This window comes from Marmota flaviventris, chromosome X (assembly GCF_047511675.1).
Source record: "Marmota flaviventris isolate mMarFla1 chromosome X, mMarFla1.hap1, whole genome shotgun sequence".
NCBI classification, from domain to species: domain Eukaryota; kingdom Metazoa; phylum Chordata; class Mammalia; order Rodentia; family Sciuridae; genus Marmota; species Marmota flaviventris.
In genome coordinates this window covers 19,424,481-19,496,569 of record NC_092518.1, presented here as the reverse complement: position 1 = coordinate 19,496,569, position 72,089 = coordinate 19,424,481, and positions in this window count along the sequence as shown.

Below are 72,089 nucleotides of genomic sequence, written 5' to 3'. Positions count from 1 at the left end.
CATCCTCACTCAAAAAAAATGAGAAATAGGTGAGATTATTCATATATTATATAGTTTAAATTAGACATTTCACAATGTATACATATTCAAAACATATTGTTGTAGGTGATAAATACAAACTTTTTGCCAACTAAAATAATTAACAATAAATGTTATTGACTAAACAACCGTTTCAGACATCCAGCAAAATTGTCTCCCAATTCTGGGCTCCTATAACAGTTCTAGCACAGAGTTATTATGTGCTATATAATGATGGTTTGCATGCTAGGATCTTTTACTACATAATGAATTTCTCAAGATTAGGAACTTTATTCACTTCTATATTCTCATCAAAAGGTATCCAGCACTCATTAAATAAATTTTTGCTGAATTTAATTAAATATCAGGAAAATATTCTTTATATTGATAATATTAGGATAAATTCTTCTAAAATGATCACATACCCTTAAAAAGCAATTTTAAATGCATAACATTATGTAATCTTGAGTTTTCAAGAGTTGACTAAGAATGAACCACAAAATAAAAGTCTTAAGGAAAAAACACTCAGATTTGACTATCTAAAAATGTACCATGTTTTATGAAAATATTAATACATCATTAAACATAAATGCAATGATAATCTAGAAAAATGTTTTCAATATATATGAGATTCCAAGGGGAAAACATTCTTATATAAATAATTCCTATAAGTTAATTTTTAAAATAAAAATCTCAATATAAGAATGGACAAATAAAATAGCAATTCATTAAAGAAAATAAATAATCATAAAATATACAAAAAAGAGTTCAAACAAACTTTCAAGCAAATAGGGAAATGTTTATGTCCTACCTGATTAGCAAAGATAAAACAGAATGATAAATTTCAACGGACATCTGGAAACATAGCAGATGTGAAAAAATGACAAGGAGAACTGAGAAAACTTAAAAAGAAAGTCTAAACCAGAAAAATATAACTTTGCCTTACTACTTATCTAAGGTGGTTAAATACATTTCCCAGAAATTCCTTCCATTAGGGAGGTTATATTTGGAAAAGACGATGTTTGTAAGGTGGCCATGAGACTGCAAGACAGTACTTTGAGAAGATTAGAGTAGATCTACTGCATAACAGATGAACAGGACTTCCAGCTCACATTTCCCAGCTTCTGACCCAAGTGATCAACAATGGCTCCAATTCAACCACACAGTGGTATCAGGATCCATATACCTCTCCAGTAGCCTCCTAATTGTGTTATCACTTCAGCAGTCAAACATTGGATTTAACCACAAATTTCAATCTTTCCACAATTGCCTAATTTTGAAAATCCTCCAATTTCTCTTTTTCAGAGCTTTACTTTGCCCAGCTCCTTCCACTTTCATGTAAATTATATTTTTTTTTATAAAACCTTCCATCTCAAACACAAACACACACACACACACACACACACACACACACACACACAGAGAGAGAGAGAGAGAGAGAGAGAGAGAACTCAATACTCAATGGATCATATGTTTAACTGCACAATAAGGTAGAATTCATGAACTGTAAGAGGTCAGAAAAGGGCTATTCATTCTTACATATGAACATATAAAATAGCACAACCACTTTCGAAAACTATTTGGCAGTTCCTTGTAAACTTACCTTATGACTCTACAATTACATACCTATGTATTCACCTAAAAAAATGAACATGAACATATATGTCCACAAAAAGATGTGTACAGACATGCTAATAAAGCCTTACTTGTTATCTCAAGCCAGAAACAATGCATATGTCATCAAAATGTGAAATGATAAACACATACTCATAAAATGTAATCTTAAATAGAAATAAAAAAGAGTAAAGCATGGATACAGGCAATGACATATATCTCTAAAACATGTTTTGAGAAAAAGAAGCCAGAAACCAAAGTTCATGTTATATAATTACATTTAGAGGAGGTCTAAAAACAGGAAAAACTAGCCCAAGAGGGTATTAGAATAATGGTTACTTTAGGGGAGAAGGGGACAAGAATACATACTGGAGTAATAGAAACGTGCTTTATCTTGATTGGGTGGTGGCTGCATAGATGTAACACTTATCAAAGTTTATTAAATTATGCACTTAAAATCTTTGCATTCTATTGTATATAAATTATACTTTAATAAAAAGAATAAAAATATAAGATTTGTTTGTCAGAAAAGCCAAGATGAGAACAGAAATCTAAGAAATATTTGGAGAGATAAAGACTGCTAATTCTCTAAAACAGAAAGATGATGTGCTGAGTTCACCTGGCAGAAATATTAACTAATATTTCCTCAAGAAAATACAGTTCTGACTTTCACATGAAGTGTTTTATTTTTCATGAAAAACATTCAACAGGCACATAAACTAGTAGTTTCATTTCTTAATGAGAAACCATTCAAATTATTTTACATGTTTGTCTCCTAAATCCCTACAGATTATGAACTATATTTTTATCTCCTTTGTAAATGAATTGTTTTGCTATAATATACACAGGAACTGTCAATCACACTTGAACCTGTATTATTCAACATGGTAGTCATAATTGGGCATAGTGATGCATGACTGTAATTTCATCTACTCAGGAGGCTGAGGCAGGAGTACCACCAGTTTGAGGCTAGCCTGGAAAACTTAGCAAGACCCTGACTCAAAATTAAAAAGGGCTTGAGAAGTACCTCAGCAGTAAAACATTTGAGTAACATGTGTAAGACCCTGAGTTCCATCCAGAGCAGCACACATACACACACACATACACACACACACACATAAATAGTAGTCATTAGCCACATGTGACTTCTGGCCACTTGAAATATGGGTAAAACTGACATGTGTTGTAAGTACAGAGTATACATGGGATTTTGAAATGATTAAATGATTGTAAAATATGCCAGTATTTTTATGCTGATTGAATAGAAAAATAATTCTATTTTAATTTTATTGGGTTATAGTAAATATATTATTAAAATTTATTTCACCTGTTTCTTTTTATCCTTTTAAATGGCTACAGAAAATTTAAAATTACATTTGTGGCTCATACTTGTGGCTCCTATTGTTCTTTTATTGAACAGAAATGGAATAGGATAATACCAACACCATTTTTAAAACTTTTTTTAGTTGTAGATGGACCTTTATTTTATTAATTTATATGTGGTGCTTAAAATTGAACCCAGTGCCTCACACATACTTAGGCAAGTAATCTACCACTGAGCTACAACCCCAGCCCCCCCCCAAAAAAAAACTATTTTGTAAAAAAACTTTTCTTATTGTGAAAATAAAATGTACAGAAAACTGCAATGTATAATATGTAATTGTAAGAATAATTATAAATGGAACATATGTAACAAATACCAAAATCAACAAATAAAATATTTTTAGGATTCCAGAATTCTACCATGTGCCCTTTCTCGTTGAAAAATCTTGTTTCCTTTCCCTCTATCCTTTAACTTATAGTCTTGTTTTTACTTACAGTTTTTCCACATATAAATATAACCTCATAAAATCTGGTTTAGTTTGATCTATTTTATACCTTTATGTAAATGAAATCAAACTATATGCAATTCATTTGGCTTTACTTATTTTTAACATGTTTTTAGTATTCCTTCATGTTAGTGCATATATTCAATTCATTTTCCTATTTATGTATGAGAGTTGTTCCAGGGATGTTATTATCAGCATGTTTTGGCATTACAAGTAACATCATGAATATTTTTGTACATGTACCTGGATAATATGTCCACTTGTCTCTCTAAGTACAGAAGTATAATTGAACAACTGTTTTAATTTCCCCTTAAGTCAAGCCCTTTGCTCATTTTTATCAACTAATATTTTGATATTCCACAAGACCACCAAAACTACACTCAACATCACAGCTAATTCTTCCACATTGTATAATGGTCTCAATACAAAAGCACATTTAAGCACAAGTTTTCACTTTCCTTCATTTTAATCTGATAATTTCTCCATATCTTATTATCTCTTCACTGTTTTTCAGTTTTCTTTTACATTTAGTATAATTATTTTAGTTGTTCTCTATTAGAAAGTTGGTCTGCTTTATTGTCCCATTATCTCCAAAATAATAAATTCAAGAAATTTTTATGGTAAGTTACACTGATTTATTATCATATGGAACATTGTTATTAGAGATTTCAATGCGTACATTGATCTTCCATTTAAAATCTCACTACATTGATTTTTTCTTCAATCTATAAACAATTAGAGAAGGAGGAAAAATATAAGAAATAACTGCTTTGTGACAATAGACAACAGGCAGAACAAGACTGTGAGCCCTGAGAGACAAAAAATAAACACGATGAGCTCTATACTTGACTCAACTTTCTTCCAAGAGGAAGTTTCTGAACTATGGGAAATGAAGAGAGAATCAAACAATGCTTGATATTCTCACTAGGTTAGGGAAAAATAAAATAAAATTCAGTGAGGCTGAGGTGGCTGGAATTTTACAAGGAGATGATCACAGCAAAGAGTGCTACACAGAGAACATCCTCTACAAATCATTTTGCTTGTGCTCTTGAATAATTTTAAATGTTCTTATTAGTGCATTATAGTTATACTTAATAGTGGGGTTCATTTTGACATATCATAAATTCATATAACCTAATCTGCTTCATTTCAATCCCCATTTCTTCCCCTTTTGTTCTGCTCCCCCTTCTCCTGATCCACTTCCTCTACACTATTGGTCTTTCTTCTGATTTTTTGTTTCTTTTTAATTGGTACATTATAGATATGCATAAAAGTGGAGTCTGTTGTGATTTATTTACATATGTATACACAGCATAATTTGGTCAACTTCATTCCACAGTTCCTCCCCTTTTCCATCCTCCTTAATCCCCTTCCTCTACTCCTCTGTTCTCCTATTTTCTGAGATTTCCCCTTTTTTAATTCCTTACTTCTCTTTAGCTTCTGTGTATTAGAAAAAAAATATTTGTCCTTGAATTTATAGTGTGTTTTATTTCATTTAGTATGATGTTCTTCAGTTCCATCAATTTTTCCATCAAATGCCATAATTTCATTCTTATTTGTGGTTTAGTAAACTCCATTTTGTACATACACCACATAATCCATTCCTCTGTTGACAGGCACCTGGGCTGGTTCCACAACTTGACTATTGTGAATTGTGTTGCTATAAACATCGGCACGCATGTATTACTAAGAACGGATTTTAGTTCTTTTGAATAAATAGAAAAGAGTGGGATAACTATGTCATACATTGATTCCATTTCTAATCTTTTGAGGAATCTCCATACTGCTTTCAGAGAGATTGTGCTAATTTTAGTCTTTATTTGAATACAAATCTTCAACTACACAGGGTAAAATCTCTGAGACCAGGCAAAGAGTAAGTGCTAGGCAAATAACAATTACTGAACAGCTCACACATGAATGAGAATTGTTCAATTACCCACCAGTCAGTCTGGGAGGATAAACCTTATTAAATACTTGATGTAGAATCCCAAAGGAGTGTGCCTTAATGGTAAGGCTAAACTAATCCCAGAATAAAGACCTGCCCAAAGAAAAGCTTAAAAACAAACCTTTGAAAGGATCAAGCTGGTCTTCAAAGACCTCAACTGAGTACTAGTACAAATCCAACAGAACAAAATTTCAGAATGTCAGGAATTCCATAAAAAATGAGTAGATGTGAAGAAGCATAAAAATACAAGCCATAAACAGGAGAAAAATAAGTCAACATGAAGACCTTTAGAAATAACAGATATGATGGAATTAATAGACAAGGATTTTAAAACAGGTATCACATGATGAAGAATATGAAAGAAAGATAATTAAAAGAGAAAAAGAAGATACAACAATGAGTAAAATGGAACTTCAGAAGATGAAAAATGCAATATCTGAACTAAAAATATTGCTACACAGAAAATTAGATGCTTCAAAATAAATGATCAGTAAATATGAAGACCTGGAAAAGGAAACTATTCAAAATGAAGCACAAAATGAAAATGTATTGAAAAAATAAAACTAGACTCTGGGATGATATCAAGCAGTGTCTAACACATGTAATTATAATGTCAGAAAGAATATGAGAGGTAGAGTCAGAAATAATATCTGAAGTAATGATGTTCAAATTTTTTTGATGAAAACTATAAACCCACAGGTCCAAGAAACTTAACAAATCCAATGAAAACAAAGAAAATCACACTGACACATTTCTTGAAAGAATAGAAAATAAATAAAATCATAAAAAATGGCTAGAGAAAATAGATACATGATATTCAGAAAAACGAAGACAAAATATCACTGATTTCTCATCTGAAATTATGCAGGGCAGAAGAAGAATGAATATCTTTTTAAAAATTTTAAATTAGATTTATTTTAGCCATATTTTTTTTGGGGGGAGGTACTAGGGATTGAAATTACAGATATGATGGAATTAATAGACAAGGGGCACTCGACCACTGAGCCACATCCCCAGCCCTTTTTTATTTAGAGACAGGGTCTTACTGAATCGCTTACCACCTAGATTTTGCTGAGGCTGGCTCTGAACTCATGATCCTCCTGTCTCAGCCTCCAGAGCTGCTGGGATTACAGGCATGCACCATCACTCCCAGCTAGCCATATGTTTTATGTACATAAAAATTGTACATATTAATGGGGTATCATGTAATGTTTTACTACATGTATATATTGTATAATGATTAAATCAGGTTAAACACATCTATCTACTCAAACTTTTATCATTTACTTATGGTGAAAAGCATTGAAAATCCTTTCTTCTAGTTTTTAAAAATATCTAATATATTGTTGTTATTTTTAGTCATCTCACTGTGCAATAGCACACCTGAAATTCTTACTCAATCTATTTGTTTTAGTCACCTTTTTTTTGCCACTCCAACCAAAATACCTGAGAAGAATAGGAGTAGGAAAGGTTTGTTTTGAGGTTCACAGTTTCAGAGGTCTCAGTCCATTCAAGGCTGACTCCATTCTTTGGGGCTCAAAGTAAGGCAGAACATCATGGCAGAAGAATGTGGCTCAGGAAAGCAGCTCAGGCCATGGCTTCAGGAAGCAGAGAGAAAATAAACTCAACTCACAAAATATAAACCCCAAATGCATGCCCATAATGACCCATCTCCTCCAACCACGCCTTACCTGCCTGTAGTTACCACTCAGTTAATGCCTATTAAGGATTAATGCAATGACTAGGCTAAAGCTCTCATAACCCAATCATTTCACCTCAAAACTTTCTTGCATTGTCTTGCCCATGATCTTTTTGGGACACCTCATATCTAAACCATAATGCTATCTAACTATAACTTAAAACTCACTGATCAATAGTTCCCCATCTCACCCTTCCCTGTTCTCACCAGTGTCTCATAACTACAATTATACTCTCAATTTCTGAGGTCAACTTTTTTTTGTATGAATAAAATCATGTGGTACTTATCTTTCTGTGCCTGGTTTATTTTATTACATATAATGATATCCAATTCCATCAGGTTGCTACAAATGACAGGATTTCATTATTTACTATTGCCAGATAGTATTCCATTGTGTGTGTATTTACCACATATTCATTATCCATTCATCAGTCATTTCTTGAATATTATGAATAGTGCCACAATAAACATGGGAGTACTGATGTGTCTTTGACATACAGATATTATTTCCTTTGAATATATTCCCAGTTTTTGGATTTCTAGATCATATGGTAGATCTATTTTTAATTTCTTAAGGAATCTCCATACTGTTTTCCACAATGACTGTATGAACATTATTTTAAATGGTGGGGGAAAATATCCATCTTGAACACTATGCACATGAAGCCACCTTTTGAAATGAAGGTGAAATAAAAAGTTGACCAACTTTGCAATGCCAGCAAATCCACAGTACAGGAAATATTGTCATATATTCTCTAGGTAGAAGGAAAATGATAACAGATTAACTTGGACATAAACAAAAGAATGAAGACTACTAAACAATGGAAATATATAAGTAAATATAAAAGATTTTTCCATTTTCTAATGTTTCTGTTAGTGCATTATAGATACACATAATATTGTGGTTCATTGTAATGTAATCACATATGCATAGAATATAATTTGCTCCAATTCAGACTACAGTATGTCATCTTTCCCGCTTCTCCTCCTTCCCCCCATACCCCCTTCCTTTACTCCATTGATGTCCTTTCTATTTTCACTGAATTCACCTTTTATTTTCTTATTTTGCTCTGCCTTCCACATAAGAAAGAAAACATTTGAATTTTGACTTTCTGAATGTGGCTTATTTCACTTAGTGTAATTCCAGCCTTTACCAGAAAATGTGATAATTTCATTTTTCTTTAAGGCCAAGTAAAACTTCATTGGGTATATATATATCACATTTTCTTTATCCATTCATTGTTGATGGACTCCTGGACTGGTTCCATAACTTGTGTGCTACGGTAAGTTGTGCTGTTATAAATACTAAAATGTAGATTACATAAATGCTATCTGTATTGGATAATGAGAGTCTCATAAAATTGTATGACTCTACAATGAGTACATTACTATTATAATAAAAATTAATAATAAATGTTATTTTAATTGGTTGGTTCCAAAAAAGATTGTTGATATTTATTGCCTTCCCTTTAGGACTAAAACAGGTAATATTTTGTTGAGTGTATAAGCCATCTTCTTTTAAAATATTAGTGATATCTCTTTAATTAACTTTTATACAATATAAAATACTCATGTTTTTCTACCTTCTAAAGAATGATTGAAACCAGTAGACAGATTTTTCTAGCACCTTCACATTAATGTCAACAACCTTGTTTTTTTTCCTTCATCTTCCTTAAAAACAGCTCATTTGGGTTTTGATAAAACCCAAGATTTCTTAATTCAAGACTGACACTATAAAATAGGGGCAAAACATCTGGTGGGTGTGGAATGGAGTCCTCATTCTGTGCAGGGCAATGGCAGTTGTAAGAAAGAAGCAAAACGACAGCTGTGAGGAGGTTCTGAGTAGTTCCTATTTTCAGGATGTGCTGAACTCATAATTCAGGCCTAATGAATGTGTCTTTGAAATGTAACAGCCTGTTTAGATTCCTGCTTCCGCCACTGCAGAACTGAATACGAAAATGGTAATGATTTCATGTAAAATTCATAAATAAAATGCAAAGACAAGGGGAATGGTGTGCCCCAGTGCTACACAATGGACTGTCATGCAGTATGAAGCCTAAGTCAATGGAACTGTTATTATAGCCTTAACTGCAGTTCATTTTATTCCTGTTGGAATATCTGTAGAGCCAAAATATTTATAAAGGCCCCTGACACCATGCTGCACAATAAACAGATATGCTCTGTTCTTCCTACAAAACTACTGGAGTGATGTCATCATCAGTATAAAAACCGCAAACCAGTCATCAAGCTTCATGATGGAGTATTGGATAGAAGGAGTACTATTCAAGTCTTTACTTTGGTAAATATTCTTTATATTATGAGTTTGGTTCAACATCAAGCACGTGTGTGACAGAAGTCGGATGCCTGTAAATAATTATTTTCTATGATGTCTATAGATGGCTTCAAAGAAATTATTAGTACTCTGGGATGTTGGTTGATAAGTGCTAGCAAACAATAAAAAAGAAACATACTGAAAAACAGGAAATTCTTACTAGTTTAGTTATTTAACTAGATAGATATAGATACAGATATATAGATAAAGATGCAGATATAATATAGATATAAAGTGAGTGTAATACTGAGGAACCTTTTCATGTTTTGTATATTCAAATATTCTACACAAATAATAAAAATCTAAGAAAAAATCAAAAAGGCAAAATACACAACTGATCACAGATAATGATGGGGTTCTTAGAACAAGAGAAAGTGTCTCATTTGAATTTTAAATCACAGAATGCAGCAATCTTTAACCTTTCTCATTTCTTGAAAATGAGAAAGTAGACAGACTGAGGCAATATACAGCACCTGCCTGAATATTGTCACAGGATTGCTAAGTTATGTAGAGCTTTCTGCATTGCAGCTGGCATCAGTACTGAGTGAAAGGTCATTTTCAAACGCAAGTAACAGAATAAACACATTTATGCAAAGTGGAGCATAACTTTATTCAAGGTAATGAAATCGAGATGTCTAGCCAGTTCCATACCAAAATTGTCACTTTAAAGTCTTCACATTCACATTATATACTCACAGCAGATTTAATCCTGGAGCATGTCTTTTTCTCCCAATTTCCTGTGAGCAAATATGACAGGAAAGTAAGTGTGACACTCTTGAAAGGGAAATTGGTGACCTGACATAAACCAAACCTTGATATATGATTAAAAGTGGTCCTTCTTATAACATAACAGTAACTCAGCCCTATTGGCAAGGTCACTTGTATTTACATTGTAGTGAATTGTTGCCTACAGGAATGCTTCAGTGAATTTGTTCCCCTAGAATACTCCAAAGCACACCCAACTACAAGTAGACTAATGCATGGTTATAGGAATTCAGGGCAGCCATTTTATGACTTGGAGTTAATAAATTTGCATCTCTGGATCAGTCTTTTTCAGTGAGTCTTAACCATATATTATTAAGATATTATGATCATAAATTTTTCATGAGGGATTTATGTTGCTTTATGCCTTAAAACCACCAAAAAACTAGTAGTAAAAAAAAAAAAATCTATGTACTTTGCCCCAGTTCCCAAAATGTGACCTCTAAATTCGATCTTCCTTTTATTTTCCTTTGCAGTGAAATGAGGGTCTTGTGCATGCTAAGCAAGCACTCTGTCACTGAGACACATCCCCAGACCTCTATCTTCCATTTTAAAAGGTTCCAAATATTTCTTAGAAAAAAAGGCTGAATTCAGAAATGGAACAGGACATGTATAAGCTGAGCTAAGGACATTGCTGATGCACAAAACTAGGAAGATATTAAAGACTAATTGGGGGTACATGCCTGTCATCCCAGCAACTCAGGAGACTGCAGCAGGAGGAAAACAAGTTTGAAGCCAGCCTAGGAAATTTAGAAAAATCCTGTCTCAAAATAAATAAATAAATAATTAAAATGGCTTGGGATATAGGTCAGTTAGGTCAGTGGTAGAGCATCCCTGAGAGTGAGAGAGGGAGAGAGACAAAAAAAATATGGGTTAATGCCAAAAGTAAAAGACTAATTGTTTAATGTCAAGGTCAAGAAACTTCCAACAGAATGAGACAATTTAAGTATTAAAAAAGTAATGACTTCAATGGATTTAAATATATACAAATTCATAAGTTCATAATGATATTAAAAATAATCATTGGTCATAATTAGAAGTGGCCAGGCCACCAAGTCATTTCTCAGAAAATTAATAAATAAAGAATTAAGTATCTGCCCTTTTGTCCTGCCCTTCCTATGCTGAATATATTTAAGTATAAACAAAGAGTTGATGAAGGAAAGTCTTTCTGCGTATAAAGCTTCTGGCTAGTTAGTGTAAAATAACTTCCAAAACCAACCAGAATGTTAACATTGTACAACCCTTAATTAGATAATGAATATAGAGAAAAAACATCAATGGCTGCTAATGCCCTTAGTTATAGGTTGATGGGAAACTCTATAATGACTGGATAAAGTTGAAAACTCCTGAAACCACTAATCAAACATAACAGCACTTCAACAAGGATCATCAAGTAGTCAGTCTTTGATATAATGCTTAGAAAAAAGTATCATGCCCCAGGACATGGTGCTGCACACCTATAATCCTAGTGATTCCAAAGGCTGAGGCAGGAGGATCACAGGTTCAAAGCACTTTAGTGAGGCCCTGATGAATTTAGCAAGACCCTGTCTCTAAAATAAAAAGGGCTAAGAGATAAGCACCCTGGATTCAATCCTAGTATTAAAAAAAATCTTACAAAGTTGCCTATTCAAAATTTAGATTCATATCCAATCAAAATTTAATCATCTATTCAAAAGATGTATGAGGGATATGAGAACAATTTAAATGACATCTTGAGGGGGAAAATCAGCTAAAACCAGAATGTGGGACACTGCTGGTAAATGACATAGTTTTTTCTTATGGCATGAAAAGTTGGAGGAGGGGCACTGATATACACTTGACCTAAGAGACAAACAACCAAATCCAACGTATGAAATTTATTTAGATCCTCTTTCAAACTAGACAAAGATAAGTTTGAGACATTTGAGAAAAACTGAATATACAGTGGATATTAAATTAGAGTAAGACATTACAGTTAGAATGACAAAGTTGGAGTATGCAAACTTCCTGATTTTAAAACTTATTAGAAAGTTACTATTATCAAAAGAGTATAATAATGCTGAAAAGACAGGTACATAAACCAATCAAACAAATCAAAGAGCAGAGTACTAGGAATCCCCATACTGCTTTCCAGAGTGGTTGTACTAAATGTATACCAACAATGTATGAGTGTACATTTTCCCCCACATCCTCAACAGCATTTATTATTATTTATGTTCCTAATAATTGTCATTGGACTAGAGTGAGATGAAATGTCAGTGTAGCATTGATATGCATTTCCTTGATTTCTAGAGATATCAAGCATTTTTTCATGTATCTGTTGTTCATTTATGTTTCGTCTTTTGAGAAATATCTGCTTAGTACTTTTGCCCATTTATTGACTGGGTTAATTGTTCTCTCCTTTTCTTTTTTCTTATCCTTAAACTTTTTTAGTTCTTTATATATTTTTGGTATGAATCCCCTGTCAAAGGAATAGCTGGCAAAGATTTTCACCCATTATGTAGCCTCTCTCTTCGTGCTCTTTATCATTCCCTTTGTTGTGCAGAGGCTTTTTAATTTGATGTCATCCCACTTACTGATCCTTGGTTTTATTTCCTGTGTTTCTGAGGTCTTGTTAAGGAAGTGAAAGACAATATTAAGAGAATAATAAGACAAGCTACAGACTGTGAGAACATATGTGCATATATTGTTGAAGAGCTTACATATAAAGTATATAAAGAAGGGCTGGGGTTATACTTCAGTGGTAGAGCACCTCCCTAGCATGTGTGAGGCACTGGGTTTGATCCTCAGCACTGCATAAAAATAAGTGAAATGAAGATATTGTGTCAATCTACAACTAAAAAATAAATTGTATAAAAAATTTCAAAACTCAACAATAAACATACATACATCCCAATTTGAAAAAAATGGGCAAAAATTTTGAGTAGATATGGCACCAAAGAAGATATATGAAATGTAAAAAGCATACAAAAAGATGCTTCATATCATTAGTCATTAGGAAAATGCAAATTAAAATCATGATATAACACCACATACCTGTTAGAATGGTTAACATAAAAAGTCTCACAGTACAAAGTGCACCTGATAAGGAGGAGCATTTGGATTTCTCATTTATGGTGGAAATGTAAAATGCTTAGAGAAATTAAAACTTGTGTCACAAAAACTTGTATATAGGGCTGAGGATATAACTCATTTGGTAGAGTGCTTGCCTTGCATGCACAAGGCCCTGGGTTCAATCCCTGGCACCACAAAATAAATAAATAAATAAACAAAAGATGGGAAAAAACCATAAAGAATGAAAACCCCAGATTCTAGGAGTTAGAAGTAGAAGGAAGATTTCATTATAGGTGGGCAGCATAAGAAAATGTTGGTGATGAGTTAACCATTCTACATCCTAACTATAGGGATTGTTAGAGAACATTCACAGTTTGTCAAAATACATAGAAGTGGCATGGTGTGGTAGTACATGCAGCAACCCCAGCAACTCAGGAGGCTGAAGCTATAGGATCACAAGTTCAAGACCAGCCTCAGCAATTTACTGAGGTACTAAGAACTTTAGTGATACTGTGTTTCAAAATACAAAATAAAAAGGGCTTGGAATACAGCAAAATAGTAAAGTACCCCTAGGTTCAATCCCTAGTACCCAAAACATTTTTCATAAAAGTGTACATTCAAGTGAATCCAGGGTCCAGGCCTTCCCCAATGTCAGGTTGGTTATCATGGACCAAGACTCCAGAACTTTACCTTCATATAAGACATACAAATGGCCTACAAGCATACTAAAAGGTACCCAACATCACTAGGCATCAGGGAAATGCAAAAAAAAAAAAAAAAAAAAAATCCAAATCAGTTACTTTCCTCATACTTGTCAAGATGAATTTTATCAACAAACAAAAGTTTTCAGGCATGGTGGCACATGCATGTAATCCCAATGACTTGAAAGGCTGAGGCAGGAGGATCAAAATTTGAGGCCAGCATCATAAAGTTAGAGATCCTGTCTCAAAATAAGATATAGAAGAAACTAGCTCAGTGCTAGAGCATCCCTGGGTTCAATCCCCAATACCACAAATAAATAAATAACAAGTGTTGGCCAGGATGTGGGGCAAAAAGGAACCCTTGTACACTGTTTTGTACACTGTTGGTGGGAGTCTAAATTGATGTAGCCATTATGCAATACAGTATGCAGATTCCTCACATAATTAAAAATGGATCCAACATTCCCTATTCTGGTAATATATAGCCAAAGAAAATGAAATCAATATTTCAAAGAGATATCTGTACTTCCACAGTAATTTCAGCAATATTCATAATATCCAAGATTTGGGAGTAACCTAAGTATTCACCAATGGATGCATGGGTAAAGAAAATGTGTTTGTGTATGTATGCATATATGTGAATATATATATGTATATACATATACATACATGTATGTACATATGTATATGTATACATATACATAATGTGTATATACATATACACACACACATATACACAATGGAATATTATTCAGCCTTAAAAAGTAGGATATATTGTCATTTGTTATAACATTTAGGGACTAGGAGGACATTATGCTAAGTTAAAAAAGTAAAACACAGAAAGACAAATACTGCATGATTTCACTTATATGTGGACTCTAAAAAGTCTAACTTATAGAAGCAGAGTAGAATGGTGGTTGCCAGGATCTGAGGGAGAAGGAAATAGAGAAGTAATAATTAAAATTTATAACATTTCAATTAAGCAAGATAATAAGTACTGAAGATCTAGTATATACCATAATGACTAGCTAGCAATACTACATTGAAGAACTAAAATATGCTAAGAGGGTAGATCTTATATTAAGTATTCTTGCCACATACAAAGTATTAGTGGTGGTAATAGTAGTAGTACTAGTAATAGTAGTAATAATAATAAAGAAGCAAGAAGAGACTGTGGGAAGTGATCAACGTGTGTATGTTCTTGGTGGTAGTAATGGTTTTCACAGATTTGTACTCATTCCTGAACTCATTATATTCATTAAATTTGTATTATTGTATTAGATTGTAGCTTTTTACATGGCAATCATACACCAATAAAGTGGTTTTAAAAATAAAATGCAAAAAAAAAAAAATTTGTACTGGGGATTGAACTCAGGTGCATTCAAGCACTGAGCCACGTCCTCAGCCCCATTTTGTATTTTATTTAGACACAGAGTCTCACTGAGTTGCTTAGTGCCTTGCTGTTGCTGAGGCTGGCTTTGAACTCATGATCCTCCTGCCTCAGCCTCCCAAGCTGCTGGTATTACAGGGGTGTATAAAATGCAAAATTTTAAAGCATAATATAAAATGAAGTGAACACACATACAAACACATATAAATGTCTTCATGATAAATTTTTTTAAATTAATTTTTATCATTATCATTTTATTCATCTCCACTCTTGAGAGTTTTATCCCCAAACTTATCTCCTCCCTCATACTGAATATTTCTATGTATTCAGGGTTTTTCAGCTTTACCTCCTTTTCAACTTTTCACCATCCTTTTCCTTTGGATAATTATTATGGCATTTACTAATACCACATTTGCATCAGAATTCAAAAAAATTATTTCATGATTTGGGGGTGTAGCTCAGAGGTAAATCACTTGTTTAGCATGTGAAAGGTCCTGAATTCTAACACTATCACCACAGTAAAATTTAATTTTAAAAATAAGATATTGTTAAATTTGTGAACTCTGCTGGTGAGTTACTGATTACATAAGAACCAAAAGATCAGTTAAATGTGCTTGGAAAATAGCAATAACAACTCTTCCCATCTTCTGCATGCCTCTGTGCAATGTGATTTTGCCCCTCCTCCTATACAAAGGTAGAGTATATTTATCTCCTACTGAATCTGGGCTGCTGATGACATGGTCCTGTGATATGCAGTGACCAATAGACTATAACATAAAGAGGTTGCGCTATAGTTTATAAGATCTCTCTTTTGCAGAATCACATCGGTTACACATCCACATTTTTACATAATGCTCTATTAGTAACTGCAATCTGTATTTGGGGTAAAATTGGGAGTTCATAACCAACTTGAATCTAATGTATGAAATATGATATGTCAAGAGCTTTGTAATGTTTTGAACAACCAATTAAAAAAAAAAGATCTCTCTTTTGGCTGTTGGAACTCTGAGACTATCTTACTGTCTAGCTTATTGGAGGATGGGCCACGTGGGAAAAAATCTAGGTCCTTTAGCCTACAGCAAAACCAAATGTCCGGCATTTAATGAATTCACTTTTGATCCCCTGTTCTGAGTTTAGCTGGCTTGAACCAATTGAAAATGGAGGAGTTAGCCCAGATAACATCACAGGAAAAGAGATATCCACTCAGCTGAGCTCAGACCAAATCACAGAATCATGCACTCTATATTAGAGTGGTTTATTATACTCCAATCAACAAGTTCAACAGGAATACACTGAATTATTCAAGGATGAAGTAACATAATATCTGAAATTTAAAATAGCTCTGGAAAAGGTTGCAATAATTGAAAAAAGAATTGGCAAAATATTAGAAATTGGTGAAGAGTTAGATTGGAATTTATCATATTATTCTTTCCACTTTGGTGTACATTTGAAATTCCACAATGAAATGGCTTTTAAAATAATTTGTGCTTTTAAAATGATTATATTGCTGGGCATGGTGATGCACGCCTGTAATCCCAGTGGCTCGGGAGGTTGAGGCAGGAGAATCTCAAGTTCAAAGCCATCCTCAGCAAAAGTGAGGTGCTAAGCAAGTCAGTGAGACCCTGTCTCTAAATAAATTATAAAATAGGGCTGGGAATGTGGCTCAGTGGTTGAGTGCTCCTGAGTTCAATCCCCAGTACCCTCTCCCCAAAAAATCATTAAAGTAATTATAAAAATAGGTTACTTACTTGTATATCTACCACATAAAAGTCACAAACCTAATAAGAAGAAAAAATATTAAGCCACTGGGCATGGTGGTGCATACTTCTAATCTCAGAGGTTCAGGAGACTGAGACAGGAAAATCCCAAGTTCAAAGCCAGCCTCAAGCAACTTAATGAGGCCCTAAGCAACTCAGCAAGACCCTGTCTCAAAATACAAAATGAAGTGTAGGAGACATGGTTTAGTGGTTAGGTGCTCCTGGGTTAAATCTCCAGTACCCAACATAAATAAATAACAACATTAAACCAGCTATAATCTCCTCAAGTAGGACTAGGGAAAATAACAATAACAAAAAAAATCTTTTCTCTTTCCTTTAATTTCGTTTTCAACTGACTTCATGAAATAGGAGTTGTTCCACATACAGAGCAAGTTAATACTTTTCTAGATCTTGTATTACAGAAGATTTGGTATTTTTCTTAATTGGGTTTACCTTTTTTATGATAATGTAGCTACCTTAACAAGTAAGGGATGAAGAATATTTTGAATACAGCTATCTGATCCTCAAGTATCATAATGTTAATTATAGTCATTTAAGAGTAAGAAAGTCCTTCCAATGAATTGATGCTTACTTTATCAGATAAATAATTTGAAAGCAAACAGATATAGCATTTCTTTCAAGTTTAATAAATATTTAGGTTTCTGCAGAAAGTCAATCCCATCTGAATATGAATGCTTCTCTTAGCTCAGCATCATCATTAAATTCAGAACAAAAGGCCAGGCACAGTGGCACATACCTGTAATCCCAGTGACTCTGGGAGCTGAGGATAGAAAACTGCAAGTTCAAGGCCATCCTTGACAATTTAGCAATATACCCTCTTGAAATAAATTAAAAACAGGGCATTATTAGATGGTGTTATTGTTTGGATATGAGGTGTCCCCCAGAAGCTCACAGTGTGAGACAATGCAAGAAGGTTCAAAGAAATGAATAGGTTCTAAGAGTCTTAAACAATCAGTGAATTAACCCCCTGATAGGGATTAACTGAGTTGTAATTGAAGTGGTAGGGCGTGGCTTTAATAGGTGGGAATTAGGGTGTGGCTTTGGTGTATGTATTTGTATCTAGAGAGTGGACCCTCTCTGTTTCCTGATCACCATGATGTGAGCTGCTTCCCTCTGCCACCCTCTCCCACCATGATGTTCAGCCTCATCCAGCCCTGAGGAATGGAAGCAGCCTAAGACTTCTGAAACCAGCCCTTAAATAAACTCTTCTTTCTCTATAATTATGCTGGTGGAGTCCTTTAGTCACAGCAGAGAAAAAGCTGACTAAAACAGGAAAATCAACAGTAGAGGAAGAAGATCAGGAGGAAGGAAGAGGGGAAGGAGAGAGAAGGTACTATGGATTAAAATGAAGAAAACTATGTTATATACATTTATGAATATGTCAAAATGAATCCCACTATTATGTGTAACTATAATACACTGATAAAAATGAAATGATATTAAAATTAATAAATAAAATTTATAAGTCCTGGGGGTATAGCTCAGTAGAAGAGCACCCCTGGGTTAAATGCCCAGTAGTACAAAATAAATGAAAGGAAAGTGTCCATGACACTCAGAGTGACCAAGAGATCTTTATTGCGACAGCGTCTAATCAACCAGAGAAAGAGAGGAGAGAGAGAGAGAGGGCCCAGCAGGAGAAGGTTTTTGTTGGGTGCAGAACAGGCTGAACTGTGTTGTCTGCAGGGCAGGCTGAACAGATGTTGGCTGCAAGATAGCCCACGCACTCAAACCCCCCTCTATCTGGTCCTTTATCACTTGTTTGCCTCAAGTCTGAACATTCAACCCTGCTCAAGGCTGAACACTTAACCCCCCCCTTGGGCCAACAAGGCAGCTTGCAGACCCAGAGGCCCCATTAGATTTGGGCTATAAAAACTCCCTCCTGCCAGGCCCCCCTCTCTCTTGCTCTCTCTCTCTTGCTCTCTTTGTCTTTCTTGCGTGCTCTCTCTCTCTCTTGCTCTTGCTCTCTCCCTCTTCATCTCTCCTCTTCTCTTTTCTCTCTCTCTCTCTCTCTCTCTCCCTCTCTCCCTCTCTCTCCTTCTTTCTTTTCTCTTTGTTGCACTGCTGCAATAAAGATCTTTTGGTTGCTCCGAGTGTTGTGGTCACTTTTCTTTCATTTGGTGCCGAAACCCGGGAGAGGGTTGAAACCCGGGAGAGGGTTAAAACCCACTTTTGGGTCCCTTTTCCTTCGGAAGTGCCACTCACGGGACGGCCTGAGCCCATTTTCTCAATCGCCAGAACTCCATCTACCACCGACCTTCGATTGGTGAGTTTCCCCTTCCTGGATCCCTAAACCCAATGGTGGTGTCAGGAGGATTTGACTGTTGATTGTCGGGCAAACCTCTTTGCCCACCTGCGGGGAGGAAAACACCCCACCACAGCCTTTAAGGCTACAGTGGCCCACAGGGACTCCTTCCTAGGGCAGAATAGACTCCTGGGTTCAAAATAATTCCCTTCCATTCCCAGCTGGTAGTTTCCCAGCATAGGCTTTGTAGGTCTTCCTTGAAGGACTCTGTAACCTCCAGGGACACATAACAGAGAACTGAACATCACAGTCCACCCAGACCTTCACTGTCTCGGTGGCTCTCCTAAAATCCTAGTCTTCACACCTTCAAGACTCAGCTGCCAGAGAGACGCTTACCCTCCCCTTCCTCCCTCTTCCCCTATCTCTCTCTTTCCCCTCTTTCCGGCCCTGGGAGTCTCCGGCCTCTCCAGGAGGGGTCCCAAAAAGCCTTGGCCAAGGTCTCCCACGGCTCAGGCTCCGTCCAGGACAAGAGCTTCGACTGTCAGGATTCGGTGACGACCAATCTCTGCAGCTCAAACCTGCCACTAAGGCACTCCTGATTTTTGGCTCTAGTGGGGATGCCCCTTTTGCCAATAAATCAGTTTCCTCTACAATGCCTCTTGGATAACCTCAAAACCCTCTCCTTGATACCAGACATCAAACCCCCAAAATTGATCAAATATAGCACCCAGGCCTGGCCCACTTATCCCTTAGACAACCAAAGCAGATGGCCCCCCTTTTGGGTCCCTGGATCCCTCCATTCTAAGGGATCTCTACAATTACTGTGAGCATTCGAAAAAATGGGTAAAAAGCTGCTATATCAAAGCTTTCTTCTTGCTTTGCTCTCTGCACCTCTTGCAGACCTCTGCAAATTTTTCTAGCTTTCAAACCAACACCCACAACCACTGATCCCCAATCTCCTCCTCCTCCAGACTGTAGTCTGAATTAGAAAGAGCACTAACAAATAAGAGACAGGAATGCATATTACACACTAATAGTAAACAGATGTAATAAGGAAGCTACCTTTGAAATGTTAGCCTCACTTTTATTTCTACCTGGCTGTTGGAGAGACCAGAAAATCAAAGAGAGAGAGACATTGAAAGAGAGAGGGTAAATACAAAATACTCAAGAATCCTAGAATAATTTATAAGTCATGATTAGAAACATCTAGGAAACTTCTTAAAGTACAGATAAAGAAAGATCATGGATATCTACATTTTTTAAGAGACAAAAATGTAACTTTGATATAAGAGTTGAGAACCAAATAAAATAAACAAGATTAAAAGGGAATACTGCAAGGTGTGGTAACACATGCCTGTAATCCCAGTAGCTAGGGAGGTTGAGACAGGAGGATCACAAGTTAAAAGTCAGTCTCAGCGACTTAGCAAGGCCCAAAGCAACTCTGTGAGACCCTGTCTCTAAGATAAAACATAAAAAGGGCTGGGATGTGGCTCACTCGTTAAGCATCCCTGGTAAAATAAATAAATAAACAAACACTAATGATTCAATTTATAGAAAATGAAGTCTCCCAATCAAAATCAGAACTTTATTTTTTTAAGTCCTGAAGATGGATCCCAGGGGTGGTCCACCACTGAGATACACCTCCAGTAAGAACTCCATTCAAATTTTTTTTAAATAGGATCTTTAAGTATCCCAGGCTGGCCTTGAACTTGCCATCTTGCCAAATAGCTGGTAGTACTGTCAAGTAGCACCATGCCCTGGTAAGGCTGATTTATATTCAAAAAGGAAAAGAGCCTAAAAATCCAGGAAGTGCCATAATGATAAAGGAAAGATTTGTCTTTGACTTCTTTCTATAGATACTCAAACTATTTTGTGCCTGTCTTTAATTCAAAAGCCTCCACTCTCCTCTGCTGAGTATTTTCCTTGTGATTACCATGTTATATATCCTGAGGTACACCACATGGTCTGAACACCATCTGATCCTCTCATCATCATTAAAATCTGCCTCTAGTCTCTTTCCTAGCCCCCTGTTTATTAATTGGTTCAAAAATTCTAGTTAATTCCTAACTCAAAGAAGAAAGTTGAAATTCTTTTTAGCTATGGGGATTAAAAAATTTTAGCATGGTCAATGGGAAAATATATATTGGCTTCAAATGGGATACAAGAATGGCTTTTCTCAGTGTACACCAAACCCACCTATGAGGAAAGTAGAGTATTTAAGATAAATGAGTAGCTGTTTGTGAATTCTGTGTATCTCTATATGATAAAATAACAGATAAAAGGAGAGTGATTCAATTTCATCAGTAGAAAATATGATTTGATGTGAAAATTCACTTTTCGTAGCAGGTTTATAGGTGATCACTCTATAGAAGATAAGGAAACTGCGGTTTAAAGAGGCTAAATTAATGTCCCCAGGACACATAGCTTGTAAATGTTGGATCTAACATTTCCACTATATGATCTGCTATAAAGTTTACAGAATAAGAAACATTTTCCAACAAATAACACACCAATGCTAAAAATGAGAAGAGGAGAAACACAAAAAGAAATTTAGAAGGAAGGGAAAGGATATAAAGTATCTAACTCAGACCCCAGCCATACTGATAACTGAAGGATCCTTTCATTCTACTATTCAACTAACACTTTATGGAACATAACTATGTACTACATAGTGGAAAATCAGAGAAAAGGGTGGAAAAGATAAGGAAGGAAAAAAACCACCATTCCTTCCCCATAATGTCTCATAGTCCAGGGCTATATTTCTTTTACTAAAATGTATTAATAGACACCAAGCAGTCCTTGAACCCATGGTAATTTTTGGAAAATTTTATAGGGTATGATTTTTTTCTGGGAAGAGAACCTGAGCATTTATCAGATTGACAAAAGTAACATAATGTAAGATTCAAAATAAATTGAGAACAATTTATTCTAAAACAATTGTGTAGTCATAAACAGGTAGTGTGAGGAATCATAAATATAATTTTCATACAAAAGCTCTTTAAAATATCAAACTTTGAAATTCAATTAAGCAATAATCTGTTGGTTACTATTTGATAGCATAGAAAAACTGTATAAATCCTTGAAAAGACAGAATAAATAATGATCAGTTAAAGAGTAAATTACAACCACATATTTAATAGTACCCATTCAAAATTAAAGGAATTTAAATATAACAGGATTGCACAAAATGACCTTAGATATCATGTAACAAATTAAATATGGATTGTCTTTGTGAGATAAAGATAAAATAAATGCTGTGGTGAACTGAATTTCCTTAAGAAATTGGTGGGGAATCAATTTGTTAACTCAAACATACACTTCACCTATGTTCTTCAGGCATTCATATAGGTTTTCATCTAAACAGAAACATATTAAATTAAATGTTATTATGAATTATTGAAATATACAACATGATGTTATGAGATACATATAGACAGTAAAATAGCTAGCTTGGGCAGGGTGGTGCACACCTGTAACCCCAGCAGCTTGGGAGGCTGAAGCAGGTGGGTCACAAGTTCAAAGCCAGCCTCAGCAAAAGTGAGATGCTAAGCAACTCAAAGACCCTGTCTCAAAATAAAATATAAAAAGAGGCTGGGGATGTGGCCCAGGGGTTGAGTGTACCTGGGTTCAATCCCTAATACCAAAAAAAAAGTAAAATAGTTACTATAGAGAAGCATATTTACATATCCATCTTTTCACATAGCTGCCCATTTTGTGTGTGTGTGGCAAAAGGAGCTAAAATTTACCCATTTAGGAGAAATCCCAAATTAAGTACAATTTTATTAACTATAATACTCATATGGTATCCTCTGACCTATATCTCCTGTTTCCTCCCCCAACTTCCCTATCCTTGGTAACCACTGCTCCCCCCTCCATACATATTTTAATTTTTTAGATTGATAATAAATGCTGGTATAGAGAAAAGGAATCTTTACATACTATTGGTGAGAATGTAGATTGGTATAGCCATTATGGAAAATAGCACTAAGGTTCTTACCGAAATTTAAAACAGAACTACCATATGATCCAGCAATCCCTCTTCTTGTATACCCAAAGGAAACAAAATTACTACCTTGTAAAGATGTCTGCACTCCAGGGTTTATTGCAACACTATTTACAATAGTCAAGAGATGGAAATAACCTAATTGTCTGTCAATGGGTACACAGATAAATACACACATACAAAATGGAATGTTATTCAGCCATGATATGGATGAACCTGGAAGACATTATGCAAACAGGAATATTTCTGATGGTAAAAAGGAACATGAGCCAGGATATGTAGTCAACCCAATGTTGATTAATAGATCAAAAATATTAAACTTGACTTTTTGTTATTATTGTTGTTGATTTGATTCTTTTTTTAATTTGCTTTTTTGAAATTTTTATTGAAGGTGCCAGACCTATAAACCCTATAATCATATATAAACCAACCTTATATCTTGACTGATTTATGCAACTTTGAAAATGCAATTTTCATGAAACTGATTTTTTTCTAAAGCCCTTACCAAACCAATTTTACTTTCTCATCAAGAAAAGAGTTCAACCAGATGGATGCCATGGCCCACATCTGTAATCTCAGCTACTTAGGTGGATGAGGGTGGAAGATTGCAAGTTCAAGACCAGCCTGGGCAATTTGGTGAGACCCTGTCTCAAAATTTAAATAAATAAATAAATATAACTGGGGATATACCTCAGTGTTAGAACACTCCTGGATTCAATCCCAATACCCCACCCCCAAATGAGGAAGATTTCAACCTATAAAATCTAGTCACATGCAGGACCAGTATTCATACAGGATTCAAAAAATCAGACGAGTTAACCTTTCTCATAAACTTCTGAAACCTCTCCACAGAACAAACCACAGAGAATCCCACTGTGTGTTAACAAACCCCACATCTAAACTAGGAAATATCAAGGCCCTAATATAATGCCTTAACAAAACAAAGAAATCAATTAAAGTAATATTACTGTGTTTCACTATTCTTTATTTTTTTAATTCCTTGTCGCTGATAGTTTCGCCACACCTAGGGACTTATGACTTGATTCCAAGTATACTTCATCTTTTGTCCTTTATTTCTGTCAAGGTGCTAGTTTATATAAAGTCTAAACTACTGATGTAGTTTCTCATTATGAATGAAATACTCTGAGAAGGACATTCTCACTGACATGTATCAGTCTGTCCCTCAAAAATTCATTCATTTTTTAAAAATTTACATTCAATAATTTTTCAGTGCCAATAAAAGCAAAGATTTACTAGAGATACAATGTTCCAGGTTGACCTATACATTCTAATTAATACTGATCTCTGAACTCTACACATATTTTCAATAGTACTATTTTTTGTTTGCTTTTTTTTTAGAAAATATTCACTTATAAATACCTAGCAAGTTTGAGGGGAAAATGTTACCATTTGGGGGTGTGAGGAAAGACAAAGCACAAGAAAAATGTGTCCCAAAATCAAAGGCAGAGGTTAGAAATACATCAGTGAAAACTCAGCCACAAATATTGTGTATACTCAAAAAAAAAAAAATGAAGGGCATTGATGGCAAAAATAAGTACTAAATATCCTATAATGATTCTTTTGGAGATAAACTGAATGGACACACACACACACACTCATAGACACACAGAGTCAGCCCTCTGTATCTGTGGGTTCTACATCTGTCAATTAAACCAGTCACAGATATTTGAAAAAATATTGCATTTATAATGAATTTACACAAACTTTTTTTCCTGTCACTATTCCTTAAACAATATAGTATGATGACTATTTATATAGCATTTATATTGTATTAGATATTATAAGTAATCTAGAGATCACTTAAAGTAAATGGTAGAATGTGCATAGGTTCACTAAATTGCCGAGGCTGGCTTTGAACTTGTGGTCCTCCTGCCTCAGCCTCTTAAGTCAGATTATATACAAATACTTCACCATTTTATATAAGGGACATGAGCATCTGGGCATTTTGGTAGCCAAAGAAGTCTTGGAAAAAAATACCCCATTGGTACTAAGAGATGACTGAAAACACACACACACAAATGCAAACACACTTACACACACACACACACACAATAAATCCATGTATAAAATCAATACTCCATACCAACCTTAAGACCTTATGCTTCATTTTAGATCCAACATGAAGTTTTTCTCATAGTATTTTTCTAAGCTGACTCAGGAAGGACCTACCTGAAATTATGTTAAAATGGGAATTCTAAGAAAAATATACTATTTATTGAGTCTATGACATAGTTAATGATAAATTTCCAAACAAGTTTAAAGTAATAAAAAGTGAATGGGATTGGTACCATAAAACCTGTCACATAAATGCAAAAAGGACATAACCTTCCCCCCAATAGTTTTCACATAAAATCTTGCCACCCGATAAAATGTAGCTTTGGGGTTAAAAAAGAGAAAGCAAGTGAGTCCTATCTCTGGTAATATCCATAAATAATTTACTGCTAGCTTGTAAACAATAGAGAAGCACAGTATGAATGCCAAAGAGGGTCTTTATATGTCATAAAGCCACTCAAAAGTGCACTTGCTGCAGCAAGTCTGACTGTGAGCTTTGATGTGCTAGAAAAGAAACTGCTAAGCTGAGGTCATCAGTTAGTAGAAAACAATTTCCCTCATACAGAGAAGCAGACTTACTGCTGTGCATCTGACACAGATAGATTGGAATTTAAAAACAGGGTTGCATAATATGAGTTAGTTGAGAAAATGAATGTTGGATTCCCCTTCTGAATGACTAGAGCAAAATGTGTGGTATCTCCTTGAAAGCAGGGTTTCTCAATTGGGCATTATTGATATTTTGAGCCCAGATAACTCTTTGTGGTAGTGGACTGTTCTGTGCACTATAGAATTTAGTGACCTCTACCCACCAGATGCCAGCAGGACCCCTCCCCAACACCAGTTGTCAACCAAAAATGTCTCCAGACATTGTCAAATGTCCCTTAAGGAAGTAAAATCATCCCTGATTTAGAACTACTGGTCTAAGGGAAGGCAGAACTTTATGGAAACATTGCAAATTCACATGGTGGCTTTATTTACATTTCTAATTTGAGTCTGGTATGATTTGCTTTCTTTCATAAATCTAAAAATGCATCCAAAGAAATGCCATTTGTTAACTGTCATATCTTTCCCCTGTCAAATCTCTACCCCCCAATCAGAGCTAGTGAAATAAGCCTGTATTCTATTTCAGATCATATAAAGAATCAAAAATAAGGCATAAATGTAACATGATAAAAAAGAATTACAGAGAAGTATCTAAACTCTTGAGATTTTTTTTCTTTTAGTATCTGACAAATACTGTATGCAAAGTAGTGTTCTGGGATGCAAAGGTAGAGAAACCTAATAAAGCCCAGCTCTTTATTAATATTAAATGCATGAAACTATTCAAATCACAAAGCCCTGCTGAGAAGAATGTACATTCACAATCATAAACAATGCATAAAGGAGATAGATTCAGGAGAAACAAAATCTAAAATTCTGATTAAAAAGTATTAGGAGCAAGCAAAAGGCACAAAAAATATAATCGCACACAAATGCCTTTGCTCTATCAGGCCTTCTAAAATGTGTGTGCATGTTGAAAATCCTGCTATTTTCAAATGTTGAACTGTGGGATCCTTATCCATTCTGTGGTTTTAAATGATTTATGTCAAAAACTCTGTCAAAATGTATGTGAATTCAATTTGATTTCTAAAACTTTGCTTAAAGTCTCTTACAACCTTCTACTCACCCAAGGCCAGAACCTCCAAGTCAAATGAATGACAGAACTAATGTAGCTAACAAGATATTGCCTTGTATTGCTTCATAAAGCTTTCAACCTAATAAGTCATTAATGTCTGGATATAAATTTATTGACTTCTATTGAGATTAACAGCAGGTTGATCATATTGACTGAATCCAAATGAGACAACTGGATAATGTTAGTCAATAAATGTTGACCCAAATTACAAAGAGCAGCCAGGGTTGAGTGTAATGAAGCTTACAATAACCTATACAATATGTCTTTTGTTAAGGAACATTGCCACCAAGAATAAAAATAAAACGGAAGGTAACAGCATATTAATGTTAACATCCAACCACAAGGAAAACAGTTGAGTGAATGTTTTAGATGCAATCAAGGATATGCTTATGCAGTATTTAGTGATAATATGATTAATTTGTTTTAGAATATTTTTCATTCTCAAGAAAAATGAAATTATGTAGGTACTATGGATACTAACACCTAATCAATTTGGTGGGAACTGCCAATAGTGAGGTTGGTTAACTTCCAAATTGGAAAAAAATAATTGTTCATAGAATGTAATATTTTAAATATTTAAACTACATACTGCATGGGACAGATAATGAGCAAATAACTAAGATAAGAATGACAATAATGATGAATTATTATTATGTGTCACTATTATGGGTTGACTCATTCTCATAATTCTAGGAGGTAGGATTATTATCCCCATTTTACTGATGGCAAAACTGAGGAATAGAAAGGCTAACTCACCCTTCTAGATAATGATAGAGGTGAGCTTTGAACCCATAGTCTGGCTTCAGAGTTTACATTCTCAATCACTAAACTATATTGTAATTTCCAAGAAAGAATTATTCATCTGAAGGTTTGGGAGAATGTTTCAGGTAGAGAGATTAGGCAATCTAAAGGATAATGAAGAAAACAAACCTGGAAGTTTTGCACAATGAAAATTAGGCATGGTAGCAAGGGAGTAGGAAGTAAGAGAAAAATGAGAATAGAAGTAACAGTTTAACTTTCTTTCTATCATTGTTGATAATGAATTAGTATTAGTTTTTATTCCTCCTTTATGCCTTTCATTCTCTTTATTCTTTCTTTCAATTTGTTTCAAAAGCACCTAGAATTTTATTTCCAGATTTTCAACATTTTCCCTTTATTTATTTGGAATTGTTTCATAATAATTAGGAGGAAAAATATTATAGCTTGTCTATCTTTCTCCCTTTCCTGGGAAGAAAACTAAAGAATTTGGCCAAATCACTTTGAACTTTGGTGGTATTTGCTAAGAGAATTTGGAATGCTTTTCATAGGACACACCTAATTTGTTTTGGTTGCTTATGATAAACAAATCTGGAATTCCTGAATTCATCAGATATGGCCTCTGGGAAAATCTCACAGGCAAGGTGAACTATTATTAGTAAAATGGAGATTCTTTGTGATTCTTTGCATAAGTGAAGAACACTACTTACTATTTTTGAATAGGTGAATGCTTTAATAGATATATAAAATGTTGAATCTTTAAAACATAAGCTCAAGTTATGAAATTAATATGGAATATTTACAAAATTTTACTGTATCTCAAAAATATCATCAAAGTCTTACAAAAGTAGAAACTACATGCAGGTTCCGCTCTCTTACAGTAAGCAGTAAAACAAGAAATTTACAAAATAGAAGATAAAGACATGTATCCACTTGGAAATTTAAAATACTCTTTTATGTATCTCTTGGGTTAAAATACCAAAACAACCAAGCACAATGGCACATGCCTATAATCCCAGCAACTTGGGAGGCTGAGATAGGCGAATTATAAATTCAAGGCCAGACTCAGCAAAAAGGGCTGGGGATGGGGGATGTAGCCAAGTGGTAATGTGCCCCTGGGTTCAATCTCCAGCACTAAATATATATATATATATATACACATACACACACACACACACACACACACTAAATTATGTTTTTGTTAGTGGGGAAGGCTAATGAGAGCAGAGCAAATATTACACAGAGCAACCAGAGTGAAATTCAAATGGTACTACATACATACATACACATATGTATACATGTACACACAATTAAACAAAGAAATATGAAAATAATTCAAGAAACAAGAACTAGAACAATAAAATACACAATGAAAGAAGAAAGGGCTTAATAATGGTAGCCAAGAAAATAGAATATCAGTAATGAAAAGCTTGTTCTTTACAAAGAGCAATAATTGAAGAATGTAATCTTTGGTGTATTAAAACATCAACCCTTTGAAAAAAATAAAAGTAAAAGAGCAATAAAGAAGATAAGTCATATGAACCAAAAATTAAATCAATTGAAATATTAAAGAATTACTTAAAAAACTGGCCCAGTATCAGATGATTTTACAGTTATGTACATACAAAAATATAAGGGACAGATAATTCCTATATTTTATCAACTATGTCCAGTCAGAGAACAGGAGGCAAAATTTTCAATTCATCTGGTGAATTTGACACAGTTCTGATTTCAAAAATTTGCAAAAGTAGTATATGGGCACACACACAAATACACCCTGACAAATGAAAAAAAATTTCCACCAAGTAATTAGCAAATCAAATCTAAAATATACCCTAATTTTAATCAGACATTTCATGAGGAAGATCCTCTAAAACATTTTTTTCTTCTAGGAATTCTTTTTTTTAATATTATTTTTTAGTTTTAGATGGACACAATATCTTTATTTTATTTTTATGGGTTGCTGAGGATCGAACCCAATGCCTCATGCATGCCAGGCGAGCGTGCTACCATTTGAGCCACATCCTCAGCCCCCTTTTTTTAAAAATATTTTTTTAGTTGTTGATAGATCTTTCTTTCTTTATTTATTTATTTATTTATTTATTTATACATGGTGCTGAGAATCGAACCCAGTGCCTCACACATGCCAGGCAAGTGTGCTACCACTGAGCCCCAGCCCCAGCCCCACTAGAAATTCTTTTAATGTAAAGAATTTCTTCCACAAGAAACTACCCATATATTCACATAAATACCAAATCAATACTAGGTATAAACACTTACTTTTGATAAAATAAAACCAAAATAATTTTAGGTAAGCCAGGAAATGAAGAAAGGAAAGTTTTAATTATCTACAGGATTGCCTGCCCCAAAAAACTACTAAAAATGAAAAGTGGTGAGTAAGCAATTGTTATTTTCTATACATATAAAAATTAGTAGTTTCCCTGATGATCAGCAGTACATAGCTATATAACAGAATGAGCAAATATTTCATATACAATAGCAATGTTTGTATACATACATAAATGTACATAGATAACGTGTGTGTGTGTGTGTGTGTGTGTGTGTGTATGTGAGAGAGAGAGAGGGGGGGAGAGAGAGAGAGAGAGAGAGAGACCTAAAAGTAATACACAAATCCTCCATCTCAATTTGGAGTCTTCTTTATCTGTTTTTCATCCCTTGGGCAAAGTGTCCAACCCCTCCTGGCTGCCCACATACACTTGACCCTTCCCTTCAACCTTATCAAGAGAACCAAGGCAAAACCTACCTCCGTATGGTATCTCCTGTATCTTCACAATTATTTCCTTTTTACTTATTTTTATTTCTGGTAACAGGATCCTTCCCCACAGTAGCTAAGACTTTCTCAAGGTGGAGGACTCAAGTTCACTTAGGAAACCTCCTATGTAGGAAGAACACTTTAAGCACTAACTTATATGCTCACGAACTTCTCCATACTCACACCCATGTCATCCTGATGTAAGCCTGAAAGACATGAGGCTTTCATTATTCTTCAATTATTGTCATGACAGAACCTGATCCTGAGAGGTGCGAAGAGAATAATAAAACCCAGAGACAGCCTAGAGCCAAGGCACATGCCTGTAATCCCAGCAGATCAGGAGGCTGAGGCAGGAGGATCGTGAGTTCAAAGCCAGCCTCAGCAAAAATGAGGCATTAAGCAACTCAGCAAGACCCTGTCTCTAAATAAGATACAAAATAGGGCTGGGGATGTGGCTCAGTGGTTGAGTGCCCCTGACTTCAATCCCCAGTACCCCCCCCCAAAAAAAAATCCAATACACAAAAACCCAGAGACAAAGTTTGGAAAGCTAAGAAGAGAAGAGAGCTGGTACACAAAGCCTCCCAGAGCTCTCTTAGCTATTATTGCATATAGCGCAATAGGCCAGAATCAGCCTTACAGCTGCTCTCTCCCACTATTGCACATTTGGGGAGAAGCCAAATATCTTCCCATGTGGCACTAAAGAGAGTCACATTGACAGTAGGAACACAAACACCTTGCTTAATGCCAATGAGGGCAGACAGCACAGTCCATCTCAGTAGGTACCAGCATAGGTGTCATGACCATTGCTGAGGCCTGGGCCCACTTTCCCACCCTCTGCTTCTGCCAAATCACCTTCAGTCACCATGCAGAGCCATAATGCAATATACACCCATGACCTTAGTTGCTATCTTGAGAAGAAAGAAGGGAGTATTCTTTTTTAAAAAATATTTGTTTTTTAGTTATAGGTAGACACAATATCTTTATTTTATTTTTATATGGTGCTGATGATTAAACTCAGTGCCTCACACATGATAGGTGAGCACTCTACCTCTGAGCCACAACCCCAGCCCATGGGAATATTCTTAATTAGACCTTAAATATATGTTTTTAACAGAACTCACTACATTTAAATTATCTTCCACTGGAAAGATTGAGGGCTTAAAAGAGAAATAAGGTTAACTATAGAAAAACAGTCACAATTTTGTACACACAAAAACAGCACTTCAAACTATATCTGCTGCATCATAAAATACAAAGATAAAACTCAATCAATGCAGAGAACAACAATGTGATGGCTCAAAGTTTCCTCAAAGGAGTGTATTTTGGCCCAGCTTTACAAAAAATCCACAGACATTTCTCCCACAAGGAACAGCAGGAGACAGCGTTTTATTGTCTATCTTTTAGGACTGAGGGAAAGGGTGGGAGGGAGTCCGATCACCTTTGTGATCTACCATTGTGTGCTGTATGGCTGAATGCAATTCTGAACCATGACATTTCCAATTTGCTGATCCCAGGTTACTTGCACTTATAGCTAAAGAAGATGTGAGAAGTTAGCAATAGCATTATCAAATCAATATCCAGAAAAAAAACAAGAAATAACAGGAAAATATGTATGATGACAATCGGGACATTCTGTTTTAGGTGATGTCAAATCTCTGAGAGATGATGAGACAGTTCCAAAATTTTCCATCCAGTCTGCTTAATTGTCTTCAATTTCTGTTTGAATATTAAACCCCTATTACATTATATAAAACCTTGGTTTCTTTGAAACCAGTTATTAATCTGGGCACTCAATCACATAGTCCTTCAAATTATTTCTTACATCAAATAGGTTCTCAGTAGACTTCTAGTATCTTTCTTTCCAAAAATCCTCAAATATATTTTTTTATTCTTTTTTTATTATTAGTTGTTCAAAACATTACAAAGCTCTTGACATATCATATTTCATACATTTGATTCAAGCAGATTATGAACTCCCATTTTTACCCCGTATACTTATTGCAGATTCACATATATTTATTCTAGCTTTTTTCTCTTCAGAATAAGTACATTTAACTGGAGATCCAACACTTTAACAACTGAGTAAGAAAATGGCCACTTCACCTGTATATGGAGTTCTGAGGGGAGGCTAGTGTAAACAATTAAATTATGTTAAATGTAAGTAGTAATGTTGGCCAATATTCTACTTCTGTGGGTTATGCCTACAGAAGGCAGGTGGTTTATTACAACTTGGAGAGGATTCCTGGAAAGCTAACAATTTCTCTGGGAATTTTAACTCAGAGATAAAAATTTTGGACAATTTTTTCCTATTTTTTCAACACACACTGCCAGGTAAATTGGAAGCTTCACAGTAGCTGAAAGCAGAAAGTCAAACAGCTGTTAGACTTGCTTCATTTTCCGAACTGGTTCATTTCCAGTTGAACTTGTTAAGGTCCCAAAAGAACTAGGCTTTTTCAACCAGTCCCAAACCTGATGGATCCAAACTAATGCCTGAAATGCCTACATTCCTATAGCCATCCCCAAAGAATAAACATGATTAAAAGTTTCCAGCAAAATACAAAACCACTCCTCAACAGAGCCATGATGATGCCAAAAGACTCAGTAATTAACATAGATCAACCGCGAGTCCTAAGATGATTTATCAGGCCCACCTATTATAGGCAGAACTACAGGTATGCATCAGTCTCCCTTCTTAGGAGAGTACTCTGGCATTGGGAAGTATTCCAGTGCCAAACGTGGCAGAAATATGACACTAATATGTAAGGGAAGGCTCAACTCTAATAAAATCACAGGCTATTTTTACAGAAAAATATTGGGTGAATAACAACTCAGCATACACAGTAACAACAAAAGCCAGCCTTTCACTCCTTACATTTCTGTATCAATTAACAAGGTCAAACAATCCTGGCTCTTTTGAATAGTATGCATATAAACTCAATTCCCTATGGGGCTACATCTTGCAAGTTTCACATTTAGAACAAAGCATAACCCACACACCACCTAACAAAGAATTTTCCTCTCTTTACTGGTCTAACTTTTGCAAATACATAATGCTTCTCAAAGAGAAATCTCTGATACCCAGAATAATTGATGAGTCCACAATAAAAATTATAGCTTCTTTTAATTTGTTACTGAGTTTTATGCATATGACAGTTACAGTATTTGTTGGAATACTTGGGTCCAGAGCTATGTACACTTGCCAACACATAACCCACGATGTAAAATATTTGATAATAGGAAAATACAACGTATGGCTCTATAGAAATGAAAACTTTTTTAAAAATGGACATATCATAATATCATAAAACTGCAAATTTAGAAAGAGGCTTATGAGTTTTCAATAGTCATCCCTAAGAATTTATACAAATACCTTGTCTGTCTGATTCTAACTAGTTATTTTAAAAATCTATACTCCAATTCAGTTTCTACTTATACAAAACATTTTATAATATTTCATTGGTATCACCTTGAACTTGTAATAGATCCTTCGAAATATGCTTAAGCATAATGAGACATTTATGATTATTCTGGGCTCAGTGATAGCATAAATAACATGTAAAAGCTATTTTATAAAAAAAATGACTCATGAGGAAGGATAGGCAAGGACCTATACTGCTGCAACCAAGGCAAATGTATAATCAGAGGCAAGGTGCAGCTGGAAGTTGAACTCAACTTCCTTCCTGGTGGTTTCTACCCAACCTGCAACTATCCCACCTGACCCACACTTGACATATCACCTTAAGGCATTCTGTCTTACCATACACAGATTTGATGTTCTCGAGTGTGATTCTTTCTTCTGCTTTTATGCTTGTGTTGCTAGTCTATAATAGTGTCCACTCACACATTATCTCAGTTGCTTACTTCTGATTGGCCAGTCACTTCTCTAGATGACTTTATACTGCCATAGTAAGAGGAGTATAACATCTGAAAAAATACCTAAGCTTCAGCTCATTTCTCAAACACAAAAATTTTATTAGTTTCCCAGAGCTACCATAGTAAAGTACCACAAATAGAATGGTTTAAACAAAATGATTTTATAGTTTCACTGTTCTGAAGGCTAGAAGTCTGAGATCAAGGTATCAGCAGGGCTGTGTTCTCTCTTTAGGTTCTAGGGAAGTGTTTTTGTCAGCTTTTTTACTGCTGGGACCAAAAGACCTGTCAAGAACAATCAGAGGAGGAAAAGTTGATCTGGAGACTCGTGGTTTCAGAGGTCTTTGTCCACAGAAGGCTGGCTCCATTATTCTGGGCTCCAGGTGTGGCAAGAATATATGGCAGAAATGTGTGACAGAGGAAAGCAGCTGGAACAAAGCACTAGGAAGCAGAGAGAGATTCCACTCTCAGAAGACTGTACCCCAAAAGCATGGCCTCAATGACTTTAGTAACAATGTCTACAGTCACCACCCAGTTAAACCCTATGGGATTAACTCACTGATTGGGTTAAAGCTTTCATAACCCAATCATTTCACCTCTAAACTTTCTTGCATTGTCCCACACATGGGATTTTGGAGCAACATCTAATGTCTAAACCATAACAGAAAGGACCTTTTCCTGACCTGTCTTCTAGATCCTAGTTTCCATGGCTGGTGACAGCATCACCACAATCTTCACCTGCTGCTCATCCTGTGTGCACATCTATCTCTAAGTTCAAATTTCCCCTTTTAATAAGGACACAATCATATTGGATTAGGACCCACCCTAATGACTTCATCTTAACTTGATCATCTGCAAAGATCTTATGTCCAAGTTCTAATCACTGGGGATTATTATTGTAATGTTCTTTTAGCAGGGTGAAATTCAACACATAGAGCAAAAATTGTTTGTTTGATTGTTTCACAGTACTCGGCATGGACCCCAGGACACTCAACTACTGGGCTACATCCACATTCTAAGTTGCCAAGGCTAGCCTCCAATATGTGAGCCTTCCAAGTAGCTGGGATTATAGGAATGTGCCACCAGACCCAGCTATACATTTTCCATCCATGTACATAATCTTCTTTCTCTGCTCTTCCCATTCTTTATTGCTTAATAATAATTGTTAAGAGTAATCGCTGGGGATAAGTTCAATTTTTTTTTTTGAAAAATGAAGTTATTAGTGGGACTACTGAAAAAAATAAAATAAGGTCTATAGATTAGTTATTAGCAGTTTAGTAATATTAACCTTCTGGTTTTGATAACTACTATGATGATAATGTATAGGCATTATGGAAAACTGGTTAAGGGCAAATGATAACTCTCTACTATATTTGCCACTTTGTATAAGTCAAAAAGTATTTCAAGCTGGGCACAGTGGTACACACCTATAATCCCAGCAACTGGCAAGACTGAAGTAGAAGGACAGAAAGTTCAAGACCAGTCTCAGGAATTTAATGAGACCCTTTCTCAAATAAAATAGAAAGATCTTGAGATGTAGCTCAATGATAAATACCTAGTACCATAGAAACTATTTCAAAAAAAATTAAAAGAAAAAAATTATATGAATCCAAATTCATTTGAATTTGAGAGTTTTTCAAGATGATCTGCCCAATGATTTTGAGAGATAAGCTAATTTAGATGTCTATTTTAGTAGATCATAATCCTTTTTACTCAGTATATTCCTTTGTGAGGGTAGATGAATAGACAGAAAAAGCTTCCTTAGAAAAAAGTACCCATGTTGAAATTTGCCCACTGAAAATATTGTATTAAATGCCAACTATTTGGGAATCAATTTAGAGAGAAATAATTAATGAACTTCAAGCTCCAGGTATATATTGAAATTGACATGTATCAGTTGGGCGTAACAGCATATGCCTATAATCCTAGTAGTTTGGGAGAATGAGCAAGGAGGATTGCAAATTCTAAGCCAATCTCAGCAACTTAGTGAGGCACTGTCTCAAAACAAAGATTAAAAAGAAGGGATAGACCCCATGCCTTGTCCACACAGCTGATCACTGACAGACCAGGTCCCTTATTTTAACCATAGTTTCAATGAGTACCCGAAGGACAGCTCTCTCTTAGGGGAATAAAAACTGAGCTTTGCTTCTTGATATTTTTAACCTATGATTCATTCATAAAATCATAAATCCTTGAGTAGAGAAACCAAAAGGAAATGATCATGGCTGCCTGATTTCAGATGTAACTACACTAGTATCTGGAAACATCTTCTGTTGGAATTGAGTACCTATGATTTAAAATTTCCTGGAAGCAGATGACATCTGAAATATGTGTTGCCCAACTAAACCAGCTGGCTCTTAGCTCCTGATTTATTGTACATGTGTATTTTAAAGTGTTCCTTCCCCTCCCAAGCCTTTCCCTTCTTGAACACTGCAGGAAAAGACCAATGAGGAATTTAGACTTCTGAGTCCCAAGGAAATTAACAGCTTCCCAAATCAATGACCATTCAAGCTCAGCCAATTCTTCTGAGGGATGTTTGGTGGACTCCAGCTGTGGGGACAGGCCTGGCAACAAATGTGAGTATCCCTGAGAGCTTTTAGTTGTTTTCTAGATTCTTAAGTACTGACTGCTTTGACTTTTGTAATTATGTTATGGCCATGTGTAGTCAACGTATCAATATGTTCACAACCAAGGCTCATGGTAATAGACTTTATTTTTTAACTGTTCAGAGAAAAGTAATTTAAATTACAAATATAAGGTTAAAGTGAACTTTCTAAAAAGAAGAAGGAGAAGGAAGGAGCAGATATTACTCAGTGGTGGAATGGCCCTGGATTCAATCCCCAGTAGCACAAAAATTATAAATAAATAAAATATATTGTCATGTATTTATAACCATCCAACTTACCTTTAATGACCAATTGTTTATCTGGAATATTAGTAAATGTTAAATTTGCAAATAATCAATAATCAAATTGTATATAGTTATTCAAATATGTAATTATTTTCTAGATAATACAGTAAAATCTTGTTTTCCAGCACTGGGGGTGAAAAGTAAGGACTTAGATGGCAATCAAAATGTCTTTGGTTCCTGAAGTCACCCAAATAGTTACTTGGATTCCAAGTTCTCAAGATATTCTTTTATTATGGGTCTCAAATTACTCCTAAATATACCTTTCTTTGTGGATATTGGAGATTTTTACTGCTATTATCCCAATTTCTCTCTTCTTTAGAGTCAGACAGTCTAAGTTTGAATTCCTATTCTAACACAGAGAACTAAACTCTAGGTAAGTCATTTTTCTTCTTTGGACCTCAGTTGCTGTATCTATCCAGTAACACCTCTCTTTCCATGTTGGATTTAACTAAATGCCCTGAAACATAGCAAGCACTTGGAGAATAGTTATAAGCACTAAGCACAATCCTGGTTTGAATACTAAGTAGTTCCATGTGATCTGGTTACACTACTTAACATCTTCTAAATTTATTTCCTCATCTACAAACTGAAGATAATGATGGTACCTCTCACATTGTAGGCATGAAGATGAAGATGAAATATAAGTGGAAAGCACCTAGCACATTCCTGTGTAACCAGTTTCATAGAAAGTTTTTTTCTATGAAATTGTTGTTGTTGTTGTTACTATTAACAAGCCTATGAGGAAGCCTCATACTACCAGTAGCACTGTTGGCATTTTTGTCATCACTTCTGTACTCTTTTAGCAATCATAAGTGTTTGTGAGATGGAAGCATGGTTTCTCCTTAGCCAAGAAATACAGCTATGGCTTACAAATGCAACCAATGGCTGACTCTTTCAAAGTTCATAGACCTCTTCCCCTGGGTAATTGGAAAATGCTCCCTAGAACTTTGCAGCACAGAAGTTGTTCTGAGGACCAGCAACATCAGCATCATCTGAGAGCTGATTAGAAATGCATCTCCTCAAGCTCCAGCCCAGACCTTGTAATTCAGAATCTACATTTTAACCAAATCCCCAGGTCACTCGTATGCACAATGCATTTGTAGGGACTGCTAGTTAGAAGTTTGTTCAGGGCCCTTTGAGAGATACAAAACAGTGTTGGGTTTCCAGCGACCTTCTCAAATTTTACACATAAATCTATCCACCCCAGCTTTCTTAGAGTTCATGCCTTGGCAACTAACTGCCATTTACTTCTACTTTTCAGATTATTTCACGTTCCATTCATCTTGATTTCAGGATCTTGACAGTTGTACCCCGTTAATACAACTGAATAAGATTTCTAATACATAAATCAAGTTTATACTCCCTACTACTCTGGGAGCAGTTTTTTCAGTAAACTTTTAGAACAATTACATTGCTTCATCTAAATAACAGATGCAAAGTCCTGAAACTAATAAACTGGTAAAGAAAAGATTGCATATTTTTTTTACCCTGACAAATGTCTTTAATGTACTTTCAGATATTACAGTCTTTCCAGTCACACTTTATTAATACCTGCATTGTTAATATAAGAATAAACACTTTGTGTTACAGCTCCCCAAAACAATCTTCCACAATCTAAATCACTTAAATATCTATTAAGTCCAAATAAACTTCCACTTTTGAAATGTGTTTTTGACTATACATCTCTTAATGATTTTCAGTGCATATGCACATAATAATGTGGTTGAATTGGAAGGGTAGATATAATAGTTTAATATCTAAGCCAATCTATTCAAAGGAGCTTCCTAATAAAGATTTATTTTTGTATATATTCATCAGAGTGCAAATAATGGTATTTTTTCCTACCCTTTCCACCCCTTCAAGAATTTTCATGGGAGAACAGGGCAAGACATAAGAAGAGATTTCTTATATTCATTTAAATAAAATACAATAAATAAAGACATAAAACCTATTATGTTTTGCTGGCAGCAGAATATCTTCCTGAAAGGTTACCCAAACTCAAGGACAATTTCAAGGACATTCATTCAGCTACAAAGACATGGAAATCTCATGGCTGTTGAATTGCTAAGATTATCATGCACATTTTTCTACTTGGGTTTTTATCTATATTATAAACATAATGACCTCCTATGTAGAGGTGGAAGAGAAAAAATAATGAAAAATAATTCTACGTTCCTTCTACACTCCAGTGAAAAGTGGGCTATACTGAAATGCCAATCAATACAAGCCAACAACTTAAGACATAAAATGAATAAATAAATTTATAGAGCAAAAAATGTACATCCTCCTCTGATTCATGATTACATACAGAGATGAATAACCAGCATGGAAATGAATAGAGAGAAGGAAGGACAAAACCTGGCCTCATGGGATCAGTAAAGTCAGAAAATGAGGAGTTAGGGAAATGGGAGAAACAGAAGTGGATAAGGGATGCTTCCATTGACTGAATTACTTTTTTTTTATAGTCATGCAGCAGTTTAATGATAAAAATATATTAATATTTTACTATACAGCAGCAAGAAGTTAGTTGTCAATTAAAAGCACACAAACATCTTTAAATGAAAACCTGTGAAAGACTACCATTACAAACAATTTCAGTTTGGAGGACACTAGCTTGGTAAAGTGCTCTCCTAAGCTTTGCATTTTCATACCCTACACTTTGAATATATGAGTTATAGAACATACTTTGATAGAAGGCTTGTACACTTGGGGAACACAAATACACTTAGCATATAATGTAGCCAGTAATAACTAGCACCACAGCTACATGGAAATCCTTTACATACACCAACTTGGCTTTCACTTTTAAAACGAAACTCAAAATCCATGGCTCAGTAGGATAACTATAATTGTGTTGCTCTGCTTTTTAACAGGTCTACATAAGTTAATAGCACTGGCAAAAATCAAAGGATAGCTTCAGACCTCTTACAAGTTTAGGAGACAGTGCTAGTGACCACAAATAGACTCACTACCTGAAGTCCAAGTACAGGTTCACTGGAAATTGCTGCACGTTAGTTAAGTTTTTAAAATCTTTCTACATATAATAAAAAAATATATTATGAACAATACAAGTACATCTCATATACACAATAACAAAACGCCTACTCAGTCAAAGCAAACAGATGCAGAAAAATATGGGAGATTTCTTTTTTCTTTCTTTCTCTTTTTCCTTTTACTATTTGAATAACTTTGGTTCCAACCATAAAAATCACAACTTAGCAAATTTCATTTAAATGCCTTTTTTAATAATTTCTTCATGTTCACAGAAGTTTCACTGACCATTTTTATGTTTAAGGTCCAGATGCAATGCATATTGTATAAAAGAGAGCACTTATTGTTTACCTTGCATGAATTAAACCTACGTACCTTTAACTCTACAAACTTCTGCATAACATTTAGACAAAGCTCAGACACACAGCATGCCTAGCCCTCATATATATACACATCTCTAATCACAGGTATATAGGGTGTCAAATATACTATAATAACCTCCATGTAAGGTTTGAAGTTTGGTAACAAAATGAGAAAAACTAAAAATATTATTTTACGTGTTCTAAAATATCTCTTTTTTGTGCTAAAGTCAAATGTTAGCTCAACCTGAAAAGGTCTTTTATATAATTCAGCAATATTATAATCTTGACCATTTTGCAAACACTTTTAATAATAATAGCTTAAACGTGTACAAAAGTTCTACACACATGCACACACACACACACACACAGCCACACACAGAAAATATACTGTAAAGAAAGAGATAAAAATAAAAGTTAAAAAGTAAAAGAAAAAAAAAAGAACAAAAGAAATAACTGTTAACTCCAAGGGAGCACCACCCACAGAACCTCCACCAACTGACAGTTTCTCTTCTTGACTTGCCACCCATCGCTGGATGTTGTCCACTTTATTCACCATATAAAACAGTAAGCAGCTGCTAAAAACAAAAAAAAAAAAATACAAAAAGTAATAACATTATATGAACTGTGTTTCCTACTTGATTAAAAAAATATAAAGAACTGAGTGTTTATTTCCCTAATTGACTGAATTACTAATCCCTTCAAGGAATAAATATACACACCTGTATGCTTGTTGTGACCTCCCATTTATTTTTTAACCTAGAATCCACAGACAATGAGTGGAAAATGTACCTTACAAACTGACATGTTCAGAATCAGTGTGGTAAAAATAAAAGACAAATGTCAGCATTTTGAAGGTCAGGTAGTGTATATTTAAGGAAACCTTACTCATAAGCCCATTGAGATATATTAATCTGTCTTCAGTGGTCATGAGAGAAAGGATATTTGCTTCCAGGTCTGGCACTTAAAACTAGCTACTGACTCTTTTCTTCACAGAGCAGTATTGAGGAGGAAGTAGTTTTTTTTTTATTTTATCGAACATCTTTTTCTCCACTTAAATATATAATTTTTTCCAACTACATTATAAAATTTTCACATATTTTACCATAATCTATATTCACTATATATTTAATACTTTGGCTATCCTCTGCTAGGATCCTAAATTACTCAAAATTTTTCAATAAATAAAAATTTCCCTTATGTTCTTATTGTTAGATTTATTAAACAAAATGAATAGTTTTTAATTAATTAAGTAATTTTTATTCTAATTTGTTATATATAACAACAGAATGCATTACAATTCATATTACACATATAGAGTAACAATTTTTCATGTCTCTGGTTGTACACAAAGTAGAGTCACACCATTCGTGTCTTCATTCATGTACTTAGGGTAATGATGTCCATCTCATTCTACCATCTTTCCTACCCCCATACCCCTTACTTTCCCTTCCCTCCCCTTTGCATATCTAAAGTTTCTCCATTCCTCCCATGCTCTACCCCACCCCTATTATGAATCAGCTTCCTTATATGAGAGAAAACATTTAGTACTTGGGTTTGGGGGATTGGCTAACATCACTTAGCATTATATTCTCCAACTCCATCCATTTACCTGCAAATGACATGATTTTATTCTCTTTTATTGCTGACTAATATTCCATTGTGTATATATACTACATTTTCTTTATCCATTCATCTACTGAGGGGCATCTAAGTTGGTTCCCCAGTTTAGCTATTGTAAATTGTGCTGCTATAAACATTGATGTGGCTGTGTCCCTGTAGTATGCTGTTCTTAAGTCCTTTGGTTATAGACCAAGGCATGGGATAGCTGGGTCAAATGGTGGTTTCATTCTAAGCTTTCAAAGGAATCTCCATACTACTTTCCATATTGGCCACACAAATTTGCTGTTCCACCAGCAATGTATGAGTGTGCCTTTTCCCCCACATCCTCACCAACACTTATTGTTGTTTGTCTTCAAAATAGCTGCCATTTTGACTGGAGTGAGATGAAATCTTAGAGTAGTTTTGATTTGCATTTTTCTAATTGCTAGAAATGTTGAACATTTTTTCATATATTTGTTGATTGATTGTATATCATCTTCTGAGAAGTGACTGATCTGTTCCTTGGGCCATTTATTGATTGAGCTATTTTTTTTTTTTTTTTTTGGTGTTTAGACTTTGGGTTCTTTTTATACCTTAGAGATTAGTGCACTATTTGATGTTCAGGTGGCAAAAATTTGCTCCCAAAATGTAGGTTCTCTATTCACCTCACCAATTGTTTCTTTTGCTGAGAAGAAGATTTTAAGTTTGAATCCATCCCATTTATTGATTATTGATTTTAATTCTTGTGCTATAGGAGTCTTATTAAGGAAGTAGGGGCCTAATCCGATATGATGGCGGTTTGGGCCTACTTTTTCTTCTAATAGGTGCAGTGTCTCTAGGTTAATTCCTAGGTCTTTGATCCACTTTCAGATAAGTTTTCTGCATGTTGAGAGATGGGGGTTTAATTTAATTTTGTTGCATAAGGATTTCCAGTTTTCCCAGCACCATTTGTTGAAGAGGCCTATTTTTTCACCAATGTATGTTTTTGGCACTTTTGTCCAAGATAACTATAATTGTGTGGGTTAGTCTCTGTATCCTCTATTCTGTACCATTGGTCTACCAGTCTGTTTTGGTGACAATACCACACTGTTTTTGTTACTCTTGCTCTGTAGTACAGTTTAAGTTCTGGTATAGTAATGCCACCTGATTCATTCTTCTTGCTAAGGATTGCTTTTAGCTATTCTGGGTCTCTTATTTTTCCAGATGAATTTTGTGACTGTTTTTTTCTATTTTTATGAGGAATGTCATTGGGAATTTGATCTGAATTGCATTAAATCTGTATAGTGCTTTTGGTAGTATGTTTATTTTGACAGTATTAATTCTGCCTATCCGATAACAAGGGAAATCTTTCTATCTTCTAAGGTCTTCTTTAATTTCTTTCTTTAGCCTTCTGTAATTTTCACTGTAGAGGTCTTTCACCTCTTTCCTTAGGTTGATTCCCAATTATTTTTTTGAGACTATTGTAAATGGGGTAGTATTCCTCATTTCCCTTTCAGAGGATTTGTCACTGATACACAAAAAATGCCTTTGATTTATGGGTATTGATTTTGTATTCTGCTACTTTGCTGAATTCATTTACTAGTTCTAGAAGTTTTCTGGTGAATTTCTTTGATTCTTCTAGGTGTGGAATTATATTATTGGCAAATAGTGCTAATTTGAGTTCTTCTTTTCCTATCCATATCCCTTTAATTTCTTTCATCTATCTAATTGTTGTGGCCAGTGTTTCAAGAACTATGTTAAATCGAAGTGGTGAAAGAGGGCATCCCTGCCTTTTTCCAGTTTTTAGAGGGAATGCTTCCAATTTTTCTCCATTTAGAATGATGGTAGCCTGGGGTTTAGCACAGATAGCCTTTAAGATGTTGAGATATGTTCCTGTTATCCCTAGTTTTTCTAGTGTTTTCAACATGTATGGCAGCTGTATTTTATCAAATTGTTTTTCTGCATCAATTGATATTATCATATTAATGTGATGAATTACATTTATTGACTTCTGAATGTTGAACCAAACTTACATCCCTGGGATGAATCCCACTTGATTATGGTGCATGATCTTTTTGATATGTTTTTGTATTCGATTTGCCAGGATTTTATTGAGAGTTTTTGCATCTATGTTCATTAGAGATATTGGTGTGAAGTTTTCTTTGATATGTCTTTGCCTGGTTTTGGAATCAGGTTGATATTGGCCTCATAGAATGAATTTGGAAGTGCTCCCTCTTTTTCTATTTTACGAAAAAACAATTGTAGAGTATAGGTATTAGTTCTTCTTTATAGGTCTTATAGAACTCAGCTGTGTATCCATCTGGTCCTGGGCTTTTCTTGATTTGTAGGCTTCTGATGGTGTCTTCTATTTCCATGCTTGAAATTGATCTGTTTAAATTTTGTATATCATCCTGATTCAATTTTGGCAACTCATATGCCTCTAGAAATTTGTCAATGCCTTTGATATTCTCTATTTTATTAGAGTACAAGTTTTCAAAATAATTTCTAATTATCTTCTGTATTTCGGTATTGTCTGTTGTGATATTTCCTTTTTCGTCACGTATGTTAGTGATTTGAGTTTTCTCTCTCCTTCTCTTTTTTAGCATGGCTAAGGGTCTGTCAATTTTATTTATTTTTTTTTGAGGAACCCAATTTTTGTATTGTCAGTTATTTCAATTGTTTCTTTTGTTTCAATTTCATTGATTTCATCTCTGATTTTAATTATTTTCTGTCTTCTGCTGCTTTTGGTGTTGATTTGTTCTTCTTTTTCTAGGGCTTTCAGATGTAGTGTTAGGTCATTGATTTGCTGACTTTTAATATTCTCTCCTTATTCTGTATGTGAGGCATTTTCATTATAATGTGCCTTGGTGTAGCTCTGTTGTGATTTTGTACATTTGTCATCCTGTAAGCCTCTTGAATTTGAATTTTCAATTCATTCTTCATGTTTGGAAATTTTTCTGATATTATTTCATTGAATAGATTTTTCATTCCTTTTGTTTGGAACTCTATGCCTTCCTTTATTCCAATAACTCTTAAATTTTGTCTTTTTATGCTATCCTATATTTCTTGAATGTTCTTGAATGTTCTGCTCATGGTTTCTTACCATTTTCACTATGTGGTCAACATCTTTTCAAGATTATATATTTTGTCATCATTGTCTGAGGTTCTGGCTTCCAAGTGGTCTAGTCTGTTGATGATGCTTTCAATTGAACTTTTAATTTGGTTTATTGTTTCTTTCATTTCAACAATTTCTGTTTGGTTTTTCTTTACAAACTCTCTCCCTATTGATGTAATCTTTTGCTTCCTGTGTTTGCTTATGTAGCTCTTTGTAGAAATGATCTTTTGCTGCATGTATTTGCTCTCCTTTAATTCACAGAACATGTATGTATGTAAATTCTGAACTCCTTATCTGTAATTTCATCTGCTGTGCTAGCCATGCGTTCTAATAATGGTGGTATGTTGATTTGTTTGGGGCACTGTTTTCCATTGTCTTTTCATGTTGTTGTGTGTCTTCCTATCCAGCTCTATGGATTTGATGCATTACCATTTTTTTGCTATGGGCTTATAGTGCCCCTGTAGGGATCTAATAATTCTCCTTTGAGGGGTAGGACAATGTTAACTGATCCCAATACAAGCAAATACCACCTAAAAACAAGGAGTTGTTATTAAGACATTTACAATTTGGTCACAATGTACAGAAATGGTGAATTCAATTATTATCTACAATATAATCAGTAGGTTTGTAAAAGGGCTTAGAGTTTATGATGGTAGACAAAGAACAGGGGGTAAGGTGTAGGAAATATGCTGAGGAAGTAGGAGATGAGGATATAGAGTTATTATATCTGAGGAAGAGTGAAATAAATATCTAAAGAAGAAGTTTAGTATCAGGAGAATAGAGAGGTAATAATTTTGGGAAATACAAGTAAGAAGGAAGACAGTAGAATACATAAAACAAACACACATTTATATTAAGAAAAATAAAAAATAGTAAAATAGAGAGAAATAAAGAGAAAAAAGAATATACAACACAACTGTAATATACTATTCAGTTGTCTCAGTCCTAAATATCTTAATTCATGCAAAGTACTTGGTTTCAATATGTTAGGGAGGTGAGGCACAAGAATAAAAAGAAAGAAAAAAAAATCTCGAAGGAAGAGGGAAGGATTGTTTTGGTTTAGATCAGTATCTTCCCTGCTTCCCTTCTTATCTAACAGGTGGAGTTGTCTGGTCTTAGTTGGTATCTCTACCCTCAAGATAGTGAGGGTTACCAGGGTGTGAGGGGTGGTCTTGGGTTCAGGGGACCTGCAGGTGGGGTATGGCACCCACTGGTTCCATTGGGAGACTGCAACTCAAGGATCTCCTTTGGTGTCTGCTCCTGTGACATGGGAAATAGGTCTTATTTCCTCATCTCGCCTATAGACCTCACAGTTCGTGCCCTCTAAATTAGTCTCTAAAGTGTATCTCCCTCACCCTCTCCCTTTCTACTTCCTAATCAGGAACCTTTCTTGGGGAGGGTGGTCTTGTGTGCTGCACTCTGGTGGCTGTGCACCTGTTGCAGAGGGCTGTTTTGTATTGGGCAGTCACTCTGCAGAGTTAGTAGCTGCTGGGAATTGGGGGAGGGATTAAAAAACTATGGGTACCTGGCTATCTAGTGTTCCAAACTGGTAGTTGCTCCAACTAAAGATGGTGATACAGGTGACCCAAGATGGAGACAGCTGCTTTCAGTGATGGGGTGTCGGGTCGGGTCAGGGGAGCGAGGCAATGGCATTGTACGATGTGTTCAGAGATGAGCTCTGTGGCATGCAGTGTTGCGACTGTCAGCTTTCTTCAGAGCCTATGATGTCCCCAGGTGCAGGCAGGCTACTGCGGGTAGGGGACTATGGCAATAGCTGCTGAGTCCCAAGATGGAGGCGACCAGGGAAGCCCCAAGGTAGTAGATGGGGGTCCACATGGGAGTGGAAGCCAGAGTTCCTACACATGGGTATCGACTGAGTGTCCTTTGTGGGAGCAGCATCTGGGAATTCTGCACAAGTGTTGATGCTGGTAGTTCCACTAAGGCAGCCATGAGACCTGCATGAGGAAGTAGGTGCAGGAGTCAGGAGTCCTTTTCTAATGCTGAGTCCTAGGGCCCTGTGCAGCCCAGTGGCCATGATTTCTGCATGAGATCAGCTGTGGAGGGGTCCTCTATCACTCTCAGCAAAGCAATATTCCCACTAGTTGAGACCCAAGTCACGGAGCAATGCAGGATGCTGACTCCCTCTGGCCCACCATCTTGGATTCCCCCAAAATGAGAATTTTTAAAGTACACTTTCTCACTTAATACCCAACGAATTCATTACACAATGGTTCTGAATTCAAAATCCTATGCAAAAGAAGTCTATGGTTTTCATTGACAATTCTGCCAGTTTCATTTAACATGAGAAACATATATCTTGAAATACATTGTATGTCACATACTTGGTGACTAAATTTGTGTAAGAAATGTCCCCAACTTGAAGATGGCCACAATCTGCATCTTTTTCTAGTGATAGAAAAAGAAAATTTATCATGATAGAAAAATGAGTGGGATTCTTAACATGTATAGGCCAAAAAAAAAATTACAAGCCTAAAGGCAAGCAAGCAATACATATGAAAGTAATAGCTGAAAACCTCCCTTTGTTTCATGTTGAGTTAGATTTTAAACTCTGAGAAAGTAGCAATCAAGTATTGTATTATCTGTTTCCCACAGAATTTAGTACAGTGCTATTCACAGAGTATTTGGCAAATAATTCTAAATTGAGAATTGTTGGGGAACTATGTAGTTTCAAGCAGAGTGAGAGGAGAATTGGAAAGCACTTTCTACCAGCAAATAAAAGCATTCTCTTAACCTTACAGAAGGAAATGACAAATATGGAAGGCAAGAAAAATGTGTGGCCAAATAGGCAGGTATGTGGCCAGGGGAAATTTTTCAGGTGGTTGAAAATGTCTGAGTAGATAAAAATGATTGGTTTCCATTTTGTTGAGGGTAATTGAAGCTTGTTGTAAAATCTGTTTATAAGACTATATGTCTCCTTTTCACTGTTTACATTATTGGTTACTCTACCTTAACTTGGTATTTGCTCAAATAAATGTTAAACTAGTAAATGGATAAGAGGAAAAGCTATTAGGAGTCAACTAGAAAAAAAATATGGCCTATCCTCTGAAGGATAAGGGAAATAAAATAGATCTTGCTTTCAAGAGAAAGCATCTTCTCCTCTACCCAACCCTGATTTAGACTTGACTGGATTCTTCTTGAGGTGAATATTTCAGACCCAAATTCACCATTAGCAAGATTTGCAGTTTGTAATAGATGTGAATGAATCAACAAGAGGGTAATAACAACTTACTCCTACTGACATAGAATTCTAATGCATATGACCTGAGGAGTAGAGCAAAAATCTCCTTTTACTATAGTACAAAATAACAGCAGAGTGACAAAAAGGCAAAACTTTCTCCCATCCCACTGAACTCTTCTACAACAGACCCAGAAGGAATTTCTGGTGATGATGTTAATTCTAATGGCTTCTCATAAATGCTAAATTTCTAAATATCTGGGGTTTTTTTAATGTCCAGGGTCCCTTTCTTAGTGCTCACCATTACTAATCATCATTTCTTTGGCAGAGCTAAATTCTGAGTGCCATTTCCCCTCAAGGACATCTCTAACCTTAGAAGGTGAAGCAGAGGCACTACTTCCCACAAAATGTACTTAGAAGTCAGCTAAATCTGCCCTACCACAAGTTTTCTGTAAATAAAACTTTACTGGAATACTGGACTGAGTTGTTTAAGTCTGTTTTTATAACACAGTGGTAGAGTTGAGTAACTGAGAGACTGTATGGACCACAAAACTTGAAATATTTACTATTTGGCTCTTTACAGAAAAAGTTTGTTGACCCTTCTTTAGATAATAAAAGAGTCATATCAGTGATATACTTGATCTATACAGGCCACATGACAGAAACACTATTAAAACTTCATGGAAGAAAACATAAAAATGGCCAATGAGCACATAGAAAGATACACATACACTACTTCACATACATTAGAATTAAGATGACTGACCAAATTAACTATGGAAGTGCTAGAACTCTCATATATACTATTAATGGGAAAGTAATGTGGTAAAACCATTTTGGAAAATAGTTTGGTGTTTTCTGATAAACAAATCCTTTTCAGAAATTTCATTTCTAGTTATTTATCCAAGATAAATGAAAACATATGTCCACAAAAAGACCTGGGCATGAATGTCAATATGCCTTTATTTATAATAGCCTCAAATTGCCAACAACCTAAATATCCTTCAGGTTATGAACGGATAAAGAAATTATAATGTATACACATAATGGAATACTACTCAGCAATAAAAGGGATAAACTATTGAAACACACAATAATGCATACAAATATCAAGAACATAATACTGGCTAAAAGAAGTCAAATGGGACTTAATGTGGGATTTGAATGGGAAAGTGCACAAAGAAACTTTTTTAGGCAGATATGGAAATCTATATTTTGATTGTGGTGATAGTGCATAAATCTCTCAATTTCACCCAAATGTACACTGAAATTAATTTTATTGTGTGTAAATGGTACCACAATAAATTTATTTTTTAAAATTATTGTTGTGTAACTTTTTGAGACTTATCATCCATTCTAAATTCCCCAAATTACTATTATTCTTCTCTCCTTGTAGCCTCCTCTAATAGTTCTATATTACATTCCCTTGTTCATATCCTTCCTAATCCAACAACTACTCAGTATTATAGATCTTCTGAATATATTTCTTTCAGATTCCTGTTAAATATCACAATGTTAAGGAATCAACAGCTCCTTAAATTTATCAACTTCAAATATCTAATCCTAAATCAGAATAGGTCATGCACTAAGGTAGTCATTCTGTTTTCATCATTTGGCTAATCCAGAATCTGCCCACATCTAATTCTAGCCACTGGTTCTAATTCTGCCTTCTGCTGCAATATTTGAAAAGATTAATTACTCTTCCACATGATAGCCATTCAATATTGGCTCCCTCAACCCTTACTGTCTTCAACCTGAACATCTTCAATCATTTCTTCTGAAAAAACTATAGCTGTTCAATGCTGAATTCTTGATTTCCTCACTATGTTAAAATTTGTATTATTGACAGGATCCCTCTCTAGGCCCTGCAATTCTGAATCATCCAATCTGCCAATCAGGGAAATTGAGATTGAGAGGACACTAGAGAACAGGAAGCCAACCAGTTCACATTCTGCAAAGAGGAGGGTCATTGGAGAAGGAAATGTCCCTGATTCTTCCAAGAGAAGGCGTGTATAGTCAGGCAGTCCCTGACCCATCCAGGCACATGGCACCACTGGTAGAGGAAAGCTAAAGGAGCTAAGAGGCTTTGTAGACATCCCCAAAAGGCTTTGTAGACATCTCTGAGCAATTTCAGCTGACCCTTAAGAGTAGACAAAAACAAAATTAGTTTTGACCAACTTGTCTTAAACACCTAGCAGGAGAGTATAGCCTAAACAGAGACCTACATAGATATTTAAAAGGAAAAACAATGTTTTTTTTTTTTTAATGTAACTTAAGATGTATACTTGTGTCAGCCCTAACAAAAGTAAGTAAAGCTGGAGGCTCTAAAGGAAGGGTTCTTGTAGGGGAGTGCCTAATAATAATGATCACAAAGGACTCTGGAGTCACAAGTTTGTCCTGAGTAAATTTGAGCTTGCTCTCATAGACCTATAAGTCTTTCTAAGCTCCTACATTGATAAACTTGGTTTATTTTTCACTGATATGATTATGAGTTACTGTCTTCATGATTTTCAGAATCTGGCTGAAATTCTAATTGCTTTTGTGCTAATTGTTTACAAAAAGGTAAAGCTCTGTTGTCTTGTTTATTGTTGTCTCAGCATGATCCCTGACTTATGTATGCCTTGTCCAGTCACCTGCCATCTGCCACTGTGGAACTTCTGAACTGCTCTGATGCTGAATGAATACCCTTAACTGTCCACACCCCACCTGAAAGAAAAAAAGGAGAAGGATTTTGAGTTACTTCCCCCAACTTCACCCTCTTTCAGCAGGAAGCAGCTTGGAGATATCATTACCCATTTTTCCATAGAAATGGAATGTGGAAATTGACAGTAGGGAAATGTAACAATGGTCCACTTTATGATTTGACTATATCCCTTGCTGCTCTGCCACTGCAACTTATTTGTAAAATATACATGTTTCTTTCTCTTTCTATCTTCCTGCTCCTCCCTAATCTTATGGGAAACAGGATTTCCTTTCTTCCCCATCCTAGGCAAGGTTGAGTACACACCCACCAAAGGAATGAAGTAATACAGACTTTGGGGATGGTAACCAGAAGACCTCAGAAATGATTATCTCCCAAATTAGCAAGTGAATTACAACCCCAACAGAAAACATGTGGAATGTAGCCTTTGAATTACTTCTTAAAAGCACCCATGTTCCTGCTGATGGGCAGAATCACAGCCTCTAGGACAGGAGTCTCCAATGTTGTGTTTTTCCTTTGGTAGCAAAGCAATAAGCCTTCTTTTTCCTTTTTTCTCAAAAAACTAAATAAAATAAAATTTGTGTTCATACCCTTAAGTATGCAACCACGTGAGATTACTCTGATGGCCCAGAGAGCAAAACTATAACAAGTGGATAAAATGTATATTTAAAACTATTTATCTTGCTGGGCACAGTGACATAGTCCTATAATTCCAGCAATTAAGGAGGCTGAGGCAGGAGGATCACAAGTTTAAGGCCAGCCTCAGCAACTTAGTGAGGCCATAGCAATTTAGCAAAACCCTGTCTTAGAATAACAAAACTAAAAATACCTACTTCTGATTAATAGAGGAGAGATTTCTCTAACAATTAAATGTGTCCTCAAATGTAATATTGAAACAGAGACTAGGCCTTTAATCAGATAAAAGAGAGAACACATATTTCAAAGAAGTTGGATCAGAGAACCTTTACATGGGCATGATGTAACATGTGGGGCATGTTGCATCAAAAAAAGAGGAAACCTAACTTGCTGGCTGCTACCCGCTTCCCAGTCCTGGGGCCACATGTGGCTAAGATAGAGCCTGGCAATTAGCCAGAAGGCATTGCCGTGGGTGTGACAAAATATCGGACCCCCTCTAGGATAGGCTCAGAACCCTTCTGCTCTCCTAGACAGCTCGTGTCACCCATTACTGCCTGTAGGATGGGTGTACACATGAACTCTCCCCACCCTGCTGACCTTTATCCTGACCCTCCTGTACATTATATTAGCTGTGTGTGTTTTCTCATTAAATGAGATCCTGCTTTGACTGGTCTCCTTGACGCGTCTGATTGTCCTCCTGCAAGGGAGGGTTGGGTGCAGGCGGTCAGTTGGCCCTCTCCTTTCTTGGCTCGTCCTGGTCGTCCTGGTCGGGGCGTGCTCTCCTCATCTCTCCCACAGGTCTGGAGGGAACAAGGGCTTAAAAATCCCGACAATGCTCCAACCCTCTTATTGTATGAGAGGCCTGTGACAAGCCTCTATGCTTAAAAAAAAAGGAATGGGTTACTTGGTAAAGAAAATTAAAAAATAGAAGAAATTAGAATATGATTGAATGGAAACCTGAATATAGAATAGTAATTAATAGGGGAGTGTAGATAAAGGGTGGTTGGATTTGATTAGAGCATGCTATGTGCATCTATGGAATTATCACACTGAATCCCATTAATAAGTACAAATACCATGTATTAATCAAAAGTGAAAAACAAAATGTAAAAATAAAGAACATAGTTGACTGGGATTCTTTGGCCTGGCATTTGAGTCCTTGAATGAGAATTCAAGGCACTGGGGACCAAAAAGAGTCAGATTAAAAGCTGTTGAACAAGAACTTTATTGAGATTCACTCCCGGAAGAGACCCTCCAGTCCAACAGAGCGGTCTGGGGAATCGCATGGGGGCTCAGCGGGACTAGAATTTTATTGGGCTTAGGGCAGGAAGGAAGGGCTTGGGACAGGAAACGGAGGATTTTAGAGTCCCTTGTCTACTGGGGTTGGTGGGGGGAGCTTGCTGAGATCTAGGATTGGTCAGGAGACCATGCTGATTGGCAGGTGGTTCTGTTGGCACTTGATTAGTGGTTCTTTCATGCACATGCAGGTTGCTTGGTGCTTTGTTCCTTAACCACCTCAAACAAACCTAACAAGAATAAATGTTTACTGAGTTGAATGGGATGTGAAAGGACAGTCACAGAGTTCATGCAAAGTCCAAAGACCTCGCCACACACCAGAATCTCATGCAAGAGATTTATTTTCAGTAGCATGAGGCAAACTGATAAGACTGTCCCTCCAAGGAGAGCAGCAGCATGTGGGCACTCACAGAGCAATTTTGTAGCCCACAAGAGAAATTTCATAAGCTGCTTAGGAGTTGTGTCAGAAGCTGGGATGGGGTTGATCTTTAGCAGGCACATGTTCTTACGGGAAGTTAAGCAGCATTGCCTCAGAATTGAAACTTTGGAGCCTCTAGATAAAATGGCTGCCTCTAGATAAAATGGCTCCCAACCTAAAATGGCAAATCTGATGCCAATATAGATCTGATGCCAATAGGATATATAACAGATTTTTTTGTAGTTAGTAGGGATGGAATCCAGAGGTGCTTTCTACTGAGTAACATCCTAGCCCTCTTAATTTTTTTTTTTTAGATAAGATCTCTCTAGGTTGCTCAGGCTATCCTGGAACATGTAATCCTCCTTCTTCAGCCTCCTGAATTGCTGGGATCACAGGCATAAATCAACATGCCCAGTTGTGATGTAGAATAGATATTACACTGAAGAGGGAAAATATTTTTTCACATTTTTCTCACATACTCAGATTTTTATAATTCCTCAAATTCTCACAATTTTTTAACATTTTTTTCTTAAGGCCATCAAATACCAGACTGTATGCTTTGTTCTACCCTTGTGGTTAAATGATGTCCAAAGTACATGTAAATTAAAAAGAAGAATGAAGTCCAAAGTGGCTTTGGCCACTAGATCACTAACAACAAAAAGACCCATAATAAGTAGTGTATTCCGGAAAACAAACAAAAGGGAAGATATTTAAAATAGCTCTCTGTCCTATGCTAAGCCATTCCAAAAAAAGTACTAAAAGAATGCAATCAGTGCATTTTTGGAGTTTAAAATGGTTATTCACAGATTACGGATTCAGAATTCCATTTGGCTTTGTGTTTTCCTCCCTCCCTCCCTCTCTAACATAAATGAGCCTACCAAAGGATCTCACCGGGTTGTGGGTTTTTAGAATTCTGCCTTTGCTTGCAATTGATAGGATTTTTCCCTTTTTTTCTCAAAGGAAAAAAAATGCATTAAAGATTTCATTCTTTATAGTTTTCCAAACAACATGAGCTCAGCAAACAGATTTAGTTTTAAAAGTAACTTATCAACATTGACAGCATTCTCTTAAGAACAGCTGTTGCCTCATAGACTATAGTGTGAACATACCCCTGAATTTAGAAACAATTCTGCTTAGAAGGAATATTGCACATTTAGCCCCCTCTCTTTAATTACCAAAGACATTTGCATGAAAGCCCAATTTCTGTTTGGCAACTTCACCTTATTATTTTTTCTAGGTTTTTAAATTTAAGTTCCGAAAGGTGTCATTCTGTAAAGATGAGTTTAGTTTGCAAAGGAAGAGCCATCTTCTCCTTGCATGCCTCAGTTTAACAGCCCATTTTTGACTTTTAGAATTGCTCTTTCCTTTCTTTTATGGGGAGCTGCCTGTCAAAACTAGTTCTTTTGCATTCCTAATTGTGAGCTGCAAGGTCATATGATTCTTGGCACTGACAGTAGAAAATGAATTTATAAAGAAAGGTACTATTCTTCATTCTTTTAATGTTTGAGATGCTAAGGAAAATTTGCATAATATGTGTTTTGCAATTTTTGTAAAATGCCATGCCACACTTTTACAACTGACATTAGTCTTAAGGGTGCTGGATGCATAAACTTATGTATCATAATGTGTGAGTGGAGATAGATTAGTGAGGGAGTTAGAGAAGAGCAAAATAAAAGAAAATATTGATGCAATAAAGACTAAAATTCTCACACTCTTCTTTCAGTGTAATTGTTTATGATACAGAATGGTTCTGTAAACTATTTGCCTCATACATATGTCTGAAAATAAATTCCTACTGAACTTCTAGAGTTCACTGTTCTACTGAGCTTAGTTAATATTCACAACTGATTATTTTAGAGTCTTACAAAGTTTATCATGTCCTATATTAATGCACTGTATGTGCACACAAGAAGAGAACTGTGCAAGCAATGTTTTTAACCTTTTGTTTTATTACAAAATATTCTAAGAAAAATAGAAATATTTATGTAAATTAAGGTAGGTGTGAAGGGTTATATGTTGGCAGAGCATCAAATGTACTTATCCCCCCCCACTAAAAAGGGGAGGATTAGGGTTTTTAGGGCTAGTCATTTGGGGAGGTGGGTACTAGGGATGGGACTCAGGGGCTCCTTACCATTAAGCTACATCCCCAGCCCTTTTTATTTTTCATTTTGAGACGAGGTCTTACTAGGTCCTCACTAAATTACTGAGGCTGGCCTTGAACCTTCAAATCCACCTGCCTCAGCTTCCTGAGTTACTGGGATTACAACCATGTGCCTGGCTAAAATTAGTCTTAAGTAGATAAGTATAATAGAAATAAAGAGAGGGGCAGGGGCAGATGAAGACAACAGAAACAGGGGGCTTCAGTGCAACAAATCACTCACTCTCGGTTTTTGTTTTTCTTGTAGTTTTGGGGATTGAACTCAGGGCCTCACACATAGTAGGCCAGCCCTATGTCACAAAGTTACATCCCCAGGCCCCCACCCACTCTTTGATTTAGGATAAAGTCAACCCTAAGTAGCAGTGTTCTTGAAGATGCATTAATATTGGCAAGGAACGAGTATAGCAGAATAAAAAGAATAATATGCACCAAATAAAATTTAGTTTATTTTTTATTATCATTTATGAAAATTAGAATTATTTCCAGTATTAAAAAATCAAGTAAATTCATATAGTTTACGCAAAAAGATAACTGCATGAAAAATGCATTGCACACCTACAGTGTAGTATCAAAGTGGTTTTCATTTTCTCTGTGTTGCTCTTCTATATTTTCCAAAGCTTTTTAAATGAATACTTGATTATTCAAGAGGGGCTTGATTATGGTACCCTAACAAATAACCCCCAAATCTCCGTAGTTTAGCATAATGAAAATATTTTTGTCACTCATATTACATGTTCATCCTGAGTCAGCATGGTGTTTCTCCTCATTGGTCACTCAGAAATTTGGTTAATGGAAGTATCATTTGAGCAAATTCTTCCACAACTATGGCAGTCCTGAAAAGGGAACACAATGTTGTATTGTTTCTTAAAGGACCACATGGCAGTGACAAGTGATACATATATTCCACTCACATTTCATAGGCAAAAGCAAGTCACATGGCCACACTTCCTGTCAAAGGAAATGAGGAAGTATAATTGTACCATATAACCAGAAAACAGAAAGCCAGAAATATTTTCTAAAAAGGTTTAATGTCTGCTAAAAACACTTTTTACCCACAAGTTATATTTCAATAACTATTTATATTTTTATGAAAACATAAGTATTTATAATAGTTATATAAAATTGAGACAGTTATATACACACCATTCTCTAACCATTAAATATTTTCATTTTAATACACATTATTAAATTCTATACATGTCACATATTTTATTCAAACAATCCTCTACTATTATACTTTTAGTTCTTACTAATTTTGTTGGAAATTATAATAAATCAACGATTACTTGGGCATGGTAGCACACATCTCTAATCCCAATAGCTCGGGAGGCTGAGGCAGGAGGATCACAAGTTCAAAGCCAACCTCGACAACTTAGGGAGGCCCTAAGCAACATAGGAAGACCATGTCTCAAAAATAAAAAAGGCTGGGGATGTGGCTCAGTGGTTGAGAGTCCATGGGTTCAATCCCTAGTACCAAAATTTTTTAATATAAAATAAATACATAAATAAATAATTGGAAGATATATCAACTTAAATATGGTGCTAAAGTCTCCAATAGGGAATGAGGAGGAAGTAAAGCAGGCTTAAGAAGAGGAGGCAATTACATTAAAATTATTTTAATGGAGACTTATGTGGTAGACCTCAGACACATAGATGCAGAATATGAGGTTAACAGAAAGGAAATCTGAGAGGATTTCATACTGAGCTTAATCATACTACTAGCTGAACTCAACCAACACTGATGTAAGTTGATTAGAATATGGGTGATCATACTTCCCACTGGTAATATATCATAACCAAAATTGGAGGTGACCTATGTTTTTCAGGGCTAGTCATTTGGGGAGGAGGGTACTGGGGATTGAACTCAGTGGCTCCTTACCATTGAGCTAGATCCCCAACCCTTCATATTTTTTATTTTGAGACAGGGTCTTACTAGGGCCTCCCTAAGTTGTTGAGGATGGCTTTAAACTTGTGATCCTCCTGCCTCAGCCTCCAGACTATAGATGCAAGCCATAATTTATTATCTATTCAGATATAATCATAAATATATCATATCAATAAAACAAATTGTGAATTAACCAAATAATATAATGTTTTACCTTTCAGGCAAAATGGGGACATTTAATTGGTACAGCATCTCCTGTGAGTTATTTTTCTGATAGCAGTGCAGTATTTGGTCTTGCACCTTTACATACCAAGTTGAACTCAAAACTTTCCTAGGTGCTGGAGGAGATAAAAAGTGATAGAAATGTCCATAATATACCAGTAAAAGCAAAATTAGCATGTGCCAGACATCTGAAGAATGATTAAGTTTATTGTGGATCTGGATGGAGGTCTTTTAAGAGCAGGAAGGAGCTTTTGGGAATTTTTGTAATAAGATTTTCAAGCAAAAAGAATGATATAATAATAATTAAATTATTCAGATGGTAAAAAAGAAAAGATTATTGATTGAAATTACATTTTCCCCCTCAACCTTCTCTCTCTCTCTCTCTCTCTCTCTCTCTCTCTCTCTCTCTCTCTCTCTCACACACACACACACACACACACACACATTAACCACATATAGGCAAAAATGTGTGTCCTCTATTCTTCATGCTACCTTAGGATTTTACATATAAATAATAGCAAATATAATAAATAAAAAATAAACATAATCATGATCTCTATTCATCTTTATATAACAAATCCCACCACATATACAGCAAACTGAATACATAATTGAAGAGACTAGAGTATTGAAGAGACTAGATTATGGAAGATTACATAATTAAGTTCTCATCATAAGCACAATAAGGAATCAAAACAGAATCTGACTTAGAAAAGGAACTAAAATATTCATTCTCTGCCTCCACATGCCAGATATATTCTATTTGACCCTCCATGTCTATGCCCCACTTTTCTCTACCATACTGCATGCCTCAAAGAGCTAATTGATATGTATCACATCAACAGAATTCCCTTCCAATTGACTTCAGCCAATTGGGAACCCTGAGAAAACTGGAAAGAAGGAAAAAAGTGAGATCAAGGTTTTAAATTCTATAACTCCAAGATCAGTGTGTTCTGGTAATAGCCCTTTAGTCAAAGATCATAGCATATTCCAAGGTTGTCAGCTCTACAGGCCAGTCTATTCTTGTGAATAGACCAAATCCTCCCATTATTCTTTTATATTTAGGGATGGTAAAAGCTCAGCTTTTGGGGCTGGGGTCATAGCTCAGTGGTAGAGTGCACATGTAAGGCACTGGGTTTGATCCTTAACATAAAAAAATAAATAAATTAAGGTATTGTGTCCATCTATAACTAAAAAAATATTTTTAAAAAAGCTCAGCTCTTCCCAGCCTTAGGTCACTATAATTGTCCTGTTGTTCCACTACACTCAGACAAGCTTTTGTAAATCACACCTTTCTAAATAAATGCTCTTCAAATTATCTTCCTTTGAATTGCCATGTATTTGCTTCTGGGCCCATGACTATTTCACTTTATTTTTTTTTAGAAAATTCAAGAGAAACTAGTCAGTGAGGAAAAACATGAATCTCTTCTTAGAGGTTGGTCCAATTTCTCTGATATGTAGAAGCTAATCCAACATAAGGGGAATGGATAAAAAGGAATAGAAGAGAGATCAGTGGAGTAAACAAAGCTAAATGAAGGGAAAGGCAGAGAAATGGAATAGGGAAAGATAGTGGAATGAATCTGACCTAACATTCCTTTATGTGAACATACCACAGTGAATCTCACCATCATGTACATCCACAAGACACTAATTTACAAAAACAAAACAAAAAAAACAACTATAAGTAAATAGCAGAAAGATCAGAAGAGTAGAAGGAAGGGAAAGGGGAAGGGAGGAAGAGAGAGGAAGTACTAAGGACTAAACTAGAACAAATTACATTCCATGCTTTTATAATTATATTAAAATGAATCCTATTATTATGTATAATAAAAAAGATAAACAGTGAGAAATATTTCCAAACATTGATGGGAGATGAAATAATTTTATTTGGGCTGGGGTTGTGGCTCAGTTGTACAGCACTCACCTAGCGTGTGTGAGGCCCTGGGTTTGATCCTCAGCACCACATAAAAATAAATAAATAAAATAAAGGTATTGTGTCCAACTACAACTAAAAAATAAATATTTTTTTAAAAATAATAATGTTGTTTATCATACTTTGGCCTCACTAAAACACTAGCCATTGGTCTTTCTACTTTTCCCCAATCCATTAGCCTGTATACTTTCCTCATGTTGCTCATAAACCACAATGGAATCCATAATTAGCATTTCAAAAACCTTAGGCAAGTACTCTATTACCCATCTATCTTTTTTATTACACCCATCTAGGTAATCCCCTAGTCTGGATGAAACCAGTTATTTGCTTTCTCTAATTCTGGATCACTTTAGCTAGGTGCTTCTGAAAAAGGTCACACAATGGGGCAAGCTGTTCTCCAATAAATTCATAGTGACAACCTCAATGGGAACCTCCACACTTAGCAGAAACTCTCCAGCTTGTATCTGCTAAACTGCTATGCTCCGGAAAGCTCTGATTTTCACCTTTCCTTCCAGTTTGAAAGATGACTATACCTGATAATTCACATAAAATGCTGATGTTATCAACAAAATATGAACATTCTAAGCAATTACCACAACTGTGCACTGGTCTATGAATACAGAATAGATCACAAAGAGAAAGCAAGAGCATTGAGTTTTAAGAGGAAGTGGCATAGATTTGATCATTAAAGAACTCTGCCAGGCATGGTGGTGCATGCATATAATCCCAGCAGGTCAGGAGACTGAGGCAGGGGGATTGCAAATTCAAAGCCAGCCTCAGCAGTTTAGAGAGGCCCTAAGCAACTTGGAGAGATCTTGTCTCAAAACAAACAAACAAACAAACAAAAAAGAGCTGAGGATATTACAAAAAGAAGGATCATTGACCTAGATGATATGAAGAACAAACATCAAGCAAAGAGAGGATTTCAGGAAGTGTTTAATGCTAAAAGGCCAACTTAAATGAGAACATGAGTATTGCCAAAAGCTTGGTCCTTGTCGCTGATGCAAATCCAATAATGAGGATATGATTCTGAGTGGGGGAGGAAAGGGTTTTTTTGCTTTGCTAGCAAAGGAGAAAAACAGCAGACTCCTGTCCCAGAGGCTGTGATTCTCCTATCCAGGGAAACAGAGTTTTTTAAAAGAGGTAATTCAAGGGCTGCATTCCATATGTTCTCTGTCTGGAGGTGTAATTTTCTTCTTAATTGGGGACACAGGGATTTCTAAGATCTTCTGGTGCCATCCCCTAGGTCTGCAATACTTTCTTTCAATGCTGGGTGTGTGCTCAAGGAAGAAAACTGTACTGAGAATGGGGAAGACAGGTAATTCTGCTGCCCAGAAGATTAGGGAGGAGAAATTAGGGAGTGGAGGGAAAGAGGATGAGAAAGAAACATGTCCTTTTTAAAAATAAGAGTCAGTGGCAGAGCAGCAAGGGTTATATTCAAAGCATAAACTGGACTACTGTTACAGGAATATATTAGTTGTATTTAGCAACTGTTTTTAAGAACTGTTCTAAATGTGTAAAGACAAAAATCACTGTTGTTAGTTTAAAGATTTTTTCGGGGGGCGTTGGTTACTGGGAATTGAACCCATGGGTGCTTTATCACTGAGCTACATCCCCAGCCATTTTTATTTTTTATTTTGAGATAGGGTCTCACTATGTTGTTTAGGGCCTCATTAAGTTGCTGAGGCTGGCTCTGAACTTGTGATCCTCCTGCCTCAGCCTCCCATGACCACCAAGTTTAAAGATCTTAATTGGCTTTATGGACAATTCAAGAATGGGGCAAAACTTCATTTCATAAAATAGATAAGTGTTTCAATGAGCTGAAAAAAGGAGGTAGATATTAGAGAAAGACTTTAAAGAACAGAAAAAAGAACAAAAAGCAGATTGGTTACTTCAAACTTACTTTCTTTATAAAGCAGGGACTGGCAACAGAAAAATGGAAAAATAACTGATTGGTTAACATAAGTTAATTTCAAATTACCTTTTATTGTGTAAGGATTAAGGCCAAGGGAACTTAATAATCATGCCAATTGAAGCTAGTTTATTTGGGAAATTTGGCTGTTATTTCTCTCTCCTGATTTCCTGGAAGGTCAGAAAACAACTTAATTTCAGTTTGGTGACATAGAACTTTATTTTTAGTCTGGCCTGTTGGAACCCAGCACAGGATCCTAGTCCAAAACAATGGACTCCTATAATTTTTATTTAACACCAGAAAACTAAAAATATTATAAAAGCACTAATTACAGTTGGACAGTTTTCTCACAGTGCACAGTTTCTTTAGTTGTATTCTTTTTCTTCATAAATACTAAGTTTTTGAGACCAAAGCATCTTTCAATGGTATTAGCATTTTCATTTTAAAATTTTTCTTCTCAATTTAAGAAAACCAGGAGCAAAATTGCAATGAAGAATAATACTGAAATAATTGTTTTCAATAATAAACAAAGATGATGCATAGCAAGATAGAGTCTGGTAAACTGAGTTTTCATGCAGAATTGAAATGTTTATCAATCCATGTGTGAAAGTCTTAACTTCATTACTAATAATGTGGTGTGGTAGTCAGCATCTTTATTTTTTTTACTTCATTTATTTATGTATTTTTGCTACATAGCCCATGGTTTCATGCATGAGTGGTAAACCCCTACCATAAAAAGCTCTGCTACATTCCCAGACCTTGTTATTTTTTATTGAGACAGGATTACACTAATGTAGCAGTGGTCCACTTCATGCTTTGAATATAGCCCCTACTGCACTGCAGCTGGGGACTTATTTTTAAAAGGGACATGTTTCTTTCTCTTCCTCTTTCCCTCTCCTCTCTAGTCTCTCCCCTACCTAATTTTCTTCTTAAACTGCAAGGAAACAGGATTGCCTTTCTTCCACATCCTAGTGAGACCAGGGCAAAGGGCTGGTAGCTGATTATTAAAGAAAAGGAAATGGGTGGATAGCACTTCCCATCACAGTTGCTTACAGCCTCCAGAGGAGGGGAGGGGAGGAGGGAAAGAATCACATTTTCCAAAACAAGCAATCACCCCCTGCAGCTCTATTCTTGCCTTTTGGTAACACCTGGTAGACAGGATAAGAGGAGGAGAAGGAGACATGAAAAGAAAGGAAACCTAAAATCTGTAAAAGGGTCAAACACCCCTACTCACTGGGGCACCAGCTCTGGACCCCCTCCTCTCCAGCGGAGTCTCCCCTGCTCCATCTTTCTCTCCACCTGTCCCTGTTCTAGCCTTTAAATAAAACTTATTTTCTTGCCCCAGCATTTCTCATTTGTTTAATCTTCAACATGAGCGGGAACCCAATCTTCATTTTCAAGACCAGTATCACTAGTCACAGTTTTCTGACCTTGAGCACATACCTACCACAGAAATGAAGTAATTCAGATTTGGGGATAATATCAGAAGATCTAAGAAATGGCTATCTCCCCTATTAATAAGTGAATTACAGCTCAGACAGGGAATGCGTGAAATGTAGCCTTTGAATCACATCTTTTAAAATCTCCTTGTTTCCCCTGATGGACAGAATCGCAACTCCTGGGACCTGTGAACAGAGTCCCTTGTGTTTATACTTTGCTAGAAAAGCAATACACTTCTTTTTTGCTTTTTCCTCAAAACTGCATCTTCATTATTGGATTGGCATCCAGGACAAGGACCAAGCTTTGGGTAACACCAAATTGCCTAGGCTAACTTTGAACTTGTGATCTTCCTGCCTCAGCCCCCTGAGTTTTTGGAATTACAAGCATGCACTAAGGTGTCCTGCTTGTCAGTATCTAATGTATTAAATATAGGTGGCTTAAAAGCAAATTGTTTTCAAGTAGAGGTTTGCCTATATCCTATGTCTAAGTTTTAAATTCACTGAGATGTCTTCAAAGTGGAATTTAAAGAAAAAAAACTTAAACACTTCAATTATAAGTTTAATGTAAAATTAATTAGTGTGCACTTTTGAAAGTTTCTTTCCTATACAACATTCATGATAATGGTCAGGAATCACTTTATGACACAAAGGAAAATAATAGTCAATGTGTGGATATGGCTTGAGATACAACTTTAGTTATGTGCATACAATGTAAGGTAGTTTTTTTTAATGTCCTGTAGGACATGGAGAAAGTAGCAGTGCATGTACAAACACACTTTTGAAACTCAAAATACAAATTTATTAATGAATATGTGGCAAAGATTTTCTTGGGGATCAAACTTTAGTCAGGCTTGAACTTGAACTTCCACCACTGTCCTTGTAAAGTCCGGTTTTAGTAACAATAGTGATTAAGTCAGTTTAGAGAGAATGTCCAACCTCAAATATCTGATCCCTGTAGTTTCAGCAAGAATACTATTAGGTCAGTTTAGCAAAGAACTACCCTACCTTCTTAATTTTCCATCCACTGATTCCCCCAACACATTCTGGCTCTTGGCTATTAATACCCACTTTTTCTTGTATTCAGAACTGAATAAGGTTCTTAAGTAAATTTGTTTTTCCCCTATTTCAATATTTTCTAATTAAAATATGCTATTATGGTTTTAACTACTGTAAGGCACAATCTTTTCCATTAACACATGTAAAAATCTAATTAGTACTGAGGGAGATATGTTAGGAGAAAGAATATTTACAATGCACATTAATTATGAAGTGATAATGGTATACTTAAAATTATTGGTAAGCAAAAATAAAAAAGATTTTCAATTAACTATATTGGGATAATTGGCCAATAGTCTAGGGAAAAATTAAATTGAATTTCTACCTCCCACCTTATGTAAAATAAATTCCTAATCAATTAAAATTTAATTATAGAACTATAATCATAGTAAATTTTTAAATGGCAAAAAATGAAATGTAGATGTAAATGTAAGTATAAAAATAAAATAACAATAGATTTTAAAATAAATAATGAAGTATCTTTATGATGTTGCCATGTAAAAGACTTACTAGGCATCATACCAAAGGTATTATCTATTTTTAAATCATAAATTCAACTAATTTATTATTTAAATTTTCTTGACAGCCAAACAACCATTATTATAAAAGCTAAAGGTCAATTACAATATTAAAAAATTTGCATGTGACAGAATAAAGGTAAATAAATGAAAATAAAAGGCTTTTCTGTGTGTATATGTATATATGTAAAGAGAATTTACAAATCAGTAAAATAAATCTCATTATAATATTATAAAATTAAAAAGATAAACACATGACAAAATAGAGGGTCAATGAAAGTATAAAAAAATGGCCAGGTGTGATAGCACACCCCTGTAATCCTAGCAGCTCTGGAGGCTGAGGAAAGAGGATTGTGAATTCAAACCCAGCCTCAACCACTTAGCAAGGCCCTTAGCAACTCTGCAAGATGCTTGGTAGTTAAGCATCCCTGGGTTCAGTCCGAAAGAAAGAAAGGAAGGAAGGAAGGAGGGTGGGGGGAAGGGAAGGGAAGGGAAGGGAAGGGAAGGGAAAGGAAGGAAGGAAGAAAGAAAGAGAAAAAAAAACTATAAAAAGTATTCAGGGATTAGTGGTGTACTGCAGAGGTAGGATGTATGTGTCAGTCTCTGGGTTCAATCCCAACACCAAAAAAAAAAAAAAAAAAGAGAAAAAGAAAGAAAAGAAAAGAAAACATCCAGTCTCACTTTGTGTATATTTGTTCCTCATAGTGCCAAATATTAACAAGTTTAATAATGGTTAGTGTTAGTGTAATAATGGTCTAATTTATGCTTTGAATATTATTACTCTTGCTGCTCCTCCAGGGCAATTTATTTTTAAAACAGACATGTTTCTTTCTCTTTCTCTCTCCCTACCCCTGCCTATGCCTAACCTCAGAGGAGATAGGATTACCTTTCTTTCCCATTTTAAGAGAGTTATCTACCTTTGAGCACACACTCATCACAGGAAAAATGTAATTCAGATTTGGGGATGACACCAAAAGATCTCACAAATTACTATCTCCCAAATTAACAAGTGAATTATAACTTCAAAAAAAGACACATGGAATGTGGCCTTTGAAACACCTCTTTAAAAGCCCCCTGTTCCCCCTGATGGGAAGTATCACAGCCTCTGGGACAGGAGTCCCCTGTGCTTCTCCTTTGCTAGCAAAGCAATAAAACTTCTTTTTTCCTTTTTCTCAAAACTGTGTACTCAACATTTGATAGGCATCACAGACAAGGACTGAGCTTTTGGTAACAAATTTGGTGACCCAAATGGGACCCAAGAGCAGCCCCCATTCAGGCTTTATAGGGCAGGTATGGCTCTCCAAGGAACTCCACTTCCATGCTAAGGATGCAAGGTGGCTGACAAATGTGTTGAGAGCCTACTGCTGGAGAGTTAGGAGATGGGTGAGTTTGCCTTGGGTTGAACCAGAAGAGCTATTCCTGTGAGTAAACGGAGAGACTGAGGGATCATCCTTTGCTTCAGGGAACTCCCACCTTCTTTCCCTGAACAGTACAGGTTGCTCCATCCTGGTTCACTTTGAGAAAAAGGAAACTGAAAAAGTTGCAATATCCTTCCTTGGCCATCTGTTAAGTCACCAGTTGTGCATGCCAAGACCTTTAATTCCACACATCTGGTTCCTCTTCATGAGAACAACTGGTCCTTCTTTGTGGGGACATATGTGGCACCACTAGTATAGGAATCATGGTTGAGAAGCACTCAAGAGAGCTGGGCATGGTGATTTATGCCTGCAATCCCAGTGGCTTGGGAGGCTGAGGCAGGAGGATCATGAGATGAAAGTCAGCCTCAGCAATTTAGTGAGGCCCCAAATGACTAAGCAAGACCCTGTCTCTAAATAAAATATAAAATGGGCTGGGGATGTGGCTCAGTGGTTAAGTGCCCCTGGGTACAATTCCCAATACCAAAAAGAAGAAGGAGGAGGAAGAGAAGGAGGAGCACTCAAGAACCTCGGAATATTTATGCCCTTCTGGTCTGTTGTACAATCTTGCAATTGGAGCTGCTCTGTCAGAAGTAAAGTAAATTAAAGAAAGGGCCACATATAGGTATAAGCCTGTCTAAGAAACCTGTGCTCCAACCTCTTGAATATCATCTGGGAGAAAAAAGATTAAGGCACAGTGTTTGTATATGTCAGATTGTGATCCCTGTCCTAGAAATTTGTTGTATAAATTAAATATGTATATACCATTCATAAGAATTGTTTCAGAATATGAATTTAAGAAAGGATATGAAACTAGAAAAGATGAAAGAAAGTTATAGGTATGGAAATATATATTAGTACCAAAATTTAGATGGTAAAAGAAATGTTTTGAGATGAGAAAATATTTTGTCTGGTAAAGTAATATTCTTTTTTAAAATATTTAGTTTTACTTGGATATAATACCTTTATTCTATTTATTTTTTATGTGGTGCTGAGGATTGAACCCAGGGCCTCACATGTGGTAGGAAAGCACTCTATCACTGAGCCACAACCCCAGACCATGGTAAAATAATATTATTGTGCTAAAAACCAAGATGACAGAGAGGACAAAACTAAGGATATAAAAAAAAATGTAGAATGTCTAAGAAAGTTGCAGAAGGTTTGTGAAAGGTAAATCTCAAATAGTTTGTATATGATTAAATATACTATAATTAGCACAGTCAAATTAATTCAAAATATTAATATGAAGCAAAGTCTGAAACATTGATCTACTCTTATATATCAAGATAATTTTCCTGAACCTGTTAGGTTTTATTAATTAGGGAAAATTATGTAAAAGTTTGTTAGATAAAAGTTGATGTAAGTTTACCAGCAATTGAACAAATCAGTGCTCTCTTTTATACATGGTATCTGACATAGAAGGGCCACATTGCCATTTGAAGACCTGACTTATGTGTGTATGCTTTGACTAAGTCTATTTCTGGTCATTAACATGTATAAGAGATTTAAGGCTATCCTTTGATTTCTGCTAGTACTGCTAATCCATGCAGTCCTGTGATTATTGTTACCATACAATATGGATTCTAAATTTTACTTCAAAATTAAACTTATTTAGATGTAAAGTTTAGGAGAGCATGTTACCAAGTTGTTATTCTCCAAACTAAAATTTTCTGTAGCAATAATCTCTCTCAGATTTATATAGAAATAACAAATTTGGTCGGTATTTATTTATGTCATTCAATGTTTAACAGGTAGATAAAGGTAACATATTGTCAATAAGTTATATATAACTTTGTGTTACTCTTTACACTGGAATAGGGATTTGAATGCATTTTTGTAAGATAATAAGGAGAGCCTGACTTGTGCAAAGTTTGACAATGTGGAACATGAAACATTCTGCCACCTTTTTCCACAAAAGGGAAGTTAAGAACTCTCTTAGCCTCTCTGATTATGTTTCAGATGTGATGTTGTTTTATGTTAACTGATATTCAGATAGACTCAGGAAGTAATACATGAAAACTTTGTACAATAATGTTTTAAAGGGGGGCAAAGATCAGATTCAGAAATAAAACTCTCTTTAAGATTCGTCACAAAAAAAAAAAAAAAAAAAAGATTCGTCATGAAGCCAGGCTCACCTGTGGTAAGGCTCTGCCTCCCATCCTTCTCCATTATAGGATGGCTTGGAAGTAGACTATAATTAAGCTTATTTAAAGTTGTATTCAAAGGATAGATTTTTTTGCTCTAAAGATTACTGTGATCTCAAAGCAAACAGTAAAAGTTGGGTAAACTTTAAAAAATATTTAGGTTTCTAAAAGAGTTTCGAAAAAAGTAAACTTGTATGTAATTGAGTTGATAAATATATTGGTCTTTGTAGAGGCTAAATAGACATCAAAGATTCATTAGTTTTCATTTTGTATTCTCCTTATAAAAACTCATAACTGTTACCTATTAGATTTTTGCAGAAATGCTACTTCTAAGAACAACCTGAATTAATTTGAGACAATAAGCCATCACCTGTAGAACACAACAGATAAATGCTGACTTGCAGTATTAATACTGACTCCAATTAAAAGAAAGGAGTAGCTGTAAAATTATAGATATTGAAGTTATAACCCATTGTTTCCACTTTAAGATTGGTGAAACTGGCCTACTGGTGTTTAAAACCCAAAACAAGAAAACCAAAGTCAAGGAAGTAAAAGAGCCAAGGAACAGAAGCCAACATATTGGCCCTTACCCTCTAGGGTCAGCCAGGACCCAGAGAGTGACAGGACCTCTCTCTGGGCTCTGAAACTCCAGTGAGTCACCCAATCTGCCTGTCACGGAGATTGAGAGGACTCTAGAGAACATGAAGCCACCAATGCACGATCTGCAAAGAGGAGGGTCCTTGGAGAGGGAAGTGTCCCTGATGCTTCCAAGAGAAGGTCAGCAAGACTCTAACCCATCCTGGCAGATGGCACTGCTGGTAGAGGAAGCTAAAGGAGCTAAGAGGCTTTGCACATGTCCCCAAGAGTGATCTCTGAGGAATTTCAGCTAACCCTTAAAAGTAGAAACAACAAGGTCAGTTTTGACCAACTTGTCTTAAACACTAGCAGGAGAGTATAACCCAAGCACAGCCATGTCCATGTAGGACATTTAAAAGGAAAAACAATGTTCTTTTTAAAATGTCACTTAAGATGTATACTTATGGGGCTGGGGATGTGGCTCAAGCGGTAGCGCGCTCGCCTGGCATGTGTGCGGCCCGGGTTCGATCCTCAGCACCACATACAAACAAAGATGTTGTGTCCGCCGAGAACTAAAAAATAAAAAAAAAAAAAAAAAGATGTATACTTATGTCAGCCCTACAAAAAGTAAGTAAAGCTGGAAAGGTTCTTGTGGGGAGTGCCTAATAATGATCACAAAGAACTCTAGAGTCACAAGTTTGTCCTGAATAAATTTGAGCCTGCTCTTATAGATTTAAAAATCTTCCTAAGCTCCTACATTGATAAATTCAATCTGTGTTTCACTGGCATGATGATGAGTTATTGTCTTCATGGTTTTCAGAGATTGGCTGAAATTCTAATTGCTTTTGTGCTAATTATTTCCAAAAAAAGTAATGCGTTGCTATCTTGTTTATTGTTATCTCAGCATGATCCTTGCCGTATATATGCCTTGTCCAGTCACCTACCATCTGCCACTGTAGACCTCTGAACTGCTCTGATGCTGAATACATTTAACTGTCCATGCCCCCTGTGAACAAGGAGTTTGGGTTACTACCCTTAACTTTACCCTCTTTCAGCAGGAAGCAGCTTGGAGATGTTGTTGCCCATTTTTGCATAGAAATGGAATGTACAGATTGACAGTAGGGCTGAGGACCAAATTCAGGGCCTTGCACATGCTACGCAAGCACTCTGCCACTGAGCTAAATCCCCAACTCTCCACTTTACGTTTTGAATATAGCCCTTGTTGCTCTTCCAGGGCAACTTATTTGTAAAATGGACATGTTTCTTTCTCTTCCTTTCTCCCTGGTTCTCCCTAATCTCTCTCCATCCCTAATATCAGGAGAAACAGGATTATCTTTCTTCCCCATCCTAAGCAGAGTTATCTGTTCTTGAGCATACATCCACCACAGAATGAAGTAACTCAGACTTTGGGATGGCACCAGAAGATCTCAGAGATGACTATCTTCCAAATTAACAAGTAAATTACAACTCCAACAGAGAACACATGGAATTAAGCCTTTGAATCACCTCTTTAAAAGCCCCCTGCTTCCCCGGATGGGAAGAATCATAGCCTATGGGAGAGGATTCCCCTGTGCTTCTCCTCTGATAGCAAAGCAATAAAACTTCCTTTTTCCTTTTTCTCAAAACTGTGTCCCCATTATTGGATTGGCATCAGGTACATGGACCAAGCTTTGGGTAACAGGGGCACAAAAGATTTTTTAATGGAGACAAAAAGAGGCAATGAGGCCTAAGGCTAAGGCTGGGTAAAGGTTCCTCTGCTGGGGCAGGTGTGGGTATTTTTTGGAATAGCACAATGGATTGGCCTCCTGGGGCTAGACACTAAGGAAGGGTGTTATAAAGGCCATCTGGATTCTGTGAATCTAAACAAATGTTTGGCAGTTTACCAAAGGACTGGGGAGATAGAAGGGCAAAAGAGAAGAGGGAATGGAGGACAATTTCAAAGGAAACCCTGTTACAATCTTTCTGAATGGCAATTTTATCATATTTATCCAATGTTCATACCTTTCTAGAAATATATGTTTGTCAAAGTATTCCAATAATATATTAAGTAAATGGAAAAGATGAATGAACAAGCATGATTATTAACAGCTCCTTATAGCTGTTAAAAATAGTAGAAAAGGGGACTATAACTAATTCAAAGAGAGTCAATAGGATAAACTAGGATACATGATGACTATCTGAAACCACTTATATGATCATGTAGGTCTGCCTTTGTTGGCATTGAAATAATATCAGAATATACCATCAGGGAAAAGAAAATTTTAAAGAGCATATCTCATGTGACTTGTAAAATGTGTGCATGCTCATGTGTACATGTGTTTTTATAGGAAAAAGCTAGGGAAATCAACAGCATAATTTCAATAGCGATTTTATTGAAGTGCTGATTTTGTAGATAATTTTTGCTTATTTCTTCCTTCCTTATTAACTGAACATTAACTATATGAGTTTTTGTTTTTCACAAAAAAAAATAAAACTCTATTTTGAGAAAAATGATGTCTGTAGTCATTTTCCAAAAATACATGAACAAACTTTAATAAGGACTTAAGACTTTTCACTTGGACCTGCAAATGTCCAATGGGTAACTAACTAAAAGAAGGATTTTTAAAAATGGCATCTCTGCCTCCATTATGTATCTGTCTCCTTTGCTCTTATTTCCTTGAATTCCAGGAACAACAATTCTGAATAAACATCTTATTATTAGTCAAAACTACCCTCATGGCCAGAGCAACTTTCTTCTTGTGGAAGAGTCACCACCAGATCAATCATGAGATAATGATCAACAAAGGAACTGCTTCACTATGCATATTCTTGGTCCCTTTTGTATACAGAATCTGCAAGTCATATCAGTAACTCTAAAGGCATGCACAAGATGCTTGATCTCACTTGCTTTCTCACTTGGTCATATTGATTAAAGCTCCTTTTATGCTTTTCACCATTTTTTTTTCATTTGATTTTTGAGGGAAGTGAGTAGACCAGATTTGTTAGGATCCCCAGAGTTGTGCCTCTGGCCTAGGAACTGTGCCCAACTAAAACCACACAAATTTATTGCTGTTAAAGATGACCCAAACTTCTATTACCAGCTATAGATCTGAGAAACACAAAGCTCTTATTGAATTTACTGAGGAATCAATAAA